The sequence below is a fragment of the Pan paniscus genome, chromosome X (genome assembly GCF_029289425.2).
Source record: "Pan paniscus chromosome X, NHGRI_mPanPan1-v2.0_pri, whole genome shotgun sequence".
In the NCBI taxonomy this organism is placed as follows: Eukaryota; Metazoa; Chordata; class Mammalia; order Primates; family Hominidae; genus Pan; species Pan paniscus.
In genome coordinates, this window is record NC_073272.2 from 152,007,597 (window position 1) to 152,079,685 (window position 72,089).

General features: G+C 43.3%; 1 protein-coding gene and 1 non-coding gene across 3 annotated transcripts; both read right to left on the minus strand.

The window, feature by feature from the left end:
- Positions 1–13,895: 13,895 nt before the first annotated feature.
- On the minus strand, positions 13,896–35,647 carry GABRE (gamma-aminobutyric acid type A receptor subunit epsilon). 2 transcript variants are annotated; one of them, XM_063601659.1, is made up of 9 exons: positions 31,980–35,647; positions 31,025–31,242; positions 30,509–30,574; positions 23,180–23,400; positions 22,051–22,133; positions 20,607–20,744; positions 16,478–16,630; positions 16,138–16,337; positions 13,896–15,854 (listed from the first exon to the last, which is right to left on the minus strand). In XM_063601659.1, the coding sequence occupies exons 2-9, from the start codon at positions 31,052–31,054 to the stop codon at positions 15,471–15,473; spliced, it is 1,275 nt and encodes a 424-aa protein (XP_063457729.1). In that variant the 5' UTR covers positions 31,055–31,242; positions 31,980–35,647; the 3' UTR covers positions 13,896–15,470. The 2 variants fall into 2 exon arrangements, with proteins under 2 accessions (XP_063457729.1, XP_003804567.2); XM_003804519.6 differs by having other exon boundaries at positions 30,509–30,576; positions 35,500–35,638.
- MIR224 (microRNA mir-224) lies at positions 19,346–19,426 on the minus strand. The gene has a single exon (NR_106585.1). It is a non-coding gene; the product is annotated as a microRNA mir-224 (primary transcript).
- Positions 35,648–72,089: the final 36,442 nt, after the last annotated feature.

The following is a 72,089-nucleotide window of genomic DNA, read 5'->3' on the forward strand; positions in this document are numbered from 1 at the left end:
ACTCCATGTTTTCTTTTAAAACTTTTATAGTTTTTCATTTAACATCTAGATAATGCATTTTGAGTTAATTTTTGTTTGAAGTGTGAGGTTTAGGTAGAGTTTCAATTTTTAACAAAAGGATGTCTAATCGTTCCAATAGCACTTATTGAAAAGCCAATATTTCTCAATTGAATAGCCTTAGTCTTTTGTAAAAATTGCTGGGCTGTATTTATGTGAGTCTGGTTCTGAACTGTATTTGGTTTTATTAATCTATGTCTCTATCTCTTAGCCAAAACCACACCATCTTGATCACTATAGCTTTGTACACTATTGGCAGAAATGTAAATTTGTATAGCATTATTAAAAACAGTATGGAAGTTCCATTAAAAAAATTAAAAATAGAACAAACATATGATCTGACAATCCTGCACTGGGTATCGATCTAAAGGAAATAAAATCCCTATCTCAAAGAGATATCTGCACTTCTATGTTCATTGCAGCATTATCTTGGCTACTGTGGTAGCCAAGATATGGAAACAATTTAGGTATCAATCAACAAATGGGTAAATAAAGAAAATGTGATACGCACACATACACACGTGCAATGGAATATTACTCATCTTCTTTATTGAAGCATATTTTTTTCTGGGTATAGAATTCTAAATCAGCAGCTATATTTTTTCTGTGCTTTGAGCACATCATACTATTGTATTGTGTCTTCTATAGTTTCTGTTGAGAATTGAACTGTCCATCTAATTATTTCTTTTTTGAAGGATGATAGACTGAGTAATAGCCTCCCCAAAAGATATCCACCTCCTAATCCCTGTAACCTCTGAATATTGCCTTATATGACAATTTACTTTATAGGTCTGTATGAGAGAGTGGCAGAAAGAGATTTGACACAGACAAAAGAGAAAAAAGCAATGTGATCATGGAGGCAGAGATTGGAGTGATACAGCTACATGCCAAGGAATGCTGGTTGCCAGGTGGAAGAGGCAAAGAACAGCCTCTGGAGAGAGCACAACCCTGCTAGATTTTGGCTCAGTGATGCTGATTTCAGACTTCTAACCTCCAGAACTGTGAGAGAATAAATTTCTTTTAAGCTACCAAAGTCGTGGTAGCTTGTTAAAGTAGGCATAGGAAAACGAATACCTGATGATAATCTATAGAATATTTGTAGATGATTTGAATAGGTATTTATTCAATTGCTGCCCATCCTTATCACCATTTACAGAGACTTTAAAAGGTTGTTTTTAAATAGTTTTTACTAGTTTCACTTGGCAGTGGGTCTGCAGAGTTCCTCATACTGTCATGCAAGAAGTTTTCTCCTCTTCAGTTTTTAATTAGCAAAACTCTGCAGAGTCCTAAGGCCAGAACCCTTTTCCCAGACTTCCCCAAAACTTACTCACATGATTACTCTTCCTTCTATGAACTTTTTTCTTTAACTTTTATTTTAGATTCAGGGATACACATGCAGGTTTGTTATATAGGCAAATTGCATGTCACAGGAGTTTAGTGTACAGATTATTTTGTCACCCAGGATATAAGCATAGTACCGGATAGGTAGTTTTTCCATCCTCACCCTCCTCCACCCTCCACCCTCAAGCAGGTCCTGGTGTCTGTTGTTCCCTTCTTTGCGTCCATATACACACGAAGTTAACTCCCACTTATAAGTGAGAACATGAAGTATTTGGTTTTCTGTTCCTGTGTTAGTTTGCTTAGGATGATGGCCCCTAGCTCCATCCATGTTGCTGCAAAGGACATGATCTCCTTCTTTTTTAGGGCTACATAGTATTCCATGGTGTATATCTACCACGTTTTCTTTATCCAGTCTACTATTGATAGACCGGTTCATTCCATATCTTTGCTACTGTGAATAGTGTTTCTATGAACATGCACGTATATGTGTCTTTATGGCAGAATAATTTCTGTTCCTTTAGGTACACACCCAATAATGAGATTGCCGGGTTGAATGGTAATTCTGCTTTAAGTTATTTCAGAAATTGCCAAGCTGCTTTCCACAGCAGCTTGACTAATTTATATTCCCACCAACAGTATAAGTGTTCCCTTTTCCCTGAAATCTTACCATAACTGTTATTTTTTGACTTTTTATTAATCACCATTCTGACTGGTATGAGAAGGTATCTCATTGTGGTTTTGATTTGCATTGCTCTAATGATGAGTGATGTTGAACATTTTTTCATATTCTTGTTGGCTGCATGTATGTCTTCTTTTGAAAAGAGTCTGTTAATGACTTTTGCCCACTTTTTAATGGGGCTGTTTGCTTTTGCTTGTAAATTTAAGTTCTTTATAGATTCTGGATATTTGACCTTTGTTGGACATGTATTTTGCAAATATTTTTCCCATTCTGTAGGTTATCTGTTTACTCTGTTGATAGTTTCATTTGCTGTGTACAAGCTCTTTAGTTTAGTTATGTCCCATTTGTTAATTTTTGTTTTGGTTACAATTGCTTTTGGTGTCTTCGTCAAGAAGCCTTTGCACATTCCTATGTTGGTAATGCTATTTTCCAGGTTATCTTCCAGGGATTTTATAGTTTTAGGTTTTACACTGAAGTCTTTAATCCGTCTTGAGTTGATTTTTGAATATGGTGTAAGGAACGGGTCAAGTTTCAATCTTCTGCATATGGCTATCCAGTTATCCCAGTACCATCTTATTGAAAAGGAATTCCTTTCCCGATGGCTTGTTTTTGTCATCTTTGTTGAAGAGCAGATGGTTGTAGGTATGTGGCATTATTTCTGGGCTCTCTCTTATGTTCCATTTTTCTGCGTGTCTGTTTTTGTACCAGTGCCACAATGTTTTGGTTACTGTGGCCTTGTATATTTTGAAGTCGAGTACTATGTTGTGCTCAGCTTTGTTCTTTTTGCTGAGGATTGCCTTGGCTATTTGAGCTCATTGTTTGGTTCCATATGAATTTTAAAAGAGTTTTTTTTTTCTAATTCTGTGAAGAACGCCATTGATAGTTTGATAGGAATAACATTGAATCTGTAAATTGCTTTGGGTGGTATGGCCATTTTAACAATATTGATTATCTCTATCTGTGAGCATTGAATGTTTTTCCATTTGTTTATATCATCTTTAATTTCTGTGGGCTACTACCTAAAATGTTTGCCTCTTTTCTTACATTCTCTTGAACTGGGATCTAATCTAAGTATAAAAATAGAACATAATTGCTTTTCTCATGAAGGGCCAATATTTCCTGGGATGGCATTAATACTGTATTGCCCCTAACAGACTGGATTTAAATTTTGACTACCACATGGATGGCTGCTAGTATTTCCCTTGTTGTCAGTCAGACTTAGTGATAAAAATAAGAAACACCTAACTGACCTTCCCATAGGCTGCTATTATTCAGTTATTAAAATATAAAACAGATTTGAAATACACACCACACTGGGTCTCCAATTTTGAGGCAATTATTTTACTTTTAGACGAGCTCATAAAGCTTTTAGAAGTCCATCCTTTTGGCTTACAAAGCATCTACTTTGTTACTACCACCGTGCTGGGGTCCGTGCTGGACTGATTACAACTTTTTTGAAATGCAACATGGGACTATCATGTGCTTCGGACCACACTTTTTGTCCCTTTTATGAATTTTTCCCCCAATTTCAAGTGCTTTACTTGAGACACATATATTTGACCTTGGAGAAGTCATAACGCTGCATTTTCCCTCATGAGTTTATATTTACTCCAGTGGGAATTAGAGTGATCCTCTGTCTGAGGATTTTACTTGTCTGACCTTACTTCAGGTCCCTATCAGCTTCACTGGGGCCAAGGCAAAACTGCATTTATCAAAGAATTAAACATGCCACATGGTGGCGTGAACCTGGGAGGCGGAGCTTGCAGTGAGCCGAGATCGTGCCACTGCACTCCAGCCTGGGCGACAGAGCAAGACTGTCACAAACAAACAAACAAACAAATAAACCAAAAACAAGCAAACAAAAAACGTGCCACATGGTTATTGAGCTCAAACTAAGAGTGTGTAAGCTGCACTAGATTGAATGTGCCCCACAGGATAAAGCAAACATCAGTTTCAGTATCCATTCTTAGATCTTATGTTTTCAAATTTATAAATCAAGAGGTACAGGACCCCTTGGATTCCCTTTCTGATTTGGAACTCCAGGTGTGCTCCTTTGTGCAAAGACTGAGAATTGAAACAACTCACTGGAGGGAGAGAAAAGTCTCACTTGCAAGAATTTTATCCACTTCATACAGGAATATTATTCGCTAAACCCTAACAATATTCCCATCATTTTTCTTCTTTACCCTGGTCTCAGCCATCATGAACTCTCACCTAGACTCTTGCAGTAGTTTTATAGATAATATCATAGACTAATTTTAACAGTGTAGCTTGGGTGATCCTTTTAAAAACTAAGTCAGATTAGAACATTTCTCTGATCAGGAGCCTTCACACTCAGAGGAATAGTCAAAGTACTTACAAATGACCAACAGATTGTGATAGTTAACTGTATGTGTCAACTTGACTGGGCTAAGGGATATCCAGAGAGATGGTAAAATGTTATTTCTGGGTGTGTCTGTGAGGGTTTTTCCAGAAAAGGTTAGCATATGAATAGGTAGACTGAATAAAGAAGAACACCCTCTCCAATGAGGGCTGGCATTTTCCAATCTGGCTAAGACCTCAAATAGAACAAAAAAGTAGAGGAAGGGCACACTGTCTCTGCCTGGGCTAAGACATCCATCTTCTGCCCTCAAACATTGGTGCTCCTGGTTTTCAGGCCTTTGGACTTGAACCAGTACTTATACCAGCAGCCCATAGTTACTAGGGCCTTCAGACTCAAACTGCAATGTACACCATTGGCTCCTCTGGTTTTCAGTCTTTCAGCTTGGACTGGAACTGCACCCGGTCTTCCTGGAAGATAGCAGTGCAACTGATAACATTTACTCAGTGATGAACTGAGATGGTAGAGAATGCATGGCAGATGCAAAATGTCAAGTATTTGAGAATTGCAGAGGAATTAAATACAAGAAAAATAGAATGGGTGAACGGTGCTGGGAGCAATAAAAATATTGGAGAGAGGCAATCAAAGGCTGAGGGTGATTAGTCACCCATTAGAGGTTGTGTGTAAAATAGAAGACCTCCTTGGCAACATATAGAAACTCTACTTGCAGCCAGAAGGTAGGCAGGAAATGCTGACTATGAGAACCGGGGCATAATTATGAGAAGAGCAGGATAAATTCTAAATTTCTGGAGGTCAGCTACATAAAGGTCAGTGCCCTGATTGGTACCCTAAGACAAGAAGGAAGAACATCTAAGTTGATGTACTCTAGCATCTTGATTGCCCACACTTCTCTGAACCTTCTAGGCTTTCAAAGGGGACCATTTCTCCCTATTAAAAAACAGTACTCCATGCTTGCTTAAAGTCCATGTGACCTTTATAGACAATATGTATCCCCCTCAAGGTCTGCTTCCACTCACCCTCCCATATACCAGAGCAATAACTAGCATTAAGTTACTGTATAACCTGGTCAGAGAAGTGCTAAACTTGCTAGAAGATGGGACAAACTGTTTTCCAAAGGAGCTACAAGATCTAGCAAATATATACCATCAAGCTGTGACGGTAAGCATGGGACTAGGTTCTGAGAATGTTGGATCAATGGAGGTGGAGCATAACGTTGGATAGGAGAGATATTATAGGTATAGGAGTACTCTCCTGTAACAAAAGATGTAACAGCCTGGCCAGGCCCCTGGGAAACAGTGTTAATGTACTGTTTACATGGTTCTTAGAAGCATTAGGAAAGTGATGGGCCACACTAAGTGAAGGTAAAATGCCAGAACTGTCAAGACTGACAGTGGAAGAAGGGATCAAAACACTCAGAGAAATTAATGTGGAAGAGTGGATATCCTGCATCAGACCAGAAAACCCACCGGAATGGCCATGGGAGAGGCAGGAGGATGCTCGGTTTAGCACAGCAGTAAGTAAATAAGTAAGTACCAGTAACATGAAGAAGTTCAGTGATGGGTATCTGAAGGAAAAGGTAGCCAGTAAAATATGCTGTTACAGAATTGGGTTCCCTATTAACAATAAGAGGATGCGTCAATAATGGAGACCAGGTGATGGTGATTAACCGTTATAAGGAAGGTGAGCACAACTATCAGAATGAGCAACAACATCAAAGTAGCAGCCAGAGGTCTGACTTGAAGAGGGCTATGAAGATAATTATTAGAAAATAAATTTTCTAGTGGCAGATACCAAGGCTGTTGCTCCATCTGTACCACCAAAATAATGGATAATCAGGAGGCAGATGAGGGACACTTCAATAAAAAGTCATGATTCCGTGCCTAGTTTCTGGATGTGAGCCATTCTTCAAACTCAGAATCCATTCAATGAATTTGTGTGTGTGTGTGTGTGTGTGTATGTACATAGACACACTAATTTTTATGTATAATATGTACACTATTCATTATATATATGTATATACTATTTTATATATATATATATATATATACACATTAACAAACATACATATATGCTGTGTGTGTGTGTGTGTGTGTGTGTGTGTATTTTTTTCTCATCCTGGGCCGCGTCTCCTTCTACACAAAGTTAACGACCAGGTGACTAGGTGCACTGCTTGCAGCTCCACTCATTGGGGAGATTTTTCCCCTCTACTGACTTTTAACATGAGTAACTTCACACTATGGGGCAACTGTAACACAGGGGTCTGGGCTACTGCTCTGGCACTGACTCTTGCCTTCTGGTGATGCTCAGGCTCAATTTAGGAAGGATTACTACTGGATATGTCTTTATGACTTGGTAGTTCTGATAGCAACTAGCTAGCAGGCACACAGTCACTTGGTGTCCCATGGTCAAGCATTGTCTCTATCAGGGCCCAAAAGCACAATGGAAGCTAATTGTCTTACGTGGATGGCATGGCCATTCTCCAGAACCCTAGGGGTCTGTATGGCCATCCTCCCATGGGGAATGGCCTTAAACCCTACCCTGCCTCCTTTCTTATCACTGACACCTCTGACACTGCACGGTCTGTCAGATGAGATGGTCCAAGAATTGCTTGCACTGCAGCCAGGACCTACTGCAGATCCCTCTCTTGCTCCCAGCCTCTCTCACAGCTCTCAGCCTTCCGTGTCACCCAGTGTGTGGACTGGAGAAGTTATCTTATGGGCGGGACATTTTCTCCCACAAACCCAAAGAGGTCTACCAGGTGCACTACTTTCTTCTCTGCAGTGGGAGATTCAAGAGGCAGTGATTTGTCTTTTCCTTTGGTGGGGACATCCTGGCATGCCTTTGACCACTGGACCCTTAAAAACTTCACTGATGTAGAACTCTGAATCCCCATGGCCTTTATCTTCCAATCCTCTGGTGTGCACATGTCTTACTAAGGCCTCCAGTGTGCAGGCTACCTCTTACCTGTTCTGTCCAATCAGAATGATGGTGTCAGGGTAACGGATCAAAGTGATGTTTTTCATGATATCCTGACAGCCTAAATCTTGTATGACAATATTATGACTGGAGGTGTGAGAATTAACATAGCTTTTAGAAAAACTGTAAATAAATGTTCTTATCTTGCCCACTGTTTTTAATCCGCTCTTCTAATTAGAATGGAAAAACACACACTTGCCAAATCTGTTGTATACCATGTACCTACTCTAGTGACAATATTTGCTAGCAACAATCACAGCAGCTGTGATCTGAACTACCACTTAGTGAAGCCCTGGCTTCATTAGCCAGGATCCATCCAGTTTCTACAGGGGCCAGACTGATGAATAAAATGGAGATGCAATAGGAACATCCTTAGGATATTGAAGGGTAGCATTAATTTCCTGTGTTTGGTTTGCAAAATTGTGTTTGATTTACTATCTTGGCAGGAGGAAGGTATTTTAAGAGGTTTTCACTTGGCTTTTCCCACTACAGAAGCTCTTATAACGATCAGAAACTCGATGTGGGGGTTACTCCAACTTCCAGGTACAGCAAATCCAATTATGCATTCCAGAACTGGGAGGATGATTGGATGCGTCTGTGAATCTGATTGGCCCACTAAGAACTGCACTCCAGCCAGGACTAAATTTATTTATTGGTTTCCATAAGCCTGCAACTCTAACAGAGAAGCCTAATAATGCTTTAGTCTTCTGGTATCGGTGTTAATTTAGACCTATATCCAATAGTTCTTGAAATGTCTGGGTGTTCCCTCCTCTCCCAAGTGTACAATCACCTGAGTAAATAGATGGAAAACCCATTGGAAAAGGAGTGGGGATATAATCACAGTATATACTTGCCACGGTGTTGCAGTGTACTTCCTCCTTCGGACCTAGCCGCTTGTTCTGTCAGTAGGCTACAGGTCTGAAAATTGCCTCAGGTGCAATAACTGAGCAAAGCATCATGCCTTTCTAATTTGAGAAATCAGCCTTAGCTTTCTGATCCTGCATCCTTGCCTTTTCAGTGTAGATTTTAAGCAACACCTTTGTTTACTATTAATCTGTTCTTACCTGCTTTGTTGACCATCTCTACAACTTCCTGTAGGTCAAGTTTCTGTGGATGCCCTTCCAACTTTGCTAGTTAACATAACAGACCCTGGTTTCTGGTGGTTAAGCACTGCTACTTGGTCTCTATTCCTTCAGGGCACTGTCATCCCCATTGCTATTAGCCATCTACTGTAGACTGAATGATTGTTGCCCTCAGATTCTTATGTTGAAATCATAGCTCTTAATGTGAGAATATTTGGAAGTGGGACCTTTAGGGAGTGATTCGGTTATGAGGGTGGAGGCTTCACGAATGGAATCAGTGTCCTTATAAAAGAGACTCCAGAGAGCTCCCTCACTTCTCCAGCCATGTCAGGCCACAGTGAGAAGATGACTGTCTGTAAACCAGGAAGCAGGCTCTCACCAGACACAGAATCTGCCAGGGCCTTAACTGTGGAGGTCCAATCCTCCAGAACTATGAGAAATATTTTTTGTTGTTTATATGCTACCCAATTCATGGCATTTTGTTTTAGCAGCCCAAACAGACCAAGACACCATCCAAGGTAATATTTCTGCTATGGTCAGTCCCGGCCTGCAGAGAATAACTACTTCATTTCTTAGTGGTGTTGGTGCTTCTCTAATCAATGCATTCCTCGTGGTTTTGGGGAATTACATGCCCTCTGGGTCCTCTCATGGAACGTAATTGTCTTTGGGCCTCACCTAGTAGATGATAGTTCTAATCAATATATTGTAGCATGCAGATTTCCCTCAGTCTTTGAATCTTTTTTTTTTTAATACTGTTTGCCAAGGCAACTCAGGCATTTCCACCTCACTCAGCGTTGATCATCACTTTCTTCAAGCTTCTAGGAGCCACTCTAGCAGAGATTTTTGACCCATCCCTTGGGTTTCTTGCCAGGTTTCAATCTCATGTCTTGAAAAACTGTCCAATGTCAATAGATTTCTGTTTATCCATTTTTATGTCTCAGTTATCTTAACAAAGGATCCTCAAACCAAGTCCCTGTGCTACCCCCCGACCCCTTCTAGTACATGACAGTTAATTCTTATAGCTCATCCGGGGTGTAATCTTTTATCTTTTTATGAGACCTAGGACTGTCCTAACAGATTATGTCTGTTTCTTTTGTTTTTTTGAGATGCAGTCACGCTGTGTCCCCCAGGCTGGAGTGCAGTGGCGAGATCTTGGCTCACTGCAAGCCCGGCCTCCTGGGTTCACGCCATTCTCCTGCCTCAGCCTCCCGAGTAGCTGGGACTACAGGCACCTGCCACCATGCCTGGCTAATTTTTTGTATTTTTAGTAGAGATGGGGTTTCACCATGTTAGCCAGGATGGTCTCGATCTCCTGACCTCGTGATCTGCCCGTCTCGGCCTCCCAAAGTGGTGGGATTACAGGCGTGAGCCACCACGCTCGGCCTTGTCTGGATTTGATTCCGATTATTGGCTTAACAGCCAGGAAAGGAAGTTGGGGTGCTCTTGAAGCAAACACCTGTTATCTTGATGGAGAATAGTCTCCAAAAGGTCTTCCACTACTGAGAAGTGCTAACTCTTATAGGGAGGGGTGGACTACCTCTACAGGCTTTGAGAGGGTTCAGGGAAGTCTACAAAGCCTCAATCCTTGATAGCACACATCCAGATGAACTCACTCAATGTTTTGGAGTTCCAGGCTTTTCAAAACAGGGCCCTCATTTTAGCCTAATAGATAGGGCTTGGTTGGACATCTGGTCATATCTGCAAATTTGCAAATCTAACTCTCAAGTTCTGCATTTGATCCTCATCTATGCCTGATTTCCCACTGAAGGAGATAAAGTCCTCTTCGTAAGTTTCCCAAATGGCCCTCTGACTCTCTTCCTTAAATTTTAACTGTTGTTGACTATGTCCTCAGTTTCTCCTTATTTCTCTGTAGAGCATCAGTACAATCTAGTAATAACTGGCCAACCCTACCCTTGTTGTATATACAATGTTCCCCTCACAGCCTTCAAATGCCTGAATCAGCAATGGGGTTTCCCCCCAACGGGGATGTTTTCCCAGGTAACTGTCAGTGAAATCTTCAGGATCTGGACTGTCACAGTGTGCCAGGTACTACCTATGCCCCATATACTACTCAAGATGGTGGTGAGTAATCCAGTCTGAGAACTCCCTTTAATTGCATGTTTTCTTGTATTATTGCAATTGGTAGACATATCCATGCTCTTGTACCCCTGTTATATTCAGTCCTGGGCTAGGAGTAGCCCAAGAACAGCATGACCTCACATGAAGCATATTTATGCTGAAATTTGTCATTTATCAGAAATTCAAATGTAACTGGAAATCCTATATTTGCCAAATCCAGCAACCCTTCCACAGTGGCAGGGTTAGAGGTTATATGTAGGCACAACAGCATAGCTACCTACACATTAAGGCTCATTTAGCTATTGTCCTTGCCTATAAAAGATGCCAATGGTGAGTCCCCAATATGTCACCATTCTTGAAGGAAACCAATAAGCAACTTGGGGACAAATATGGAGTCTCTTCAAAACTGGATGGAGCAATAATTCAGTTTGACTGCAATTGACACAAATTCGTTATGATTATTTTCCTGGAGGTCCTCAGCCAGTTGTTGGTCAAGAGCATAGTGTTTGACTATGACAAGATTTTATATAATCTTGCCAACAATATACAGAGACAAGATTTTATATAACATTGAATTGGACCTAGAGGTTCCCTTTCCAGAAAAAGGAAGGCAACACTGGGGACATGATCTGGAATTCGATTACATGCCATACTCGCCTGAAACTGCTAGCCATATAGAGTGATGACATGGTGTATTAAAGACAGAGCTGAAGTGTAAGCTTAGGGATGATACTCTAAGAGGATGGGATTCCACTCACCAGGAAGCATTTTGGACCCTAAATCAGTTTGCACCCTGTGGAGTAGAATGTACAGGTTTGGGAACTGAGGAGTAGAAGTAGAAGTTGTTTTGCTTATCCACTCCTGGTGACCCACTTAGGGGAATCTGTGGCTCCAGTTTTCATAGTTCTGGGTCCTACAGGTTTAGAGCTCTTAGCTTCCAGATTGCCAATGCCTTTACCAGGGAACACAAGAGTTCCATCAGATTTTACCCATGGCCGTTGCTTGGTCATGTTTGGCACCAGCCAAAAGAAAACAAGTCACCTTCCTGGCAGGGGTAATTGATTCTAATTACCATGAGGAGATCATGCCATTTCTTTACAGTTGGGGCAGGCAAGGATAAGTTTGGTATCCAGGGGACCCATTTAGATATCCCTTAGAAATGATAAACAAGTCCACCAGCCATGGCCTGAGAATGACATGGTATCCAGAGGCTCAGAACCTCCAGGGGTGAAGGTTTCAGTCAGTCCATGAGGTAAGCTACCTAGATAACCAGATACTAGCTAAGGGTGAGAGGAATTCTGAAATGAGTAGTACAGGACAGAGATGATGAGTATCAGTTAAGGCCCCAAGACCAGCTCCCATAACAGATGTGTAGTAGTGTGTTTCATTAGTCTTGTAAATCCTCTAAGGAAAAGAAGCTCAACATAACCAGGGGAAGATGATTCTGTTGTGTATTTGTATGACGCAAACGAGCCTCAGCGAGGTAAGGGATGAATGATCGTGGATGCTGCAGTGTTCCACCAAGTCCTTCCTCTACCACTGCCCGTTGGGCACAGCTCTCACTTCTCCAGCTGCTGAGATTGTTGGAGGCTGACAGCCTTTAACTGAGACCGTCTCAGGCATACCCATGCTCATGCTCACATTCAGTGAGAGAGTATAAGGGCCCATCCCCCTTGCCCTGATTTGTGATCATTCAGAAGGACCATCTCAGCTTGAGAACTTCTAATTTGTTAATCTGAGGCTCTTAACAGCCAATGCATCATAGTCCAATTTCTTCTCCACCTGACCTTGTTCCCTGCACTCTTCCCAAAGGCAGGGATCCAAAGAGCACTCCTCAACCAACTTCCTGCCTTCTAATCTTGGTCTCAAAGACTGCTTCCCAGAAAACCTGACCTATGAAAATGTGAAAGTGTGTTTTACTCTACATTTTTTTCCTTTTTTTGTTATTATTTCTTAATATGAACACTGTTTTCAATCTTTTCCTTTCTTGTTTCTGGTATTTTACGTCATGCTTAGAAGGGCCTTTCCCATTCCAGGAATATAAACATATTCACCCATATTGTCTTATAGTGTCTTTATGGTTTCCTTTCAAAAAGTTTTTAAATTTTTGATTCATCTGTAATTTGGATGAGGAGAGACATAGGGGCCTAGCTTTATTTCTTGTTTTTCAAATGCTTAATTGGTTCCGTGCTATTTATTTTTAAAATTCCTTTAACGCTCCAAATGTTTCTAATGTATAATGTTTTTATCCTTTTTCCAATTTCTAGTTATCAATGCCTAACTCAGTTTTCTTCCATTGTGTTTAGTAATTGAAATGTTTAAATTATGAATTTTTCTCTAAGTGCAGTGTTGGCTGCATGTCATTCATTAATTTTATTTTTTAGATATTATGCACTTAATTATGATTTTAATTTTTTCCTTTCAAAATAACTATTTATGTGAGCTTCTAAAAATTTACCGATGTAGGGATTTTATGTATTTGTAGATTTATTACAGTGTGATTAAAAAATCTGGTTTGCACTATTTCTGTGTTTCAAAATCCGTTTAAATATGACTGCTTACAAATTTGCATGTCTACATTGCCTAAGAGCCACACTGCCTTTTTTCCTCCCTATATCTTTAGTGAGGAACTACTTTCCTAGTTCTAAAATTGTTCCTTATATTTTCTGTGAGTTTCTTGCATGCAAAGTGTTTGAGCATCATTCTAAAGGCTTTCTGGCAAAAATGGCTGTTCAAATATAGCCTTTTTGTCTCCTCTTTGGTTCTCATTATTGTTTCTGAGTTCCTTTAGAGTTAGAAGTGTCACAGGATGCCAGGGCCACACTTCCCAGCATACCTTTAGAGTCTCTTATTTTGAAAGGTGAATAATCCAAGGTGTCCAGGCTTGCTCCAAGCCTGGCCAGGGTATTAGCATTTCTAAGGTCCAGTCCCACTCCATTATTAAGTCCTTGTGTGACAGGAGACAAGTATCTCCTGTTTTCTGTGCCTCAGAATCCTCATCTTTCCATGGTAGAGGAGGGGAATGTCTTGAGTCTGGTGGTCCCTAGGAACCGTCTAGTTCTGATAAGGGGGGCTAGAGTGATAGGCAAGGCAAAAGGGACACGGAGCCAGCAGGGGCATAGGAGCAATTAAGGGAAACTGTAAAGGGTGCCACATACCCAGGTGCACTTCTCCCTTCATTCCCATTCCTTACTAATGAGAGAAGGGTACATGGTCCATGCCTGGCAGGTCTGGAAATTATGGATGGGAGAGGGGAGCAAATATTTGGGTCATGGATTTCAGATTTAAAACCTGGGCTGAGAACAAACTTGAACACCAGAGAAACCAGCCACACCTTGAATGCTTTGCTGATATATTTATTTACATATTTCCCCATTTCAGATGATGGTGACAAAAAGTAAATGGAGACCCCACCCTATCCACCCCCCAACAAATTACAGACACAGATTTCACTTAGCATATAGAAGCATTGGGGCATGTCCAAATTCATTCCACTGGGTTACTACAGCCAGGAGAGATTTGATCTTGGGGGCAGTCTGAGCACCTCAGGCCCAGAAATTGAGCTAAAGAGAGGTCGCCATTCTGGGCCCTGCCACTGGTGTGCCAGCAGAGGTGACAGAAGAGAATCATGGTGAACTGAGCTGCCTAGCCCTATCATGTGGTCTAGAAGGTGAAAGTGGGCTCTTGGATAGCTTCCAGTGAGATCCACAGTCCCACAGAAATCTGTGCCTCAGGGTTTCCATCTGCAAAATGGGGATAAGAATCCTGCCCTAAAGATGTCACAGGGCTATCATGAAGCTCCAATCAGACACAACTTGTCAAAAGTGCTTTGCCAAAGTTCCAGTGCCATACAAATTTAAGGGAATTTGATTGATTGATTGTGATGGTTAGAGTGCCCCGGGTATAACAGTGGACTGGTTTATGGGTCCAGGGGTCAAGCAAGTGATAGAACTCCGACGGTGTGCCCTGGGTGGGCACCAATCAATGGCGAGTAATGCCTGTTGCAAAGCCGAGTTTCCTTAGTTTCTTGGCCCCAGGAAGTCACCAAGGCCTAGTGCCTGGGTCAGGGCTAGGGGAAGTCACTGGGAAAGTTACAGAAAAAGTCACAGGGGTCAAAGAGAAGGAAGAGGGTGGCATATAAAGCAGGGAGTAGTTACTATAATCACACACAAAAATAGATACCCATTGGATGAAGGGCATTGAATTGGTAGTGCAGACGAAACATGGAGCCAGCAAGGAGAGGGAGATGTCACAGCAGCAGAGAGAGAGGAATGCTGTCCCAAATAGGCTCTCTTGCTGCCCCCCCTCTTCCTAAAGGGATAATGCCAGTGTCTATCTATCTGCAGGGAAAGGGGTAGCAGGGAGAGAGAACTGAGAACATAATAATCTGACCAAAGGAGACGGATCTCTTCCTCCTGTTATACTGCTGCCCAGCATCTTAATGAGGTGCCAGGTATAGGCAAGCAACTAGTCGGTGCACTTTGAGGCTGAGGCCAGAACTGGGCCGAAAGCACTACAAAGGCAATAGTGGGCTTCTGGAAAAATGCAGTAATTGTCTGGTTGTCAGCATTGTTGGAAGATAGCTAATCCGCCTGTACTTAGGCATGGTTTTAGGGAGCTGATCACTAAGTGGCTGTGGTTTTTAACACTGAGCATCACGGATGCTCCTTGAAGAAGAGGAAGGTGGCCCATTTATTCATAATTTGAAATGGTCTGCTAAGAAGACTCAGTGAATGGGCCAGGTCGGGGAGAGGGCAGCAAAGACAAACAGTCTGCAAGCTTCTGTTTGGGGAATGGGGCAGAAAAAACTCTAGTCGCTCCTGCTACTGCTGCTGCTTTCCCCCAACTCCCTTGGGAAGGGGCTTGGACCTCCTGGGCAACTGGAGAGGTTGCCCCACAGGGTACCAGCTGGTACCTACAAGTTAAGGCAAACAAGCCAGTAGAGCACATTGAAGAAGAAGAAACTCACTGGGAAAACAACTCTCGAGTAGTTATCCAGGCGGTAGACATGGATGCAGAGGCGGCCCTGCTGCCAGGTACTGCCCTCACAATCGGGGACCATGCAGAAGTACTTCTTAAAACCCTTGCACCACTCACAGCAGGCCAGCTTGGAGCAGAGGCTGCGGGGACCCTCAGGGCTACCTGGGCTAGGGGGCTGCTGGGCTGAGCAAGACGGGTGCTCCTCTCCATCACTTCCCTCAGTGGTGACAATCTGGCACACAAAAGCTTCCTGATGTTGGCGGGCACAGGCTCGGGAACGTGCACGGGTACGGGCATGGGCACGGCTATTGATACGAGGCTAAAATGGACAAGGAAAGAAGTGGGGAAAAGTCAAGGGAAGATAACCCAAGTCTAAGCGCTGCCTCCGGATTTTCTGGAAACTGTCTTTGGCACACCATATCTTGGCTTCTCTCCTCCAACTTCTCACCATGACATCAGGAAGTTGATTCAACCCCCCCACCACCCTGGGTAACATTCCATCACTCAGCAAGCTGACCACCCATGTGCCACAACCCCAGTACCCTTGCTAGCACGTCTCCACACTCCAAAGCCTTGCCACCACTCCCATACCCAGCTCATACATGGCGGAGTTTCGGAGAAGCATGGGCTTTTGTCTGGTTGTAGATCAGGAAGTTGAGCACAGCGAACTCCAACAGAGCGCAGAAGCAGAAGACGAAGCAGATGGCGATATAGAAATCCAAGGCTGTGATATAGGAGACACGCGGGAAATTCTTACGAGAAAAGGTGCCCAACGTGGTCATGGTCAGAACAGAGGTGATCCCTGCAAGAGCACAAGAGTGATGGGCTCAGCTCCTGACCTATGTGCGACATTGGTTAAAAGACTCCATGACAAGGCAACTCTGCCCTGGCCCAGCCAACTCCCAGCCATGTGCCTATGCGTATACCTGTTTCTCCTCTTACCTAGAGAGGTCCGGGCTGGAGCAGACTCTGTCTTGATCCAAAAGGAAACCCAGGAGAGCATCGTGGTCACGGAAGAAGGGACATAGTTTTGAAAGGCAACATAGCCAAACCGCCTGCTCACATTGAAGAAAATCGTCATGACCATGAAGTCACCTGAAAGACACAAAAAACATCACTGCATTACAGTGCTGACACGACGGTCCCCCTTAGCAGGACGTGAACAGTAAGGGTCTCATTTTTCAGCTCACAGTATTCCCTAGGATAGAGGCATGATGTGACAATGCAATACATACAAATTGGACCAGAAGAAGCCCAGAAAAAAGACTTACTGCAAGACCAATGGCCAGTTGAGAGCTAAGCCAAGGCCAGAATCTTAATAGCTTCCTTCTCAGTTCACTGTCCTACACCCAATGTCTGTCTCTGCAGGTTGGCAAGAGAGTCAGGTGAAAGTGAAAAAATCAATTAGCCTTCTAGATATCATGCCCACGCAGCTGATATCCAGATGGCTGACTAAGTGCTTCATACCCTCTGAGGCACATCACACCTGCACTGCTGGCCCTCAGAATGTCTACTCTCAGCAAATGAGACTAGGGAAGTCTGTGCTGTGGTGGAGAAGCACAGAATGCTTTTGGCCTCCTTTCTGCACATTCATGTGATGGCAAAATGCCTTAGTGAGTGAGCACTGCTCCACAGGTGGTCAAAACCGGCACTAGCCTGCTCCCCAAAGTTTTGGTGGCTCCCTGTTTCACATGAGCTATATAGACTATCTGCACTCTGGAATCTGATGCTAAAGGCCCACCATGACCCGGCTCCCACTGACATTTTACACACGCACCTTACCCAAAGCCAATCCCATCTGCTCACAGATTTCCTGAGATGGCCTGCAATTTTACACCAAGATTCTAACCCTGGACTCTTTGGTCTTAGTCTATGTCCTAACCCAAACTGAGTGTTTCAGGAAAAGAGAAGAAAAAGCTTAAAATGAACATTTCAATCAGCCCTCCAGAAGTCAGGTCTGTGGCATACACATCCACAGGGCAGACTGAGGTCCTCACAGTCACTTGGACATTGTGTCCTTGGTCATGGCTCTCAGCTAGACGGTCATGGCTCCTCCAGGACCTGATGACAACCTATATCTCTAGTTGGCATCTTCTTTTGTAGCATTCATGCTGCTTTATGCTCTGACACACCCTCCCCAAGCACTCTGCTACTATCATGACTCCCGGGCTGGTGTGGGCTTTTCTCTGAGCCCAGGACATCATTTTCCACTTTCAGCATGACATTGCAGTTGCAATACTGTAAAATTCCTAGGCCTATAATTAGGTCGTCTTTTAAGTCCCTTCAAGGCAGGGCTCATGCAGGCCCTGTGGCTTAGCCCCTGCCCATCCAAGCTCAGAACAGCCTGGAACCCAGCAGACACTCAGCAACTCTTGCTCCTGTCAGGCAACAGCTTTGTAAAGCAGATCAGAACACTAACCTGTCCGTGTGTCCTCCTATTTTGGAAAGTGGATCAACTGCCCAGCAGGTCTGGGTGGGCTGGAGCTGAATGAGAAGAGCAGCCTTTCCTACTCACCTTGGCAGCACTGAAACTCAAGGAGCAAAGCTTCTCAGATTCTTCTGGAAGAAGGCAAGGGAGCGACCTGTTGTCAGTGGGAAACCTGTGTGTTGAGTATAGCTTTGGGATAGAACTCCTCCAGAGCTGCTGCACGGACCACCCTCGCACTTGCCTACTGGCCAGAATGTATTTATCAAAAGTCCTCTTGCCGTGGGATCTTGACTGCAATTTAAGACACTTCTAATTAGTTATACCCAGGCCCTGCAAAATTGCTGGGTTTATATAATATATTCTTGTTGCACGAAGATTTATTATTCTGTTGGATGATTCTATTTTAATTTTATTTATTCTGGCCAAAAAAGAACCTTCTCCGCTCGTCAAGAGATGCCAATTTGTCTTGAAGGACAAGAGAAAGATGCTAACACACACTTTCTTCTTCTTGAGGAGTGAGAGAAGCACGGGTAAGGAAAACAATATATCTGGGGCTGATGAACCAAAGCAAAAAAATATATGCTAAAAATGGTTTTCTGCTCAAACTCTTATCCTCTTTGACCAGATCATGGTTGGTCACTGCAGTGTCAGAGGGACACAATTAAATAGACCATGTCCAGAGGACTGGGACTAGAAGAATGAATGGACCCAAAGCTTTGAAGAATAAGGGAAGAAAAATAAACTAGGGCTATGTAGACTACAACAGACTATGATCCATGCCGGGAATGATGATGTTGATCGTTTAATCTCGGCCCTGTGAAACAGTGGCTGGACTAATGTAACCTGGATAGTTCCAAGGAAAAAGAACTAAGCCTAATGTGTGGAACTTCCAGAGACTCCAATTTCAGAAGAACAGGGAGAGTTTTCTGATGAACAGAACTGTCTAGAGGAGAAGGAAACCTCCTTGTAAGACAGTGAATTCCTGACCAGCAATAATATTCCATCAGAGGCTCCACAGCCATCAGTGAAGGGCAAGCCTCTCTCTGGAGGCAGGGCTGGACTCTCTTTGAACCTCCTGAAGCAGAGATTCTCTGGATCAAGGTCCAAGATGGCCAGAGTAGCAGGCTACCACTGCATTCTGAACCCTTAATCGCCGAGCACGTAAGTATGCTCCAGATGGAGAGACCTGCCCCAGGGCCCAACTGGAAGAGTTTGAGACCAGTCCCAAAGATAACTCTGACATTGAAGGAACCACGTCTCCAGATCAACTAGTCTCCAGCAGAGGAGAAAGAAGACCTCTTTTCTCCTCAAGAATCCTCCTCACTCCCAAGGAGGTCTGGTGCTTACCTACTGTCATTGCTTTGATGATGATGCTGGCTCTGGGGCTTTGTAGTCACTAGGGCACCATTTTGAAACAATGCACAATCATCTACTAAACGGAACCACTAGTGACTTGAAAGCCCCTGGGCCTTATCTTCTCTGTCACTTTTGATGATGGGTCCCCACCTATCCGGGAAAAGCTGAGGTGCAGAAAACCAAGAGGCAGGCCCATGGTTAGCTGGCAGAAGAGCAAGGCTCCCAAGTCAAAGGTAGTAAAACTGCTTCCCCAGAGTCCCCAAGAAAAAGGGCAAGTATTTTTAAGGTAGGCCAGCCCTCTGCCCCTGCCTAATACTGTGCAAGCAAAGCTCTAGCCACATGAGCATGAGCTTTCCCTCATCCAGAGACTGACTCAATAAATGAAACAAAAGCAGATTTTCTCCCTAGTCACATGGTAGCAGAACAAGATGCCTCTCACGACAAATGGCTGGTTGGGTGACTGGCTCCATCCACATTCTGGAAACGATGAGGGCAGTGCCTTCACTGCCCTGAACTTGGTCAGGATGTGTGAAGAGTGTTTCCAGGGTTGCTCTGGGAGCTACCCTGGGGAGGTCCCTTGGCTCCTCATTCAGATCACCTAGGAACATAAGTGAAGATGCTCACATCTAATTGGGAGCTGAAGTGTAAGATACCCAGGACCTTCCCCTTTAGTCTTTGTCAGAGAAAAGGTCAGAAAACCAGTGGCCACTATGTCTATGTGGAATCCACCATGAAGCCTTTGATAAGAATCTGTGCTTTTCAGACTTGTTCCTTTAAGATAAATGTCAATGCAGCAGCCAGTGTAGCTGCTGTAACTTCCTCCAGACTTTCCCAGCCTTAAACTAGCTGACATTAGAACTCTAGCCTCTACCTCCCACTACAATGGACTTTGCTTCCCATTCAACCAGACTGGATTGGTTCTGGGTATGGAGAACTCACATGAGCTCCATTCCCCAAAGTCATCCAAAGAGGTCAGTGTTGTAACCTCGAAACTGAAGGGTCTGCATGAAAAAGCCAGCTGCACATTCTGACAGCAGCAGAACTTTATCTACTTACCTAACCTCTCAAGGAGCTTGGCAAAGCACTTACTTCTTTGCAGATGAGACTGAGACATAGTTACAAAGTCTCAGTTTCCTCTGCAAACAGTTGTAAGTGCTTAGCAATTATAAGACAGGAGCCATGTCTTACAATGTTTGCATGGGATGACTGCAAAGCATTTGTATGGATGGCCATCTCCGATTATCCCTACCACCTTCCTGGACTTCCGCCAAGCCCTGGCACGCTTACCAACTGGGGTTGTGATTATTTCAGTTTTGTTGCTCACTCCTGTAAAATCAAACTGGAAGAGCTTCCAGGAGTTCTTCTCATTGATTTCAAGCTTGAAATTTTCCCACTTGTAGATCATCTCATTGTCAGGATAGGAAACTGGAAAGGAATGTGAGAAAGAGGGTCTTATGAGACTTGGAAGCCCACCTGAGGTCTCCAATAGCATGAAGTCAGCCTGCACAATGCCTTGGAGTCCTGTCTCTGGCCTCACCAGCTGTGGGACCTTGCCTCTCTTACCTCATTGTTGAAGTCCATTCAATGAGTGCGTTTACTGAGCATTCCTCAGTATCAGGCCCTGGGCCAGAAATACAGAGATGAGCAAGGCATGAACCCTACACTCAAGCAATCACATTTAATTTTATAAGACAGTGAGTATACTACTGTGATTTTTGGAGGAGCTCTGAAAAACCTATGTCCACAGAACAGCAGGGAAACAAAGTAGATAAAGATCACTTGGGGACATACTCAGAAAAGACTTCATAAAGCAGGTGATATTCCCATTAAATCTTGAAACTCAAGTAAATATTCTCAATAAGAATGAGGTTGAAGGGGTTAAGGGGCAGTATAGAAAGGTGAAACACCTGGTGTATTGTGGAAAGGACAAAAGTTCAGGATGGCTAGCTCACAGAGGATGAGGTGCACAGGATTGGGTGGCAGGGTCCAGTTCATGAATGGCCTTGAGGTTCACTCTAAGGAATTTCAAATTGATCCATGAGAGTTAACGGCAGATTCGAGACTAAGAAGTGACCCAACCTAGGTGACCCTTCAGCTAGGTCACTCTGGTCCTTCTGTGAGGACAACATGTTGTCAAGGAGGCCAGTGTAGTAATCCAGGCAGAATTAAATTAATGCAGGTGGAAGTCAAAGCTGTACAGGGTGCAGAGAAATAGACAGCATCGATAGAGACTGGGAGGAAACACCAACAGGATGTGCTGATTGATTAGATGCAGGAGGTGAGGGAGAGGGAACATCAAAGTTCTTGATTTGGGCAACCGGGTGAGTGATGGTCCTCTTCAATGAGACAGATGGGAACCCAGAAGCAACACACTTGTTTTGGTGGTAGAGGTTTGGAGGAGACAATGAATTTCATTTTGGACATGTGCAGTTTCAAAGTGAAGATGTGGCAAAAGTCCAGGTGGAAGATAACAAAGGCCTAAACCAAGGTAGTGCCAGTGGAGATGGAGAGGAGCAGACATACTTGAGATACACTTCAGAGGCACGTGGAAGGGATGAGCAACACAGTATTGTTGGCAGGAAAGGAAATGAGGGTGGAGGATGGAAGTCCTGCACAACCTTGGCAGCATTTTAGAAGAAAAGCAGAGGCAGAAAAATGTAAATGGCAAGGATGAGAAAAAGAAGGAGCCCAGCATGTTTCTGGGGCCCCAGAAACTTAAGAAGGTACTCACAGCTAGAGAAAGATAGAGGGCAAGAGTGAGAATCCATTGGAAATCTGAGCATGTGGAGTGAGCATCCAGCATCAATGGTCATCCTGGAAGGGAGAAAGGAGCCTCATTAGGCTGGCCCTAAGCACTTCCGTATCCACCCAACTTTGGTCTAGGGACTACCACCAATGAATGGCCAGAGTCAATTTTTTTCTTTGTTTGTTTGAGACAGAGTCTCACTCTGTCACCCAGGCTAGAGGGCAGTGGCGTGATCTCAGCTCACTGCAGCCTCTTGCCTCCCAGGCTCAAGCAATTCTCATGCCCCAGCCTCCCGAGTAGCTGGAATTAGTGCCAGCACACCCTGCTAATTTTTGCATTTTTAGTGGAGACAGGGTTTTCCCATGATGGCCAGGCTGGTCTCGAACTCCTGACCTCAAGTGATCTGCCTGCCTCAGCCTCACAAAGTGCTGGGATCACAGGCGTGAGCCACCGTGCCTGGACCTCGCTAGAATTTAAGACAAAAAGCTCAAAGGAGAGATAACAAGAGAGAAAACAAAACAAAACAAAACAAAACAAACAAACAAACAGCTTAGAAGTATCTGGTTACTCTGGGCTCCATCATTAGAGAAACGTATGGAGCAACTTCGATCGGCTTTTGTTTTCTCGCCCAGCCTAGTTTCCAGGACCTGCCAACATCCTCCCTACTATCCCCCACACACAACCTTCCCCTGCTGGGAATTCAAGTATCCAACTTGATCTTAGGTACCTTTGCCACTACCGTGCTGCTGCTCTGCCTGAACAATTCCACCACTGTGGACGTATCTTTACATCGAGTGCCCACTTAGGATGGAATTGTCTAGATAATGCAGTCATACTGGCACATCCTAGTTGAGGGAGCTCTGGACTCGGAGCCAAGTAACTGAGTACCAGTTCCAGCTCTGCCACAAACTTGGTGTGTGGCTTTAAGCAATATCTTTCTATTTTGAGGCCTCTATATCTGTTACATAAGGGGGCTGAGCTCATGGTCTAGGAAAGCTGGACAGGCCCTTAGAGGTATCATTCAGGATGAGATCTCTGCCCATGGATCTTTATCTAAAATTATCAAAAGGGGAGAGAGAATTCCAGGAAGTGAGACTCCAGAGGCTTGACATACCTAATTGTGTACAACACCTTGCCATCCTTGTAGATGCGGACCATCTGGTTGGGCATGGTGATCTCATGCTCGTGGGTCCTCTTAGAATTCCTAAAAAAGGTGTCTGGGATCCATAGCTGGCTCACCACATTGCCATTCAGAACAAGAGACTCAAAGGTGTCGTTGTAAGAGAGGCGTTCGTCGTACCAGGTCTGGGAGAAGATGATGTCAATGGTGTATTCCTGGTGGGAAGGACAGAAAAGCACATACTTGGGGATGAACAGAAAAAGGACATTCACATGCAAACATATTGTTTGCCACTCCCTAACCTAGAATCCTAAAGGCAATGTGGTGGAATGCATTGAGCACTAGACCAGGAAGCAGGAGTGGGATGAGGTCCCTTCTCTCTGCTCAAAGACTCTTCCAATGTCAGAACTAGAAGGGAACTCAGAGGTTACCAAGCCTAATGATCCCAAATGAGAAGTCAGTCATGCCCTGCTTGATTACCGTGAGCAAGGGGAGCTAGGTCCTCACATCATGCAGCAGTTAACACAATTCTCACACAACTCAGGACAATAGAAAAGTTTGCCTTAAACAAAGCTCCCTACTACTTTCTCTTATAATCCCCACTGTGCTCTCAGGTAGCACATAGAGCAAGTCTAGTTTCAGTTCCAGAGGAGAGATCTCCAGAAATGATACGTCATTGAATCTGTCTTTTTCCCACATTTCTGAAGTCAGGGTGCATCTTACAATTGACACATATCTTTAATGGGGCATTTCTTATTCTTTCTTGACAGTGGCTTAAATTGGTTATGATCTTAAATCAGAGCCAACATTGAATCAAGGAAAGGCACTTGAAGACTGCAATCTTGCCCTCCTGAGTCTTTTCTCTAGGGTAGACATTCATGACTAAAAGTTTTCAGCTTCAACAACCCAACCACTTGTTTTACCAATAGATCTGCAAGGATTGCACAGTCAACTGACAGTCTGCTCACAGGCGATTCTTTTCACCAAAGTGTGATAGTACTTGTTAGTACTTGGTCCATAGCACTACTACTCACTTTGTGCTGTGTTTATCCTACAAGGTCAACCACACACTTTAAAATGATTCCACACTTTGGGAAAGTGTTGCCCAACAGAATGGCAAATGTGACTATGGTCCATGCAGATCTTACTGACATGGAGCAAATTGAAAGACACTACTGGATAAAACTGAAATCTAGAGCACCTTCCTGGTCACACCATAGTCAAGACTACTGGATTAATGCAGTTGAATTAAGGAAGCCTATGATCACTAGGTATACATGATCAACATGAACACAACAATGGGATAGGTGAGATTTGGTGATCTTTAAAGGTACTGTTAGCTCTGACGTTATAGATTCTGAGGATTTTCATTAGCACATGTTTCAGGTTTGTGTGTCGCCGCAACTATCCAGTTGTTTTTATGTTTCCTTATAAGTGAGAATAAGAGAACCTTTCACTTAGGCAAACGATAAGACAACATAGGACTTGATCACTAAAAATGACATGTCTGTACACTACGCCCACACGTGGAAATATAAACATGGAATTATGTCAAAATAAAAAAAGATTAGAAAATATCCAGAAGACACTGACTGACACTACAGAAAACTGAATGCGCCCTACAAATAAATGATTTCAAGGTAATGTGGAGGCAAGGAGAACTGTTAGACTCTAGTGACAATTAGTCTCACTTTTTTTTTCTGTAGAATTGTTTCCATTTATAATCAAAGTCTTAAATAAATGTTCTTGTGACAATTAGTCTCACTTTTTTTTTTTCTGTAGAATTGTTTCCATTTATAATCAAAGTCTTAAATAAATGTTCTTGTGACCTTGGCTAAAACTCGTATCTTTCTCTGTTATCCTCTTTGTTAAATGGGAGACTATAAATAATTTGTAAGTGCCCTCCTCCTCAAAACAACTGCCCTGTTTCCAGAGCTGACATTGACACCCTCCCTTTACCAGTGGGCAAAGGTTCCATGCTATTCTGTGATGGGCTTATCAAGTAGATGGACCCTTTGGAATCCACTTAGGTTTGTACAGAGGAAGGTGGCATGAGTTTGGCTGTAGGAGTTTTCTATTTCCAGGTGTTCCAAAATAAAATATAATTCCCAACTAGATCACAGTCTCAGAGGATACATTTCATCTAGAAACAGACAGGCGATGGTGACTTAATTCCATGGGCTGGGCTCTTCATCTTATTGCTCCTGTGTAGGCTGTGATGCTACTCCAGCCAGGTCAACACCCTCTCAGTCCCCACGTTTCCATAGTAAATCAAAGATCCCAGCTCAAAATTGTTTTAAAAATTTACAAGCACACACACCATTGATTGCATACAGTGGAGTTTCCCCTTTCAGCTTTTATTTGGGGAGCACCAATGTTAATTAACCCCAATCCTTCATTCTCCAGAATTATAATAAAAATGAAGTGTTGTGGAGGCCAGGCGCCATGACTCAAGCATGCAGTCCCGGCACTTTGGGAGGCACATGTTTAAGGTTTGTGTGTCACCACAACTATCCAGTTGTTTTTATGCTTCCTTAAAACCTTCTGGGAGGTTTTACAGCCTTCTGGGAGGGCGGATCACGAAGTCAGGAGTTCAAGACCAGCCTGGCCAACGTGGTGAAACCCCATCTCTACTAAAAATACAAAAATTAGCCATGCATGGTGGCAGGCATCTGTAATCCCAGCTACTCGGGAGGCTGAGGCAGGAGAATGGCTCGAACACGGGAGGCGGAGGTTGACGTGAGCAAAGATCGTGCCACTCCACTCCAGCCTGGGTGATGGAGCGAGACTCCATCTCAGGGGAGCTGGGGGGGAAAGGAGTGTTTTGAGTCACGAGAGAAACCTCTATTTAGTCTCATGTTTTTTAAACAAGGAGAATCTTTTTTTATTTTGCTTATTTTGTTTTTCCTTTCAAATAAGCACCTGTAACCTCTGAATGTGTGTGTTCGTGTGCATAGATATATCCGTGATTATTCGGTCTCCAGATATTGTCTGTCCCATAAAATGTCTGTTAAACATCAACAATGATATTGAATAGGAAGAAGCTAGAAATGTACACCACTGGTGGTGAAGGGAGAAAAAAACCCTACTGCAATAGAACTCCAAGCAGTTCGAACAGCAAGTACCACAAGCAGGCCAAGGCAGAACTCTGAGTTATTTTAGAGATAAGGAAACTAAGGCTCTATGAGAAAGGGGGCTATCCAAAGTCACACAAATAGTCAATGGCAGCCTGGCCCTGGGATGGCTTTCACTTGCACCAACAATCTCTTTAGGTACCAAGGTCCAATTTTCTCTGCAGAATCCCTAGGTCTTTCCGCTGACTTCTTGTGCATCAAACAATGAATACCCACAACCATGGAGGCGGGCACGGCCCTTGGGGAAGAAATCAAGAAAATCCCTGATTGCCTTTGCTGCCCAGGACAAAAGATTGTAAAAGCAGCCACCAAACTGCTGGGGGCCAGCCATGGAAGGGAAGACTGAGAATGTTCCCTGGAGTAGGCCAGAGAAGCAGACAGAAAAGAGCTGGCAGAGCCTGGCTCCCATTTGAATGAGAGCCTCTGACCCCGACCTGCCCCACCTGCCTCCACAAATGTCTTCCAAGTGTTTCTACTGTCCCAAGTGGCTGGCAGTTTAAACTTGGCCAGCAGAGCCTCCTTCATTCCCAGGCCTCGTGAACTGCTTGGTAGCCAGTGGGAAGCCTTTCCCTCTGCACTCACACTGTGTTTATGCTCTATGTTATGAAGTGTTTCAAATAAGCATTTAATTTCTATTCGACAACTGTAAGTTCATTACATATCAACTGATAACTAACAGTTCACTTTTTCCCCAGTTTGACAAAGGAGCTTGCGATGTACATCCCTTTTAGCTCAGCCGAAACTCTAGAAATTCAGTGTTTTGGAACTAGAATCAACTGCGATAATTACCACAGCAAGAAAAAGCGTTAGCAACTATCGATGCTATGATGGGCAGTGATTCCCAGATTGTTCATTGCCTTTTAATCTCAGACTGGGTGTTACAAAACTGTGCACTCAGGTTTCCTTCCTGGAGGACAAGGCCTGCTTTCTAAACAACATCTGACTGAAAGGTGTTGAAACTCCCCTCAAGCAACTACACCAACTATGTACCCAATGCTGGGACTCACATTTCTGAGAAGGCTCAGCTTCCTCAAATGTAAAACAGGGATCCATATCCTAACGGCAGCTTTGGCTTCCATGCAGGCTGTCATGAGGATCCAAGGAGACAAGAATGTACTGGGTACTGGTATGTTCTGTGACTATGTGGCAGAGACGTGTGTCCCCTCCTTACCAAGTACACCACAGAACAGGGACCTCCCACAGCTTTAAAGAACTATTTGGAACCATGTAGAAGGCAAGGCATTTCAGGAAAATTTAACACCACATGTGAGGGTTTGGAATTTTCAAAAGACACTTGGCTCAGGCTAAAGTGCCACCTTACTGGCCAAAGAAAATAAAGTTGTTGTCTCTTTTCTGAACCAGTCCTGTGTTCCATGCTAGGTTTGGTGACTGCTGGGTTATTAGACTATATCCTAATAAGCATTGTCAGGTGAGGCCACTGCTGGCAGCATGAATAGCCATGGAGCAAGGAGAGACAGCGCATTCAGCTACTGTGAGTGGGGCTACTGCTCTGCTACAAGGGCTCTTGTAGATAGAAATTGGTTTCCCAAACAGCAAGGAGATTTTAGTCACAAATTCTCCACTACTCTGCAGTTTTACAGGATGCTCTGTCTCACCCAGAAAGCAAACCAAAGCATCTTAGCGCCCCCTGCTCCATTTGTCAGTGTGTGGTTCTCTCCACTCCACCTAAGGAAATTTAGCCACCACCAACTGGGTGGAGATTGACATGCTAGAAAAGAAGGGGCAAACCAGCTTGTGGAAATTAGACCGGTTACTTCCAAATCAGGTTGGCAGTGCCTTAGTCAGCCAAAGGAGCAGAGAACTAGAAGAAAGGAACAAATAAATAGCTATGCAAATTTCTGGGAGCCATGAGGTTACTGTGGACTGAGCACTACATTTGGCTTTTGGCATGCTGAAGAGGATAGGCAGAGACTGCTGTAGGAGGCTCTCTGCCCAGCTAGAATAGCATCGTGAGCCACTTTCCCCACTCCTACACCAATGACCTGAAAGGGTCAACAGTGACAACAATGGTGGGACCAGAAGCCCTCAACCTCTGGTTCTTGCACAGAACTTAGTGCTTCTTCGTTTATAAACAATGCTAGCAAAATTAATTGCTAAATTCATACCCATTTTTAAAAGGTAAATTGCAAGACTAAAAGGAGACTACAATTCTCATAGTGGTAAACGCACTGGTAGCAGCAAAAAGTAAATCTGATTATCAAGGGAAGAGTCAAGAAAACCCCACCAATTTTAAAATGTAGACAGAAACTCAAAAACATCTATCTGCTCTCATGCTTCTGTTCTTGTTAGTTCTCAGCAACTCAATTCTAGGAGTTGCTCTAACAGAAGAACATCATGACCATGTGTAGCCGGCAGACTCTTGAGATGTCCTCCAGTGCTCTTCACTTCCTGGTGTTTGTGCCCTTCTGTAATCCCTTGACAGGGATTACACTTGACTTGGGATGGACCTCATGATTTGCATCTGATGAGGAGAATATCACAGAAGCAATGGGATGTCACTCCTAAAATTAGATTATAAAAAGTCCGTGATTTCCATCTTGAGCACCTTCTCTCATACTCTTCCTCACTCTGAAAGAAGCCAGCTACCATATTGTGAGCTACCCTGTGGATAGGTGCACATGGCAAGGATGGAGGGAGACCTCCAGACCACAGCCAGAGAGGAACAGAATCCTGCCAATCCTGTGAGTGGTCTTGGAAATGGATCCCCCCTCAGTTGAGCCTTCAGATGAGACTCCAGCCCCAGCTGACACCTTGATTACAGGCTTGTGAGAGACCCTGAAACAGAGAACCCAGCTAAGCCATGCCTGGATTCCTGACCCACACGAACTGTGAGATAATGATTATTTGTTGTTTTAAGACACTATGTTTTGGGGATAATTTGTTACATAGTAATGCATAGGTAGTGTGCCTGAAGAATCAGGCAGCCAAAGCCTCATGGTTTGGGAGTGGGGAACCTTGCTTTTCCACTTAGCCTATGTGAACACCTTGATTTTCCATGAAGGTTAACTTAGCATTGAGGGTCTATTTGCAAGGCCCATCTCAGAGCCAAGGCTCTAACTCACCCAGTCACATGGCACTTTTTGAGTACCTGTGAGTATGCTAAAATTTTGTTTGCCCTGGGCCAAGCCATGTCTGTGGCTGTGATGGAGTTGCTTACCAAAGCCTTCCTCAGTGTCAGGCTCTGCAGATGCAAGTGATTCTTGCAGAGCATCATTCATCACTCATTTGCTTAGCTAACATATATGGAGCCCTTGACATGAAGGAGTTCATGGAGAAGACAGCAAGGCCAACATACCACAGATAATTACAATGAAATGATGTAGGCAAGATCAGGTAAACACCTGTGATATAAGCTGGAAAGATGTAACTGCCAAAGAGAAGAATGTGGTGTGAGAAAGAAAGGAGCAATTAACAGGTGTGGAGGTCAGGGGAGATGCCATGAATGAGATGCTGTCTGAGCTAGATACCAAAAAAGAAGGCAGCTGACAAGTAAGAAAGTGGAACAATGGCATACCAAATAGAAAATCACTTGAATGAAAGCTCAGAGGTACAAGGTGGTCTGGGAACACCAATATTCTAGTGTGACCAAAGCACGTGGTCTCTAAAAGGGTGAAGAGGAATACAACCATGGAGGGCCTTCAACTGCATGTAGTAAGCAGTGCTGGGACTGCAGGAGGTGCATCACTTGGGAGGCCAACTTAGTAGGTGGAGTAGGTGTATTCTAGGTGGGAGATGATGAAAGCTAAATGGGGGCAGTGCTGACACTATGATGATACGAGTGGAAAAGGAAAGAAGGAAGTAGAGCAAAAATATAGAACAGTCTTAGAGCAAGAGCTAGTAACTTTACACTTATGTCCATACAATAATTATCAGAAGAAAAGAGGCAGTCCATTGTGGTGTCTAAAATTGCTTTATTATTTCTATTTTGAATGAAAAAACTGGAAGATATGGTCATGATTCTGAAGATCCTCTTCAAGTAGCAAGGGACTTACCTTGCTACTTTTCCAGTCTCATTCTCAAACCAGTGGTTAAAAAATCCCTTCCTCCCTCCAGAAAATAAATTATTGGAGTTGTTACAGAAGTACAGAGCAGAAAGCAGAAGTCTGTGGAAGGTCCCATAGGTCAGCCCCTGGGCTAGGAAATAGTACTAAAAAAGCTTAGTACTCACCATGTCTAGGATAGAGAGAGGACCAAGGCTGTTGACGGAGATCTCAACAGTGACCACAGTGGGCTTCTCTATAAGGGAAGCAGAAGCAGCAGAGGGTAAGTGTCAAACAGGCGCATGGGACAGGGGAGGAAGTGGTCAGAGGGGATGAAAGGGGAGTCAAGTAAGTGTTGGACCACACAGTTTCAGCATCTAATCCTATTTTTTTATTTATTCTTTCATGGCAAAACCAAGCTCACGGACTGTTAAGAATTGGACACACATCTTGAAGATCAACAATCTAGTTTAGTCCTCTCATTTTACCACTGGAAAAACTGAGGGCGAGAGAAGGGAAAAGTCTTGATCAAGGTCAATGACACTGCTGAGAATAGAGTTAATATCTCTTACCTGACAGGTCAATAGCAGATGTTCCTGTCCATGAGCATGGCACCCTCTGTTACTGCCCAGGTGCATTCTCCATGCCTATGCCCTCAACCCCTGGACCCTCTAGGAGGGGAAGAACGTCGTTCTGCTCCTCACCTCCAATGCCAGGGCGCAGTTTGTGGTCATAATTACTCAGGATAGTGTTCAGGATGCGAGAGGCTTCTGGCAGTTTGCCAACTCTGCGCCCAGTCTCAGTCTCAGTTGACTTTGTTTCCTCAGAGAGGAGCTGATTTTCCAGAGGCTGGGGCTGGGGGCCATAGACAACATCACGGGAAGAGGCTTCATTCTTTGATTCAGTCTGAGGTCCCTCGACCCTAGAACATTCAAACGAAAAATGAAGCTCTGCCCTGCACTCTGTAGGGGCCCCAGCTAGTGCCTCTTGGGACAGAAGCAAACCAAAACAAGTTTTCAACACAAAACTTAGTTAAATTGTGACTGGTAATAGCAAATTATAAGACAGTGACAGATTAGGCTTGTGAATTTCTTTTAAACCTTGCTGCTCTTTGGGGACTTTCTATGCTGTCCCTCTTTTATGATCACTCTTTTATTTAAAAAAAAATCAACAAAACCAAGACCTAGATTTTAAAAGAATGTTACACGTGAAATGAAGAGGGCATTTATGTCTGAGCGCTGGCCCACTGTGACTAGCCTTGGCCTCTAGTCAGCCTGACCAGCACCAACCGGGAGTGAGGAGCAGGCAGAGGGCCAGGGCTGAGAGGAATGCTTGCGAAAGCCAGAGCGGCCTCTCCCAGAGAGGACCAGAAAATTGTGGGAATATTTTGCGGTTTTGTTGGTTGTGTAATACTCGTTGCACTGGGGGCAGGGGAAGGGGATGAAGGGAAGGAGGCTAAAGAGCAGCCTTTGTGGGTGTCTAAACAGGAAAGGCGGGAGTCCTCCACCCACAGACAGCCATCCAGGAACTGGCTGCCCAACAGGAGTCCACCCTGAGCTCCACAGCCATGCACCACAGCCAAGAAAAAGAAGAAGATTAGTAAGAATAATTGAATTAAACAAAAATGTTAAAGGCCATCTGCCAAGGTATGAAACTCACCGATGGTGTTAGAAGTCCGGATAGTGCTGCCTTTGCTGGGAGGCAGTGACAAAGGGGGCTTCTGAGGTCCTGCTCACATTCGGGTCCTTGATTTGGCTTTCTTTACACCGCTGTGGTCATATTCTGACAACTCATCAGCTGTACACTTATGATTTGAGCACTTCTCTGTATACATGTTCTAATTCCATAAAAAGTGTTTTTAAAAATCAAAATGCCCCACTTGCTAATATCTGAATCTTATTTTATTTAAAAGCAAACTCTTGAAAAACAAACAGAAATCATTTATGACACAATAGGAGAGATTTGAACACTGAGTGGACAGTTGAGACATGAATAAATTATTCTTTCATTTTTGGTGTAATTATGGTATTTTCTTATGTTTGTGAAATATTAATGACTAGAAATACATACTAAAACAATTACATATAAAATGATATGATGTCTGAGATATGCTTCAAGACAATCTAAGTTGGAATTGGAGGGTGGGTGGGGTAAAAGAAAATAAGAGTGGCCATGAGTTCACAAACAATGGGGGTGGTGATGGCTACATGGAGATTCCGTGCACTGTTCCCCCTACCTTTATATGTCTTTAAAAAATTATAATTAAAAGTCTTTTTAAAAGCCATCGTCCCATATTAATCTGTGATACTGGAAAGCAGGAGAGTGGTTTCCTTTGGGGAGGAAAGTGTACGGGGACAGGCATTTTGGAGATGCATGTGTGTGTGTGTGTGTGTGTCTCTGTGTGTGTGTGTGTGTGTGTGTGTGTGTGTGTGGTGAGGGGGTTGCAATGCTGCATTTCCTGATCTAGGTGTTGGTTACACGGGCCTGTTTACTTGTGAAAAGCCACTGAGCTGTTCACTCATGATGTCTATGCTTTTCTACCGGCACGTCACACTTCCAAAAGGATTTTTTTAAGCCATAAGGCAATTTGTTTCCTAAAATAAGGGGTAAACAGGGCAAGAGACGTTGGCATGACCCCTGTATTGCGGACCAAGGGACTGCCAACTTAAGAAGCAAAATGCATTTTTTCTGCAGTATTTCAAGCTGTTAGAATTGCTTAAGTGGCATACAGATGTGCCAAATCCACACCATTTCTCATGTCTGAAGTGGCTACTTCCCATTGTGGGCGAGGGAAGAACTGGGCTTGGAAAATACAGTTTCTACTTTCAAACGCCATATCTAGAAGATGTCCTCTTTCCCTGAGGCCAAACTCCCATCCATCTCAAAAGATAAGGGCCAGTGACTATGGGAAGACAGGAGGAAAAATGGAGACCTGAGACCCTGTAAAATGAGTGATGTGGCTGGAAACGTGGCACAATCAGAACCGGCAGTCAGTGGTAGACTGAGCACTGCCAGACAGGACCACCTAAACGCCTGAAGCAGCCCCTCCCAGATGTCTGAAATCCATGGACGAGATCCTCCCCGCTGCCCCAAGTTTAAAAGTGCAGAGGCAAACAAATAAACCTGAAAGCACTGAGACCACCACAGCCCTCCTGCCCCTAGACTAGGTCTGCAATAAAAATGATATCAGAGGGTCATAAGGTGGCTTTAATCCTAAAATTGGCTTTTGCCAGTTAAAAAAAAAACAACACAACAATAAACAAACAAAACAAAACCTCATCTTGAGGTCCTTGGGGGTTGAAGAGCTGCTGACAATGCATACCTTTCCCCAGCCAGCCATTAAGCTCACTTTCGGGGCTAGACAGAATAAAAACTTGAAAAACACTCACACATTGGAATAGTGGGATTTTCCAGGGCAGTTTTTCAGACATTCACATGTCTCTAGACATAATGGTCCGGCATGAAGTTGAATCTCTGCACTACCCCCTCCCAAACAGTCGACTGTTGGTGGTGTGAGAAGTGGGGGGGGGGGGGGGCGCATAAGAAAAGATGTTGGATTTTTTTCTAAATCAGATCTTTTTTTCATTCTACAGATGGACAAACTGAGGCCCAGATAGAGGAAGGACTGTGCCCCAAGTCACACAACTAATTTGAGGCTAAGCCTGGACCAGGGAGAGGTCTTCTGGTTCAGTGTGGCCCAGTACACCCCACTGTCACCTCCTCAGCTCTTTCCTGACACCACAGGTTGCTATGCTTGAAGGGTAGTTTCCATTTCCCCAGTCCCTTTTCCCTGCTGTTTTCCTCTCTGACCACCCCTTCTTATTTCCCCCACCCCAGAGCCATCTTTTGCCCTAGCCAGTCACCACGTCAGCTTTCTCAACTAGTCCAAATCCCATTTTGAGGGATGTGGATGACTGGAAATTGCTAGCACGCATAGAAAAACATTTATCAAGCCCCTGCTGAGGCTAGCCCCACTCCAGGGCACCAGCGAGCCAGCAAGCAGCTACACATCCCCTTCTCTGAAGAGCTAACGCAATCTGGGGTAGGGAGAGAAGCCACCCCGACTCCAGGGCACCAGTGAGCCAGCAAGCAGCTACACATCCCCTTCTCTGAAGAGCTAACGCAATCTGGGGTAGGGAGAGAAGCCACCCCACCTCCCCAGAACAGATAAACAAGACACAAGCCCAGTGCCATGGAAACTTCGAGAAAGCTCCACAGATCAGGAAGCTTGCAAATTTGTGACACTTCACACACAGCAGGAACCATCTCAAAACAACAACGACAAAACGAAGCAGTCATCTTCCACCCCAAAAAGCCACAAATCCAGGGCACGACCCTCCTAGCCAAGTCTCAGGGCGAGGAGAAGGTGTGAGGGAAGATGGTTGTTCAAGGGAAACCCGAAAGGGGAGAAGGGGATTGAAATCTACGGCCCAAACCACAGACTTCAGAGGAGAATAATATTCCTGGCCTCTGGCTCCAGTCTGCCCAAGGCCCAGCAGGGTGTCTAGGGATGAGTTAAGGAAGTGGGAGGCTGTCAGCGGTGGAGAGGGGGCATAGCTGGTGCGGGAACCCTTAGACTAAACCAAAGCTCGTGCCTGAGACTGGCACCAACAGGAGCAGCGGCATGGGAAGCAAGTAAAGTCAGAGTTGCCTGGCGCAGTGCCTGGAACTCAGTAGGCACTCTTAAAAAAAATGTGAGCAGCAGAGAACACACGAGGCAACACTCACACATTTTTGGCGCAGTTAAGCTCCCTCGGCCCGCGCACCCCCTTCTCAAAATGCACCTCCGGCCCCCCAGTAGCTGAAGCCTGCCTTGGCCGGTCACCCCGGGGCCGCTCCCCTGTTCCTGCGCAAGACTCCGAGGAGTGCTTGTCACCAGGCCACCGCAGTGCTTCTGAGAGCGGGAATCCGCGAACTGGAGTCCCGTCTTCCTTTCGGCGTCCTGTCTTCCTTTTGGAGCTCCCCTTCAAGGACCCCGGGAGCCCATCCTACAGTGAGGCGGGCCGAGGCTGGCGCGCATCGAGGGGACGCGGGACTCGGCCAGCCCGCGGTAGGGCCGGGGCAAAGCGGGCGCGGGACTCGAGGAACGCGGGGCCGCTGGGGTCCCGGGAGCCGTCCCTGCTCCCGGGGAGAGGGAGCTGGGCGCGAAGGGCTCCCGGGTCCCGGGATGGAGACTCACCTCGACTGGAGGATCAGTAAGATGCCTAGGAGGACTGGAAGAACTTTGGACAACATTTCCGCGGAGACCGGCGCGACCACCTGTGCGGAGGTCGCGGCTCACGCTCTGGCCGCACTGAGCGCGGTGTGGAGGCTTTTGCTGGGCTCCAACTTTCACTCCTCCCACTCGCCCCGCCCCGTCCCGCGCTCCCCGCCCCAGGCCCGCCCCGATGGAAATCTCCGACGACGTGACGGCTGCTGCGGTGGGGAGCGGGGGAGGCTCGCGCGGGCGCGGGAAGCAGGCGGGAGCCCGGTTGCTGAGGCCCCCCGTCCCCACGCCGCCACTGCGGCGCTGCCAGCCAGCCAGGGGCGGGGGAGGCGGAGGGAGGAGGCGGCGAGCCCGCGGCGCGCGGCCTGGGCGGAGGAAACCCGCGGCCCCAGGCTGTGGCCGGCAGGGAGCTGCTTCAGGGACAAGATGTGGGGCTGGATGTGCTTACGCCCCAGAGGCGACCCCCTCCTGCCCGCTGGCACGCCGCGGGGTCAAACTGTGCTCTCCAGCCGTGGCTTCCTCCCCGCCACCTGTTGCACCCCATTGCTTCCCCAAGTGTCCTGGCTTCAACCTCCCTCTCTGGTTTTCCCAGCTCTCAGCCCACACTCTTCAGTCCTTCGGAATACAAGTCTTGTCATATGAAGGAAGCCGGGTAACTCAGCACCTTCCTTGGCACCGAGAAGAAGAGAGACAGGGGTCTCCCCAGCAAGCTCTGATGTGAGGTATTCCACAGGGCAAATTCCCAGGTATCTGGGGGCAGGGAGGACCCGCCAACAGAGGACCAGGCGGAGACATTCACTGGAGAATTTTCTCTGAACCCCAAGGGGGCACTGCCACAATGTGGCTCCCGCTTTGGCCCCAGAAGCTGAGTGTGAGAGGGACCAACTGGAATAGAGGAGGCTTTGGAAACCTCCTTGAGACTGGATGGCGGATTCTTTCTGGAGACTTGGCACCAGGTGATAGCAGAAGAAGACACGAGAAGGCACAGAGGGGGAAGGGGAAGGGGCAATGCCCCTCTTCAGGGGAGACACGTCAAGAGTCTCAAGCATACTTGGACTTCATCTTCTTTCCCTAGACCCTTCTGATTTGCTTCAGAAGGAGAAGGAATGGCAAAGATTTGTGTACCAAGCTGATGCCAGACACTAGCAGCATCCTCACCTGTTGCTCCAGAAAGCGCTGTGTGCATCCTTGAAGAGGCTTAGCTCTACCACACTCATCTACAACATCCTCTTCACCACCCCACCTCCCAAGCACATCACTCTGCTTTGTCCTCTTCACAACACTGCTCACTCATTGATGATTATCTTGGGCATTTTTTATGAGCTTGTTTACAGCGGGTCTCTCCTACTGAAGTAAGCTCAGGGACAAACACACACATGCATACACACAAAATGTGTCTGTTGGGGTCTCCACTGTATCCCTAAGACTTAGCAGAGCTCTGGGTACACAATAGGCACTCAACCAAATGTGTCACTGATTTGTGTGCAGCTGTGTGTGTCCTACTACCACTGAGTTAGTCCACTAGCACCTGGGGCTGCCTTCAGACTACGGTGCAAGACAGAAGAGACTGCAGGACATGTTTAGGCTTGCACAGCCCCTCACCTCCGCCCCCCGACACACACGGGGAAGAGCCCCATACTTTCTTTCATGCTTTGCTGCTGAAATTTTTAATAATTTTTGAACAAGTTGGACCTGCATTTTTCTTTTTTCCTGGGCCCTGCAAATTATATAGCCAGTTTTGCCCTGGGCAGAAATGCCGCAGAGCAGGGAACAGGCAAACACGCGGCTTTGCTGAGGCCATGAGGAAGAGAAGGCTGCCAGTCCATCCGCCTGCCGTCCTGTCCGACACCAGACTGCTATGGAAAGGAGCATGTCTGCCCTTACTGTAGCCAGCCTGGGATTTGAAGTGTCCTGTATGCATGTCTCTTCCTCCACTGACATTGGACCTCCGGGAAATGAAGGTTTGTCTGATTTACCTGTATTCCCCTGGGTCGAGCACAGTGACCAATGACCAGTAGGCATTAATTACGTTTGCTGAATGAGCGACTGAATCCCAGGCAGACAAAGGAAGCAAGTGATTACAGCTCCCTCGTCAGAGATTCCCAGGCACTTTTCTCTTACAGGTTGATATTAATCATACTTTGCCATCTTCCTTATAAACCTCATCGAAGGGATAGCTCATCCACAGGATAGCTGTGAGGATTTGTGGAGGCTACAGAATGTTATTATTATTTTGTAGTTTTTCAAGTATTTGCCACATGCTTGTCTAGGTCAGGCCATCGACTTTATGATAGAGGAATATATGGCAAGGACTCAGATGATGTCTTGGCCCTTACATATGTTTTTCAAGAGAGGAGTGGGAACTTGTGGTAAAATTAGTAAAAAATTACTATTTTTTCAAAAATTACTAACACAAGGTACAAAGTCATGAGGGCCCCAGAGTTCCCAGGAAAACACTTATGTGGTCTCGAGCCTCTCAAAGCAAGAAAAGGGTATTATAGGCAGCAGAGGTGCAGAGATGGACATTCCAAATTGAGAGCCAGCCAGGGTGTTGAAACCAGCTATGTGTGGTGTTCGACAGAGAACAAGGAGGAGATTGCCTGAGGCATTTGTGAAGAGAAATTTTTGGAGATAAAGCTGGAGTGGGAGGCTGGCCAGGCAATTGCACTTTATCCTGTGGGCAACAGGGGAGTTGCAGACGAGTACCAAAAGGGTACATTGTACGTCCAAACGCTGTTTCCAAAGATCCCTCTGGTGGGGGTAGGCGGGAGAGTTTGCGGGATGGAGAGCTGGAGCCTCTTTTCTCCCAGTGAACAGGATCAGAGCCACAGGGATGGCCAGAAGAGGAGCCGCAGGAGGGAGCAACATCTAAGATGTACAATTGACAGATGGAGTTGGGGAGGAGGCAAAGGAGGGAGGTTTGTTGGAACAGGCTCACAGGGTCTTCCCGGGTGACCAGGGTGGCAGAACAGAATAATGAAGGCAGGAGGAGGAGAAAGAGCTTTTAGTCACAGCCATGATAGCAGCTCCCTGCATTTTGCATTTCACTTTTTAAAGTTCCATTAGAAATAAACATTCTCATTTAGTGTCTAGGTACGTGTGTGTGTGTGTGTGTGCATGTGTGTGGGTGCACACCCCTCTCCCTGGCTGTTTGTACTTCAGGTGTGCTTCTCTTCAACTAGATATTCAAGCTGAATATAAACAAAACTGTTAATACAGCAGCTGTATTTTCATAACTAAACCAAACTACCCATTGATTGGAATAGCAGTGAGCAACCCCCTTGTCAGTTGTGAATTATCAAATTAAATAACCAACAGCAAACCACCATGTGACCTACTATATATGTGATTTAGGGACAAAACCAGAGTTGCTGGTCATAAAGTCTGTGTGTTCATGCCCTAGCATGGCCTAAACTGTAGCACATGCACACATGCTTTTCTTCTTAGCTCAAGGAAAAAATACCAGCCCAGACAAATCTTACATGGCTCTTAGCTTGTTAAGTACCTGGGCTTGCAGCAAGACCGAGATGCCAGGGACACTGGGGAAAGCACCTAGAGAAAGAACTATGTACAGGGCTAAGCCAAGTGCAGAAGTGGATGAAGGAGCAAGCAGGGGACAACCAGGCTTCAAAGCAGATAGACTAACAATGGAGGCAGAGGCAGTACAGGGTAGTGACCAGACCTCTGTGCTCCACTGCACACAGGGCACAGTTTGAATTTCAGATCATCCCCTAACTACTGGCTAAATGACTAGGAGCAAGTTCCTTAAAGCCCCTGAACCTCACATTACTCACTTGTCAAATGGAAATTATGATACTTCCCACCTCACGTGGCACCTGTGATGATTCAATGGCAAAGACCAGGTAAAGCAGTTAACACCATGTCTGGCACATGGTCAGTACTCAACAAAGCTTACCTGCCATTCTCAACATTACTATTATTAGCTAATAACTGATAAATGACAGCGCAGGCACACCTGGTACCCTTGAGGTCTTGAGTAACACCAGGAAGTATCTGGCCAAAGAGCAAGACCTCAGCCCTAGACATACACTGCAGAGCAAGGGCTCATGTCCCAAGGCGGTTGAAATGCTGTGGACAAAACAGGATTCTAGACCTCAGGAAACTGGACCACTGTGAGCACTGCAGGCTGGTGGCACCAGGCTATAAGGAAGGAGAGAGGCATGACTGGGGATGGAGATTGCCTGGCACATGGGTGGCATTCAAGACCATGGAACTGGATGCAGTCACCCAGGGAGAGATAAACAGGCTTAAGCTTGAGTCCTGAGAGGGGTGTCAGAGAAGCCAACACAAGGGAGGGCATTTCTTGTAGGCTGGTGGTTTTAATCATGTGCTAATAAGTCAAGGACTGAATGGTGTCCAGTGGATGACTCAACAAGGAGGTTATTGGTAAGCTTCGGGCAGGGGCTGATCCTCAACACAGAGTTGAGGGGGGGTGTGAGATGGACAGGTAAGAGAAAAGAGCGTATGACTGTAGACAGCTTGCTTGAGAAGTGGCTCGAAAGCAGTGAGAACTGTGACTGTCTCCCACACCAAATACAGGGAGAGAGGCTTAGTGCAGGGGCCATGTCTGATTCTGCTCTGGGCTAGAGGGTTTTAGAGAAGGAGAGGAAGAGATTTAAGGAGAATTCCCATAATGCTGGCAAATAATGTTGGTTGAGAATGTTGAGATCTGGAAAGTGTCTGCTCTGAAGGGTGAATGTGTGAGGAGGATGTGAAATCAGCAGGTATAGACAACTCCTCAGGAAGCTCAACATGAAGGAAGACACAGTGCAACAGCTAGAGGGAGGCAAATATTTGAAGCATTTTGATTTTTGTGTTTTACAGATGCATGAGACAGAAACATGTTTATAGGCTGAGAGGGAGAAGCCAATTGAAGGGGAGAGGGTGGAAAGCCTTCATGAAGCAGGTGTGTATGGTCAGAGCCCAGTGGGGAGAATTGGCTGCTAGTAGAGGATGAATGCTTCTTCCTCAGAGGAGGGAAGGACAGAAGGAGAGGAGAGGACACAAACAGACTCATTCATTCATTCAGCTAATATATGTTACTATGTGCCAGGTACTAGCCTAGGTGCTAAAGATCATAGTGATGAGAAAAGCAAATTGAAATCCTTGTTCTTGTGAGGCATACATCCCAGAGAAATGAGACAGACCTCAAATAATAAATATAAGGAACAGACAAGTTACTTATATTTATACAGCACATTAGAAGGTAATAAATGGTTTGGAGAAAAATAAGCAGAATCTGATAAATAGGATTCGGAGTGCTATGGGGGGATAATTTTAAATAGGGTGCTCAGGGAGAGCATCACTGAGAAGGTGATGTTTGGGGAAAGAGTGTTCTAGTAAGAATCAAGAAAAAGTGAAAATGATTAACATGTTCCAGGCCCAACAAGAAAGTCAGTGTGGCTGGAATAGAGTGAAGAAAGAGGAAGTAGCAGGAGATGAGGTTAGAGAGAAAACAAGATTGAGCTGGAAAATCATGGAGTGTCATGTAGCCATTGGAAGAAGTTAACTTTTCTTCTGATTGAAAGTGGGAGTCACTGGGAGAGTTATGAGAAGAGGAGTGACACAATTTGAATTACTTTTTTAAAGGACCACTGCCCTTAGAATAAATTGATGATGGTGAAGATAAAAACAGAGGGGCTAATTAAGGGGCAACTGCAGCAATTGCAAAAGAGATGATGCTCACAGTGGAGATAGTGAGAGGTATTCAGACTTTGGCTATATTTTGAAAATGGAGTCAATAAGATTTCCTGCCAAATTATATGAAGTGTGAAAGAAAGAGAGACGTCAAGGATGGCTCCAGAATGGTAGAACTACCAACAGCTGAAATGGGGAAGGCTATGGATAGAACAGGTTTTTGTTTGCTTGCTTGTTTGTTTGTTTGTTTTTTCTGCTGTTTTGTTTTGTGGGAGTTTGGTTTTCCTGGAGTTTTGGTTGGTTTTGTTGGAAGATAGGTCAGAAGTTCAGTTTTCCACATGGTGATTTGAGGTGTCTATTAGACTTCCAAATTCAGGTGTGATCCTGAGTCTGAAATGTGGGTGGGAGAAAAGTGTAGCCTGGATATATACATTTGGGAATCATCAGTATAGAGATGGCACTTAAGGCCTTGAAACTGAATGAGATGAACATGAGAGTGAATGTAGCTGGAGAAGGGGAGTGAGACAACGACTGAGCCCCGAGGTGAAGAGGATAGGAAGAAGAGAAGGAGCCAGGGAAAAAGACTGAGAAATGTGACCAGTGAGGTAGGAAGAGGAAAACATCTCTTGATGTTTCACTCAAGAGAGTGAAACATCCTGCAAGTCAAGGAGAGAGAGATCAACTGTCAAATGATGCCGGCAGGTCCAGAGGAGTAAGACTAAGAATTGACCATTGGGGCTAGCAACATATAAGTCATTAGTGCCCTTGAGAAGAAAAATTTCTATGGTGTGTGCGTGTGTGTGTGCGTGTTGGGAAGGGTGGGCAGGAGAGGTAAAAGACTGCTCAAGTGGGTTCACAAAAGACTAGGAATTAGAGATAATGAGCTTAGAAACCTCCTTGGAAGAGTTTTGTTGCAGAAGGCAGCAGCAAAATAGGGCAGTTGTTGAAGAAGGAAGGAGACTCTAGAGAAGGTTACATGGGGAAAATAACAGCATGTGTGTATGCCAAGGGGAATGCCTAAGTGCAGAGTCAACCCTTTATACTACCAGGGAGGGAAGAGGAGTGCCGTGGTGTCACTGAGTCAGCAAGAAGGGATGAGATGTAACCCTTTGGAAGCAGAATTAGAGGAGGTGACTACCCTACCTCCAGACTCTGAGAAACATGGAGTGTGGAGAATGAATCTCTTCACTTGCCTCCCGGAACTGGTACCTAATCACAATGTATTGATTGGGTTAAGGACTGAGTGAATAGTCGAGAGGCCTGCAGGGGAAGCTACATTCTCCAGGCAGAGAGGAACTGTAGTTGGATTTGGACAAAGAGGTAGAAGTAGTATTCAGAGATGAGATGGGAGTAGAGGAGGCATTTTTCTCCTAGAGCAAGGTGCTGGTGGGCCAGTGGGAGGTTTTGAAGATGTGGAGGGGGCACAGGAGTGCTCAGAGGTTCCGTGGAAGTTGAAGAAATGCAGAGTAGTACCACAGAGCACAGTGGAGGGCTGAGGTGGGTCTTGCTGAGGTTTGAGGGAGATGATTAACTGCACCCTCTCCCCTCTCTTGGAAATTCAGAGTAATTAACACAAAAGACATTGGAGTCAGAGAGATATAGAAATGTGGATATTTCCCCCACATCCCCTATAGTTCTCACCTTCGTAAAGCCCTTCCCCCAATGTACAACCCTGCCTCCTTTGTGTATTCTCATTCTTTGTAGGAGGGTAACACTTCCAGCTCCTCCCTCCTCTCTCACAGGCGCTGTTCTGGGTGTTGAGGATGCAGTGACAGGGCAGATTAAGTCTTTGCCTTCATGAAGTTTACATGTTTATGCAGGGAAACGGGCAATCAGCAGACAAGGAAATAAATCTGATAATTTCCAGTATGAAATGCCATGAAGAATGACTACAGGATAATGACTGGGGGGGACTCTCAGTCTGCCCAGGGTGCAGGGAACATCTTGGTCTCCTCTTGGGCTCTCTGGGAAGCTTGGAACCACAGGGTAATCAGCTCTGAAGGCCCTTTTGCCATTTCTAATTCCAATGTGGAATAAAGGGAGCGGGAGGAAGGCAAAATGACAAGGCTATTAATATACGAAAGGCTGCCAAGCCATTATTGTTTATTTCAAGTGGTGGTAAAAGCAGATGACTCATCCTTCAGAGCTGCAGGACTTTGCACCAAACAGTCTGGATAGTTTATTGGCTTGCCTGTTTTTCTGAGCTTGAAGTCAGGGGGACAGGGCTTCTGAGCTTGAATAATCCTGAGGAGCCATATTTCCTTACCCCAACCCTAAGAAAGACTTTCCCAGAAGGTCTCAAGGGAACAAATAGATGTTTCAGCAATGGTTTGGAGCAAGGAAGCTTCCTAGTGAAGATGAAGCCAAGCAGCTACACTGAAGAGTCTTTTTTTTTTTTTTTTTTTGAGACAGAATCTTGCTCTGTCGCCCAGGCTGGAGTGCAGTGGCATGATCTTGGCTCACTGCAACCTCCACCTCCCAGGTTCAAGCAATTCTCCTGCCTCAGCCTCTCAAGTAGCTGGGACTACAGGCACGTGCCACCACGCCTGGCTATTTTTTTGTATTTTTAGTAGAGACGGGGTTTCACTGTGTTAGCCAGGATGATCTCGATCTCCTGACCTCATGGTCTGCCAGCCTCGGCCCCCAAAGTGCTGGGATTACAGGCGTGAGCCAACGCGCCTGGCCAAGAGTCTTTGTGTTTTTCTTACCCTCCCTTACCAGCCATGCTTGCTTGCCCTGCTGTAGGTTAGGGAGGAAAAGAGGGAATCTCTTTCTGACATTTCCAGTAGTATCACCTTTTCCCTGGCAATCTGGTGAAATGTAGCCTACTAATGAAAGACATTTCTCCTCCCAAAGCTGTGGAAAACCAATTGTTGAGTTCATAATGCTTGCCAATCAGTTAGAACAATTGGGAATGTTGAGATTGGTCAAGTGCCCCAAGAGGCTCCTTGGATGGAAGAGCTGCCATCAAATTTATGGTGTGTAGCAGCCTGTCCTACAAAAGGGATTTGCTCCAACAGATTGGGAAGTGAACTCGTCAGGGAAGTAAGTGTAAAAAGGTCTTTGTAAAGAGCAGGTGTTCTGTCTTTTCTGATGCATCATCAGTGATATCACTGGTTGGGCCTCAGTTCCAGCATTTTTATTGCTGGTGCTCTTGTATGACATAGAAAGGGCTCAGTGGTGAGCTAGATCACTTTGATACTGCCTGTTTCTATGGGCAACTTTGACAGGAACAACAACAGAGAATATTTTTCTCCCTCTAAAAGGGCTGTAAGAGAAATGAGGATTGGAAAGAGACTATAAAAGACTTGATGACATCAGCCTTAACTTTTTCCTGGAATAGAAGTCTTCCTCACAAGTAGGGCATTCAAACTCAGTTTGAGCCAGAGATGAGGAGCTCACTACCTCCACAGGGCAGCATGTGTCACTTTTCAATAAGCTCCACAGCAAAATAGTCGTTTGACATGGTAAGTGAAGAATTTTCTGAGAGAAGGTAGAGGAGTCAATCAGATCATCCCTTACTTTTCAAGTCCAAGTTGGCCAGGACAAAACAGTTAAACTTGAGATTAGAGAGCCTGTCCCTACTACTCTTGTGCTATGTGCACTCAGGCAGCCATAGTTTGAGCCCCCCCCCCACACACACATAGAGGCATCCACTCTGTGACATTCATTATTTATTTTCACAAGAAAAATAAGTAATTGACACATTGTCCTAATAGTTCTGATGTGATATAGACCAAAGATTAGCCAAGTATATAGAGACATCATACTTATCTCAATGTCCCAAAATCAATGCTAAAGCTCCTGCCATTTCTTCATAGACAAGCTTTTTGGAACTTCACTCAGAGTCTGTTTACAGTTAGTTTACAAACAGATCTACCTGTCTTGCAGAAACCTGGTTTTCCAGTCCACAGCAGCTTAACAGCAAAACTAGAAGAGAACAGGGCTTATTCACCTGATAATCCAGACTAGAAATAGTTATTAGTATTGTTGTATTTTATGCAATTAACCATCAAATTTTCAGTATGTTCTTGGCAAAATCATTTTTCTTTTTCGGAACCTCAGTTTCTGTTTTTGTTTGTTTGGTGTGAGAAACTCCCTTGCATACTTAGGCTGTGTTATTGCTTAAGTCACCTATTGTGTTAGATAATTTACAGTACTTTTAGCTGCAAATAATGGAAACCCTTACTCAGACTGACTCAGACAACAAAAACATTTGTAACAGGAAGTCCATTCGTGTGTGGGCTGCTGGGTTGCTTAATTCAGCAGCTCGACATGTTATCGAAGACCATCTCACAGACATCACAATGGAGTTGGCTCTTTTCTTTAGTGGCAGAACTTGAACTAGAACCAGAACTAAATCTAACATCATATGACAGCTAACACGGTTCTGTTAGCTGCCTGTGCTGCCTTAGAACTGTGGGTATTCCCAAGTCAGCAGGTGCTTTCTGTATGAGGCTGTGTTTGGGGAAAAAAAAAATCACTGGAAGCAGAAGAAAGCTGTCTCAGGGCACTCTTGATGTCAAATAGGCTTCCCTAACTCTAGGAAGAATCTGATTCCATGATATGGCTCCTTGTATATCAGAATGGAAAAAAGCCAAAGACGTTGGCCAGGACTTGGTCTGTTCAGGATGTTTCTCATCGGGAGAGGTGAGAACAGTGGATACTTTAAGGGATAGAGTGAGAAGTGAAATTGGCATACGTTTTCTCCTTTATGTGTACAAGGGGCCTTTCAAGGATTTAAGGAAAGCAGTTTAGTCAGATTTGTGTTTTGTAAGGTTAACCTGGCTGTGATGGCAAGTCTGGATTTGAGGAAATGGGTGTGTGACCAGAAGTAGCTAGGTCTCTTAAGACTGTGTTGCAATATTCTGGGACAGAAATATTGAGAATTTGACCGAGGTCAGGGCAGAGGGGAAGGAGAAAAAGGGCTGAAAGTCTGTCAGATATTCATCCCAACCTGGTAGTTGTTGGCAGATTGTATGTAAGCTGGGAAAGGAAGGTTCCACTGATGGAGACCATTAGGTTTCGGGTTCCATACCCCGACACTCTGAGTGTCTCTGATGCCCTTCGCTGAAATGGGCTGCACAGAGAAGACAGGAAGCCATGTACTAGAAGATGGGGGTTTTGAAAATTTGGGATATGTTGACTCTGAGTCCAAGTGGAAGTTTCCAGGAGGCGGTTGAATATATCAGGCTGGAGCGTAGGACAGATATTTAGGTTATAGATTGACTTGTTAATATTAGGAATAGTATTGTACAGAACTATGTGATTTACAGAGCAGCTCCATCTTCATGATTTTATTTAGCTCTCACCCAAACTCTATGAGGTAGACATTATCTTTCCCGCTTCCCAGCTGAAATAACTGTGTCTCAGAGAAAGTAGATGACTTGCCTAAGATTACACAGTCAGAAAGTAACAGAGCTGGGGCTAGAATGCAGGTCCCTCAATGCTGAGTGCCACATGCTTCCCCTTGTTCTTCAGATAGCGATGTCAGCCGCAGCAAGATCATGATAGAAGCTGTGGCAATTGCTGAGGTCCCTGGGAAAGCTTATGAAGAGCCAGAAGAGAGCTGGGCAGAGGATGGAGTCCTAGAGCTTTCGTGAAAGTAGACGTAAGTTGCCTGCAGCTGGGCCTGCAGAATTCTGATTGATGGGACAAAGTTATTATTCCACTTGCCTTTGGACCTTGCCTAGTCTCTTGACCCTGGGGATGCTGCAACTTTGCCTTTCCCAGCTCTCCTCCCACACCTACCCCAGCCTTCTCCTCCCTTTGCTCCTGCTGGAGTCACTGGGTTCTGGCTTGCAGTTTGGATCACGGTTCTGTACATTGTGCCTTGTAGTTCTGAACCTTGGCCATGTCCCTAGATTGTTGACTCACTGGATCCACCCTGGGCCTCCCTGGTTTGGTTTTGGACTCTGTCCAGGGCCTAGGCTGCCTGCTGTGTCACAGGGATTCAGCCACGTTTCCTCATCCCCTCTCAGGCCTGTTTTCTTAACAGTAGGTCACTGAAGAATGGCTGCGATTTGCCTGATTGGCAAACAAGACCCAGTGAAAGTTCACAGGGCATCTTCAACAGAAATGAGGGCTTTGCAGACTGGAGAGCTGTTCTGTAGGTGGCCCTTGTGGAGAGGCAGTACAAAAAAGTCTATAAGGCAAACATCAGCCAAATCGGGGAGAGTTGGAGGAAAGAGGGTACCAAGGAAGACAATGCAAGCTCTGGTTTCTGCCTTCAGGGAAACGAGATGCCATTTCTTTGAGTCCTCAGCAGGAAGCAGTGAGCAGGAGAACTGCACTGAGGACAACCATACTTCTTGTATCACATTTTCCAGCCTGGGGAGTGAGGGATCTACACAAGAGTACTGAAAGGAAGTTCACCACTTTTAGCATCAATGCTCTTGAAAAGTATTATTTAAACCATATTATGAGGGAAACTCATCTCCCAGATAAGGCTTATTTTTCTACCCTAGGGAAAGGAAGCACACTAGACATATGTAACCTGTTCCTAATGACTCCTGGTTCTTATTGTAAACTTCACTTCCTGTCCTTGGCCATGACAGCAGTTGTCTTGGTTGCCACTTAGACAAAGTCACTTTATTCCTATGGAAAATGGCCTAGATGGATGTGCTTTTTGTCGTGTCTCTCTTTTTACAGGATTTTTTTTCTCTTTCTTTGCTGTCAATCTGTCAACTGCCACTTCTTATGATCATCACTGAGCTTGCTGCTTGCATGAATCCACTTTTTCTTGCTACTTCTTATTTACTTTGAGATTGGAATTTAAATACCTACGTTTCATAGAATTTTATGTAAACTAAAGTTTGTGGGCTCTGAGTGAAATCCTGAGGGGGCCCTCTCTGAAGAAAGTGCATGTGATATGGAGCTTGGGATTCGTGGTCACGATTTCAATTGCTCTGGAGGCTTTCCCTTTTTTTCTTCCTATCTCTCTCTCAGTTGTGTTCTCAATAAGTGTGCCTTATTCATTCTTTCAGCAAATATTTTCTGAGCACTTCCGGTATGTCAGGGATTCTTTTGAAGCTTGGGGATACAGAAGCAAGCAAAGCAGGAAGGATCCTTGACCTCCTGAGGCTTTCATTTTGTGGGAGGAAATGCTTTGAAAATAAGTCCATGACACTATATATTTGAAGGTGGAAAACGCTAGGAAGATAGATGAAGTAGAGGAGGGGGTGATATAGTGCTGAGGGTTCAGGTCATTATTTGTATTAGGATGCCATGATTGATAAGGGAATTGGATGGAGAGAATGAGCCATGTGGATATCTGAGGGGAAAAATTCCAGAGAGAGGGAGGAGAAAGACAAGGGCCCCGAGGTGGGTGAGCGCATGCCCACTGTGTCAAAGAAATAGCAATGGGGCAAGTGTGACTAAGCAGAGTGGGCAAAGAGGAGAGTGGTAGGACATAAGGTCAGATAGGTGGCAGGAGCCGGATCCTGAAATGTCTTCAGAGCTGTTGGAAGGACACTAGTTTTCACTCTGAATGAGATGGGAGGACCATTAAAGTGCTTTTCAGCAGAGGAGTAGATTTTTGGGCTGAATTGTGGACCCTCTACAAATTCTTAAGTTGAAGTCCTCACCCCCACTACCTCTGAGTGTGACTGCATTTGGAGATAGGGTGTTTAAAGTGGTAATTAAGGTAAAATGAGGTCATTAGAGTGTGCCCTTATACAATGTGACTGGTGTCCTCATAAAGAAAAAGTGATTAGGACACAGACACACCCAGAAGGAAGACCATGTGAAGACACAGGGAGAAGACACCATCTACAAGCCAAGGAGAGAGGCCTCAGGAGCAGTTAACCCTACCTACACCTTTGTCTGTGATGTCCAGCCTCTAGAACTATGAGACAATGCATTTCTGTTGTTTAAGCCACCCAGTCTGAGGTATTTTGTTATGGCAGCCCTAGCAGACTAATACAAGTGGCATGATCAGACTTAACTTTAAAACAGCATTCTGGCTCCAGTGTAAAGTAAGAACTATTGAGACACAAGGGCAGCCACATAAATTATCTGTGGATATGAATATTGAGGGAGCATAGTGAAAGTTGTTCAAAAGTGTGTGTTGGACTCAGAGTTGAAGGAGCTGATGAACATAGCCTGGAAGAGAACGAAAGGGAGGGTATGCCAGGGAGTGAGTGACGTACAATGGGATTGAGAACCTGTTTAAAGAAATGATGCAAAGGACAGAAAACACCTTGGTCTGACAAGGCCTAGGAATCCTCATTGGGAACACATACCATCAAACTGGCAAGATAAAGAGAGTCTTGTTCATGTGAGGCTGTGTTATGTCCTGGGAAGTGTGAAAGCAGTACGCAGGGCAACAATGGAGGTGAACTGAACTAAGAACTATATGCAGATGACTCTTAGAAAGCAGGAAAGATGGAACATAGGATAGTAAAAAAAAATGCACGTGCTTGGAGTTAGGTGACTGGAGTACTAACCTCAGGCTTGCCACTCGTGTGGGAGATAATTTGAGCCTTGATATATTTCTTTTTCCATTGGAGCCAAAAATTTACACCTTGCCCGCCTCACAGTACTGTTGGGAAGGCCAAGTATGATAAAGGCTAAATAAATTTTTTTCTAAGTTATATAAAGACCTTTAGGTATAAATGCAAGTGAAAGGTTAAGCCTAGCTTGTAGGTGTGAAGGAAGCAAGAGGAAATTGGTGTGGCCAAAACTGCTAGCTGTGTAGCTGAATCTAGTTTCATTTTCTTCCATAAAATAAAATTGTAGCTGGGCATATAGCTATCCAGCAAGACCACATTTCTAAGAATCTCCTGCAGTTACGTACTGCCATACGACTATCTTATCAGTAATGGAATGTAAGCAGAAGTAATTATATGTCACTTTCTGGCCTGAATCTTAAGACCACAGTATGTCTCCTCCTTGTACTCTTCTCCCTTCCTACCAGCTGGAATCCTTTTATGGTGACCACCCATACTTAACTATGTAGATGATGCTAATGTTGTAATGGATAGCCAAGCAACAACTTGGAAGGAACATGGTTCCTAAATGACTTCAAAGGGGCTGAGCCACTTGCCAATCAGATTCCTTCACATCAGAACTCTTAAGTGAGAGATAAATATCTGCTTTGTTATCTCAGTCATCCCTTTGGTGAGTTTCTGTTACAACAGTTTGCCTTTACCCTAACTAAAATGGAAATGTATCTTCAAGTAGGGTACTATTGCAACAACATCTCAGCAGGTAGGTTGCAGGGACAACAATATTAATATTATAGGCTTGAAAGCTGGTAACTTTTCATGTCATGGCAAAGCATGAAAAGCATGATAGCATGGCAAAACTGTCAACTAAAATAACTTTGAATGCAGTATGATGCCTACTGAGACTATAACTCTAGAGAAAGTGATTGGAGTCAGTGTCTGTGTTGGCTGTTCCTTGATGCTTTTAGAAAAGCATTAAAAAGAAGTGATCTCAGACAAGAATTTCCCTGACCTGCAGTCTGAGATGGAAGGAAATAGACGCAGTCAAAAGGTGTGGGATCCTTGGGTTTGGGAAAGGCAACTACTTAAGTAATTTTAAGTGGCTACAAAGAAGACCAGCATTCTCAAAGTTACAATAGAACTTTTCAGCCAATCAAAAAAAGACGAGAGAGAGAGAGAGGAGAGAGAGAGAGAGAGAGAGAGAGACTGTTGAAAAAGATTAGACTAAGGGATTGCCTTAATGCCTAAACCCATTGTTTTCAGCTTATTTCAGGGAGCGACTCCTAAAAGGGTGCAGAGCATTATGAACCAAAGAAGTAAAGAAATAAAGCAAGTTTAAGAGCTGTGTCTACAGACTAAGATATAAAACTGACTGGAAGCAAATGTACCAGAAGTCTACCAAATTTCGTGTTAAAAATCGTTACAGAAATTTTCACTTGGGTAAACTGTAGAGAGAATAGCACGGCGAACTCCCAAGTACCCATTTTTTAGCCCTGCTTCAACAATCATCACCTCATGGTAAATTTAAATTCATCCATACCTCCACTTATCCCCTGACCTCTTGCTTCCCTGGGAATACTAACACGTGTTGTTTTTTAAATTAACTTTTTATTGAAGACACACACACACACACACACACACACAGAGAGAGATAAAGAAAGGTGGGGGGGAGAGAGAAATGAACATAATCCCTAGAGGTACAGCTTAATAAACATATTCTTGTAATCAGTACTCATCTCAAAAAACTGAACATGATCAGCTCCTCAGAACACCTCTTGGGCTTCCTTCCAGTAATTACACACCCCAAGCAAATAACCGCATTATATTGATTTCTGTCACCATTGAATACTTGTGTTTGTTTTGACTTTTATATAAATGGAATATATAGTTTGTATTCTTTTGCATCCAGCTGTTACTGCTAACCAGAATGTCCATTGAGGTTCTTCCATGTTGCGGTGTGTATCAATAGTTACTTCTTTTTATTGTTATGTAATATTCCATCATATACTATATTTTAAAAGATCCATTCTACTTTTATTAGGCATTTAGAATGTTTCAAATTTTGGGGGTTATTATGAATAAGCTTGATTTTAAAATTTTTACATATTGGTAAATGAATGTATTTCTTTTAGTTATATTCCAAGAACTAGAATTGCTGGGTCAAAGGGCATGCATATTTTCAGCTTTAATAAGTGTGGCTAAACACTTTTCTGAAATGGATGCACCAATTTACATTCCTGCCAGCAGTATATGAGAGTTTCTTTTGCTCTACATCCTCATGAACACATAGTATAGTGAGGCTTTTTCATTGTAGCCACACTGTTGGGAGTGCAGCAGTATGGAATTGTGGTTATAATTTGCATTTCCCTGATGTTGTTGGGCATCTTTTCTTTTGAGCATTTGAATATTTTTGTTTTGTTTGTTAAGTTCCTTTTGTCCACATTTCCCCTGGGATTTCTACATTTTTGTTATCGATTTTTAAAAGTTCTTTATATATTCTGTATATGAGACTTTGTTGATGATATTTTAAATATCTTCTCCCATTATATGAGATTTTTATAGCCTTTTAAATATGTTTTTCCTGTCCCAATGCTATGAAGATGAGCTCCTGTATCGTTTTCTGGGAGCTTTAGCATTTTATCTGTCACACTTAGATGTGTAATCTTATGGAATTTATTTATGTCTCTAGTGTGATATGGGGGTCAATTCATTTTTTCCCAAATAGATATTGAATTAATCCACCATTGCTGTGGCATTTTTTGTTATAAACCAAATGACAATGTTTATATGCATTTTCCTGGTCTATGTTATTACGTTGGTCTTAATTATTATAGCTTTGTCATAGGTCCTGATGTCTGGTAGTGTTATCCCTCTGACTTCGTTCTTCCAGATTGCCTTGGCTATTCTTGGACCTCCGCATTTTCATATAAACATTAGAATCATTTTGTTAATTTCTATATACACATATACACACACAAACATACTCAAGCCTGCTGGAAATTTGAGAATTGTGTTGAATCTATAAATCAATTTTGGGAGAGTTGGCTTCATTAGAATATTGAGTTTTCCAATCCATGAACATATTTACACAATTTCAGAGAAACTTATGGCTAAAGAAATCAAAACTACCCAGTTTCCATCAACTGACAAATGCACAAACTGTGACATATCTATGCAGTGGAATATTACTCAACCATAAAGAGCATTGAAGTACTGATTCCTGCCACAACATGTATGAACCTTGAAAATAATATGTTAAGTGAAAGAAGACAGTCACAAAAGGTCACGTATTATATGATTTCATTTACATGAAGTGTCCAGAATAGGCCAAATTGTAGAGATGGAAAGCAGATAGTGGTTGCCTAGGACTGAAGGAGATAAAGGGAGTGGTGGTAAGTGATAGCTAAAGGGTATGGAGTATTTTTGGGGGTAATAAAATGTTATAAAATGGACTCATTTTATAACACAACTCCATGAATACATTAAAGAATATTATAAACTTTAAGTGGTGAATGTGTGGTATATAAATTATATCTCACTAGAACTGTTTTACACACACACACACACCCCTGGTCTGCCAAATTTCTTGATTGTTTAAGCCCTAAATCAGCCCCTATAAAAAATATATTCTCCAATATTGTATCACTTGGAGATTTTGGAGAATGGGTGTCTGCAGTAATTTGATGAGGCTGTGGGTTGTTTCCCTTGTGAGCACTGTTGTGTGTGTGTGTGTGTCTGTGCAAATAAGGTTGCACACAAATATTGAGGTGGACAGGTAGGTGGATTGTAACGAATATTGTTAATTGCCCACCAAAACCCACTTGGCATTTATTGCAATATAATATAATTGTTAGAGAACACATGGCTGCTCATGGTGACTACATTTTCCAACACTCTCTGCAGTTAGGTATGAATGTATGACTAGATTCTTGCCAGTAAATTAGAAGTAGAAGTGATGTGGGCTCATTCTAAGCCAGGGCCCTAAAAGAGTGGATGTTCTCTTCTCCATTCTTGCTGGCTGAAATCCTTTTGTGGTAGCCACTGGGTTTGAAATATGTAAAAGATGACATGTCTTAAGGGATAGAAGGAATGGGAGAGCAATGACTTGGAAGGGAAGAAACTGAGTCCCAGAATGACCTTGTTATGCAGCATTGGATCATTCACAGGGAGAATGTTACATGAAAGAGAGATACAAATATCTATTCTTCATATGTAAACATATGTGTATATTCACACCTTAATCTGCTCTATTACTGGTTATGTTTTTAGTAGCTTATGTTTACCATAACTAATACAATAAAAAGGACTTCATTTTTGTGCTCCCTCTTCAACTGAAAATCTGGAATTTGGAAGCTGACAGTTAACCAAGCCCAAAGAAGAATCCACCAATCACATCAGGATTTATGATCATCACCTTGTTACCTGGCCTCACTCAGAAGAAAGTGCCTACATGTGGCACTTCCTGTCATGCCAATAATTAGCAGTTGGCCTTCAGGAGAAATCACTCATATAGGAGGGCCCCAGGGATGGAGAACAATACCAGGCAGAAAGGACTGAGGTCTGGCTCTGAAATTATGGCACAAGCTGAAAACCTCAAAAGTGTTTTCTAGACTTCTGGCTCTCTAGAGTCCCACTAGGTTGCTAAAAATTTTGTATCCTCTGCAACAGGGGTGTCCAATCTTTTGGCTTCCCTGGATCACATTGGAAGAAGAAAAATTGTCTTGGGCCATGCATAAAATACACTAACACTAACGATAGATGATGAGCTAAAAAAAATCACTAAAAATCTCATAACGTTTTAAGAAAGTTTACAAATTTGTGTTGGGCTGCATTCAAAGCTATCCTGGGCCACACACAGCCCATGGGCCATGGGTTAGACAAGCTTGCTCTACATTCTATGTCCAGGTTGGCTCAGACTTTGAAGTAAGGAAAGCTTACTCACTCACTCATATGGAAAGAACTCTTTGGTAGCAGGAAGGCCCAGGGGTAAAATTATCTCCAAATTTTTCAGGCTGCTTTATAATTTCAAATAAAATCATGCTTTATTTGAAGAACTTTTAGGGAGTGAGAAAAGAAACCAAACAAATACCCAGTGAGCTTTTTTAGGGAATAGTGAGGTCAAGTTATAAGGGTTATTTGATATTTTTAGAAAGTGGACTCTGAAGGTTGGACCAGACTTGCTCCTGAGTCAGTAGCTCACTGACTCAGGGAGGGAATTCCAGAATTCTACTGCTGACAGAAAGGGCTCAAAATCCAAAACTGTTGATGTTACAACATAGACAGTAATTCTCAGAGAGGGCAAGGAACTTGCCTAGGGTCACCCAGCATGTCAATGGTGGAGTTGGGATAAGAATTAATGTTGACTACGTTCTTGTCTAATTATTGCCCTAGCCCAGACAAAACAGAAAATCTAATTTTCTGGAAATTACTAGTTATGTCTATGTATTTTGCACAAATTTTTTTTTCTACCTAATTATTGCTGTCTGGGAAGCTTGAAAGGATTGCTAAGCAAAGACCATGGAACTACCTCTAACCAATAGGGCCTGCGCTAAGGAGGTGCACATGAGAATTATTTTGGCTCCATTCCACTAACCTTATGAGTCAAAATTGCTGGTCATCCTCCTTCTACAAAAGCACCATGGAAGCACTGTACCTAGTGCTTCTCACCATCTCTGTCCCCTCCTGCTCCCCCAGCCTTATGGGCATTCAACCTGTATATGTGGGAGGTCTGAGTCGACACTGTATTTGAAGGACAGAGAACATTTCTTTGTTTTTCTGTCTCTAACTCCCCTCCCACCCAGCAGGAACTCAGCAAAGCCCAAAGGCTGGAATCGCTTAACAACTGTGACATTCTAATGGGATACATGACCAAGATCATGCAGGTGACTCGCAATGTCTGGTGAGCAGTTCCAAATAGTTTTAACTAGAGCTGTGACCTGGTAAACAGATTAGATAGCAATCAGTCGAACTATTTCTTTATGATTAATAATGCAGCTTGCATATCCTCAGCTATAGGCTAGATGATGTGAGTGACAGTTCAAGATGGCTTTGTGGAGGTGGGGCCCACTCCACTCCTCCAGACATAAGTGTTCTTTTTAATGAGTAAGACCATCCGCAGAGCTAAGTATTGGAAAGAAATAAGCTTAAAGACTAGGGAAATTCCATGTGTGGGCAGACATATGAAGCAGTGCTTGAACTTCCATAGTCATCAGAACCACCTGAGGAACTTGTTATAAGGCTGATTCCTGGGCCCTGCCCTTGATGTTTTGATACAATAGGCTTGGGCAAGGAGATTCTGTTGCTGATAGCTCAAGAAAAAACTGCATGTTGATTATTGGTCTCAATTACACCAGAGACTCACCTGACCCAGAGTCAAGTGAGCTGGAAGGTTCTTCTTTCCATCTTCAAATGTACCCAGTTACTCCAGTTGGCCAGCTAGTCCCTGGTCAGCATGCCACCTGAAATAACCTGACAACAATAGCCTCTGATACCTGTACTAACCTTTGAAGTTACTGAAATGCCTCCCAGGAACACATTCATTTGATTTTCATGTTACCCTTGGGGTAGGGCTGGCATGCTGGCTTGAGCATCCCATTTTACAGATGAGGGACTCGGTGAAGGAAAGTGTCTTGCCCAAGGCTTCAAGTCAGAGTTGCCAAGCTGTGATTCAAAGCCTTGCCTTCAGATTCTAGCTTACAGAGTGTCCTGCTCCCCCAACCTCTGACCTGTTCAGTCAGGAGGCATTGAGCTTCTGATGTTACCCAACTGCAAAAGGCCATTGGAGACTGCCATTTATTCCAATCCATCAAGTAAGTGAAATAGGACTTTGAAAAGTTAGACTCAGAGGTGCATATCCCTGGCAAGTGAGAACTGTGAAGCAAAGGCCAACTCTCAGAAGAAGAGGCTGCCAATATCCCTCCCATCATCCAAAGCCCAGTCCAGACCTCTGCTATCCTCCTCCATCAGCCAGGCTGTCCTCCCTGAACAGGGTGCCATCACCCACCCCTCTCCTTCCTTCTCTCCATCAGAGCACACTGCCCTGGAAAGGACTCCTGTCCTCAGAATCGCCAGGTCTAGTGGTGCACACTAACTTACTGAGGTCAGGAAAACCTGGGAGGCTTGGCTTAAAGCCCAGACTATTTCTCGAGAAGGGTCTCTTTCCATCTTCAGACCTAGGGATCCTCCCTGCTAATCATCTTTCTCAAACTTGCCATCTGACTATATTTTAAGGAATTGGCCCCAAAGATTGGCTTCAGTGTAGAATATAGCCCCTCAAGCCCCATATACCAGCTCTGGGGTATTAGAGGCTCTTCTATTCATCCCCATGAATAATACACAATTTGCTTATGGGAAAAGCCTTTGGAGCTTGCTTGAAGCTACAAGGGAATCATACAGAAGCCCAACTAGTGTCACACATAACACGTCTGAGGGGTCGGCTTGCTAATTGTCCCCTCTCACATTTCCCCCTCCAAGAAGATCCTCATCTCAGCCTCAGTATTATTTCTTTATTCAACACATTTTTTATTGAGAGCCTGCTGTGTTCCAAGCATGGTAGCAGGCTCCGGCAATACAGCAGTAAACAAAACGTACAAAAGATTGCTATGCTAAACGGGCAGAAAAGAAGAGTAAGGTGTGTGTGTGTGTGTGTGTGTGTGCATGCACGCGCAATGCACTTTTAAATAGATGGTCCTTCATTTAGAAGGTAATACTTTAACATTTGTCAAAGACCCAAAAGAGGTGGAGGGTGAGCTACGTTATGGATATCTGGAAAAACAGCATTCCAGACAGAGAGAAGAATCAGTTCAAAGTCCCCACAGTGATTGCATGCTTGGCGTGTTCCAGGAAAAGTAGGAAGGCCAAGTGTAGCAAAAATTGAGTAAGTAAGGCAACGAGTATTAAGAGTTGAGGTCAGAAAGAGGAGGGGAAACATCATTAGGGACTTTAAGGCTATTGGAAGGATTCTAGCTTTTACTATGAGTGAAATGGGGGAAGCATTGTATGACAGGGAAGTGTCATGATCTGGATTAGTTATTTTAAAAATCTACTTCGTTGAAGCATTTTTTTAATGTACAATAAATACACCAAGTTTAATTGTACTACAGTTGCATAACAGTTTTAGAATACGCACAGCTTGTCAACACCACCACAATCAGGATACTGAATGTTTGCGTCACCTTAAGAAAGTTCTAAATGCTGTTAGGAAGTCAGTCTCCCACTCCTGCCTCCTGTCTCATGTAACGCCACTGCTCCAATTTCAATGACAATGCATTAGCTTTGTCTAGTCCAGAATTCACAAAAGTGCAATTATATAGAATAGACTCTTTTATGGCTGCCTTCTTTTGCTAAATATTATGTCTATGAAATTAATTGATGTTGTGTGTAGGAATATTTCATTCCTTTTTAGTGCTGAGTAGTATTCCATTGTACAGATCTAACACAGTTTGTTAATCCATTCACTTTTTTTTTTTTTTGAGATGGAGTTTTGCTCTTGTTGCCCAGGCTAGAGTGCAATGGCGCAACCTCTGCTCACCTCAACCTCCGCCTCCTAGGTTCAAGCAATTCTCCTGCCTCGGCCTCCTGAATAGCTGGGATTACAGGCATGTGCCACTAGGCCCGGCTCATTTTGTATTTTTAGTAGAGACAGGGTTTCTCCATGTTGGTCAGGCTGGTCTCGAACTCCCGACCTCAGGTGATCCACCCGCCTTGGCCTCCCAAAGTGCTGGGATTACAGGCGTGAGCCACCGCACCAGGCCAATCCATTCACTTTTTGATAGATATTCATATCATTCTTAGTTTTTGTCAAACATAAATATGCAATGAAAATTTGGGTAAATATTTGTGTGGACATATATTTTCAATTCTTGTAGGTAAATATCTAATAGTGAAATGGCTGGGTTATATAGTAAGTGCATGTCTAATTCATAAGAAACTGCCAAACTGCTTTACAAATTGGTTGTGTCATTTTACATTCCCACAAATAGTATAGATGAGTTTCAGTTGCTCCCTGTACTTGTCAGCACTTGGTATTATCAGCCTTTTAAATTTTAATTTTAGCCATTCCAATGGTGTATACTGCTATCTCATTGTGGTTTTAATTTGCAATTTTCTGATTAATACTGTTATGTGAGCACCTTTTAATGTTTTTGTTGGCCATTCGTGTATATTTTCTTTTAAGATACATCAACTCATTTATTTTGACCATTTAAAAAATCAGGCTGTTTTTTAAAATTATTTTTAATCTGAAAGAATTCTTTATATATTACAAACATAAGTTGTTTATCAGATATATGCGGTGGGAATATTTGATCTTAGTGATTTGTCTCCTCATTTTCTCATTTTCTGTCCTCCTGATTTTCTGTTTCTCCCTCTCCTCATTTTCTGTCTTTGGAAGAACAGATTTATTTTTTTTTCAACATATTATTATAAAACCGTTGACACACATAACAAAGTAAGCACTTGTATACTACTATCTAGATACTACCATTGTTGGTTTGTTTGTTTGTTTGTTTTGAGATGGAATCTTGCTCTGTTGCCCAGGCTGGAGTGCAGTGGCATGATCTCGGCTCATTGCAACCTCTGCCTCCCAGGTTCAAGCAATTCTCCTGCCTCAGCCTCTCAAGTAGCTGGGACTACAGGCACGTGCCACCACGCCTGGCTAATTTTTGTATTTTTAGTAGTTTAGTAGAGACGGGGTTTCACCATATTGGCTAGGCTGTTCTCAAACTCCTGACCTCATGATCCACCCGCCTTGGCCTCCCAATGTGCTGGGATTACAGGCGTGAGACACCGCACCTGGCTGATACTACCATTGTTCTACATATTTGCTATATCACACTTATCCATCCCCCATCAAATATCTAATTTTATGTGTGTATTTTCAAACTAATTACAGATATAAGTTATTTTCCTTATAAATATTTAGTTAGATATGTTATCAACTAGAATTCAATATTTGTCTGCCATTTTTTCTTTTAATTTAAAATGTACATGCAATGAAATGCACAAATCTAAAAAGTATATCCCTTGAGTTGTGACAAATTCCAAACCTGAGTAAGCCGTGCCCTTGGAAAGATGTAGAACGTTACCATAACCATGTACCATTACCTCATGATCCTCTCAGTCAAACTCTGTCTATACCTCTGTCTGTACTAGTCTCTGGAAGCAACCATTGTTCTAGCACTTTTTTCTTTTTTTTTTTTGAGACAGAGTCTTGCTCTATCGCCCAGGCTGGAGTGCAGTGGCGCTATCTCGGCTCACTGCAAGCTCTGCCTCCCAGGTTCATGCCATTCTCCTGCCTCAGCCTCCCGAGTAGCTGGGACTACAGGCACCCGCCACCACACCCGGCTAATTTTTTATATTTTAGTAGAGACGGAGTTTCACCGTGTTAGCCAGGATGGTCTTGATCTCCTGACCTCGTGATCTGCCTGCTTCGGCCTCCCAAAGTGCTGGGATCACTTTGGCTTGAGCCACCGTGCCCCGCCTGTTCTGGCATTTTTAAGGATTACTTTGCTTGTTCTAGAACTTCATATAAATGAAGACATACAGTATGTACTCTCTTGTCTATGCCTTCTTTTACTCAGTTTCAGATTGCTCTTCTTTGCTCTATTTTTGAGAGATGAATTAATGTTTTTGTGTATATCAATAATGTCTTCCTTTTTAATGCTGAGTGGCTTCCATTGTATGAATATACCATATTTTGTTTATCTGTTCTTCTGCTGAAGCAGAAGTTCCCAACCTTTTTGGCATCTCGGACCAGTTTCATAGAAGACAGTTTTTCCACAGACAGTGGGGAATGGCTTTGGGATGAAACTGGTCCACCTCAGATCATCGGGCATTTTATTCTCATAAGGAGTGCACAACCTAGATTCCTTGCACGTGCAGTTCACAACAGGGTTCCACTCCTCTAAGAAGCTAATGCCCGCCAGGCGCAGTGGCTCATGCTTGTAACCCCAGCACTTTGGGAGACCAAGGTGGGCAGATCACTTGAGGTCAAGAGTTCGAGACCAGCCTGGCCAACATGTTGAAACCCTGTCTCTACTAAAAATACAAAAATTGGCCAGGTGTGGTAGTGTGCACCTGTAATCCCAGCTACGAGGGAGGCTGAGCCAGGAGAATCGCTTGAACCCGGGAGGTGGAGGTTGCAGTGAGCCAAGATCATACCACTGCACTCAAGCCCAGGCGACAGAGTGAGAAAAAAAAAGAAGAATCTAATGCCACCACTGATCTGACATCTAACAGGAGAGGTGGAGCTCAGGCAGTAATGTGAGTGATGAGGGAGTGGCTGTAATTACAGATGAAGCTAGCTGGCCTACCACTCACCTGCTGCTGTGCGGCCTAGTTCCTTAAAGGTCACAGACTGGTACCCTGTAATGGGGACCCCTGTATTGAAGGACTTTTTTTTTTTTTCTAATGTTTGGCTATTATGAATAAAGCTGTTATGAACATTCTTCTACAAGTCTTTTTATGAACACATTTTATTTTTTCATTTCTCTTGGATAAATACTTAGTAGAATGGCTGGGTCATATGGTAGGAAAATGTTTAGTTATCAGAAACTTCTAGACCTGTCCCAAAGTGCTTGTAACATTTTATGTTTTAACCAACAATGTGTAATAGCACTAGTTTAGCCCTAGTCTTTTAAAATTTTAGCCATTCCGATGTGTGTGCAGAGGTATTTCCTTTTGGTTTAATTTTGCATTCTCCTGATAGCTACTGATGTTGAATACTTTTTCATATGTTTTTAGCCATTTATATATTTCTCTTGTGAATTTTTGTTTTTTTGAGACAGGGTCTCACTCTGTCACCTAGGCTGGAGTACAGTGGCATGATTAGGGCTGACTGCTGCCTTGACCTCCTAGGCTCAAGCAATTCTCCCACCTCAGTCCCCCAAGTAGCTGGGACTATAGGCACATGCCACAATGACTGGCTAATTTTTTTTTAATTTTAGTAGAAATGAGGTCTCATTATGTTGCCCAGACTGGTATCAAACTCCTGAACTCAAGCCATGCTCTTACCTTGGCCTCCCAAAGTGATGGGATTACAGGCATGAGCCATCATGCTCGGCCTCTTGTGAATGGTTTGTTCACATATTTTGCCAACTTTTAAAGTGTTTTTATTTTGTCTTTTTCTTACTGAGCTGCAGGAGAGCGCATATATATATATTCTGAAAAACAGCATTTTGTAAAATATGTGTTGGGAATACTTTCTTCCAACCTATGATTTGCCATTCATTTTATTAATTATGAGCAGAAATAAGTGTCTTATTAAACAGAAATTTTGATTTTAAGTTCACTTTATTTTTTATTTATGATTAGTGCTTTCTTTTTTTTTTTTTTTTTTTTTTTTTTTTTTTTTTTTTTTTGAGACGGAGTCTCGCTCTGTCGCCCAGGCTGGAGTGCAGTGGCGCGATCTCGGCTCACTGCAAGCTCCGCCTCCCGGGTTCACGCCATTCTCCTGCCTCAGCCTCCCGAGTAGCTGGGACTACAGGCGCCCGCTACCACGCCCGGCTAATTTTTTGTATTTTTAGTAGAGACGGGGTTTCACCGTGTTAGCCAGGATGGTCTCGATCTCCTGACCTCGTGATCCGCCCGCCTCGGCCTCCCAAAGTGCTGGGATTACAGGCGTGAGCCACTGCGCCCGGCCGATTAGTGCTTTCTGTGGCTTAAGAAACCTTTGCTTACCTCCAGTTCTCAAAGACATTCTTCATTTTTCTTAAAAAGATTTAGGATTGTAAGTTTTTACATTTAGGTATGTGATTTATCTTGAATTAATCTTTATGGTGTGTGGTAGATTGGAGGTGTGTGTTTTTCAATATAGCTAACCAGTTGTTCCAGCACCATATGTTCAAACTTTTTTTGTTGCCCCTTGTATTGCTTGGAAACCTTTGCGAAAATCAAATGACTGTGCATGTGTCTATTTCTGGCTTCTCAATTCTGTTCCACTGATCTATGTGTCTATCCTTATGGCATTTCTACACTGTCTTGATTAAAAAGTAGATCTTGAAATCTAGTAGTATAGGACCTCCAACTTTATTCTTCTTTGTGGGGGCTTTTGATTTTACGAAAGCACAATTTATCATTTTTCTCCTTTTATGGTTAGTGATTTTTATGCCCTGGTGAATAAATATTTGTCTACCCCAAGATTATGGGAATTTTCTCCATTTCTATCTAAAAGTTTTTTAGTTTTAGCTTCTACATTTAGGTTTATGCTCAATTTTAAATTAAAATGTTGTATATGGTGTGAAGTGAGGATTAGGATTCATTTCCCGCCCCCCCCACAGATATCCAGTTTTTCTAGTACCATTTATTAAAAAGACTTTCTTTCATCATTGAATTGACTTTACACCTTGTTTGTAATGGTCTGAATGTTTGTATGCTCCCCAAAATTAATGTGTTGATGCCTAACCTTCAAGGAGGTATTAGGTGGTGGGGCACTTGGGACGTGATTAGATCATGAGCATGAAGCCCGCATGAGTGGGATTAGTGTCCTTATAAAAGAGGTTCCAGAGAACTGCCTTGCCCCTTCTACCATGTAAGGATGCAGCAAGAAGGTGGCATCTATGAGGAACAGGCCCTCACCAGACACTGAACCTACCTGCTCCATGTTCTTGGACTTCTCAGCCTCCCATAAGAAATAAACTTCTGTTTTTTATAAACTACTTTGTTTATGGCATTTTGTTATAGCAGCCCAAATGGACTAAGACATTGGTCTAATGTCAATTAAATTTTGTATGCACAGGTTTCTTTCTGAACTGTCTTTTCTGTTCCAGTGATTTTTATGTCTAAGTATTACACCAATACCACACTGCTGCTTTGCTGCAACTTTATTTTCAATCTCAAAATCAGGTAGTGGAAGTCCTTTACTTTGTTCTACTTTTACAAAATGGTTTTAACTATTCTAGTGTTGCGGGAAGTCAGGGACCCCAAACAGAGGGACCGGCTGAAGCCATGGCGGAAGAACATAAATTGTGAAGATTTCATGGACATTTATTAGATCCCCAAATTAATACTTTTATAATTGCTTATGCCTGCCTTTACTGCAGTCTCTGAACATAAATTGTGAAGATTTCATGGACATTTATCACTTCCCCAGTCACTACCCTTGTGATTTCCTATGCCTGTCTTTACTTTAATCTCTTAATCCGGTCATTTTCATAAGCTGAGGAGGATGTATGTCACCTGAGGACCCTGTGATGATTGCATTAACTGCACAAATTGTTTGTAGAGCATGTGTGTTTGAACAATATGAAATATGGGCACCTTGAAAAAAGAACAGGATAACAGCAATGTTCAGGGAACAAAAGAGATAACCTTAAACTCTGACCACTGGTGAGCCAGGCGGAACAGAGCCATGTTTCTCGTCTTTCCAAAGCAAATGGGAGAAATATCACTGAATTCTTTTTCTCAGCAAGGAACATCCCTGAGAAAGAGAATGCATCCCTGAGGGGAAGCCTCTGAAATGGCCGCTTTGGTGGCAGCTGTCTTCTATGGTTGAAACTGTAGGGATGAAATAAGCTCCAGTCTCCCATAGCACTCCCAGGCTTATTAAGACGAGGAAATTCCTGCCTAATAAATTTTGGTCAGACTGGTTGTCTGCTCTCAAACCCTGTCTCCTGATAAGATGTTATCAATGACAATGTGTGCCAAAACTTCATTAGCAATTTTAATTTTGCCCCAGTCCTGTGGTCCTGTGATCTCGCCCTGCCTCCATTTGCCTTGTGATATTCTATTACCTTGTGAAGCACGTGATCTCTGTGACCCACACCCTATTCGTACACTCCCTCCCCTTTTGAAAATCACTAATAAAAACTTGCTGGTTTTACGGCTCAGGGGGCATCACGGAAACTGCCGACATGTGATGTCTCCCCCGGACACCCAGCTTTAAAATTTCTCTCTTTTGTACTCTGTCCCTTTATTTCTCGGACCAGCTGACACTTAGGGAAAATAGAAAAGAAACTACGTGAAATATCGGGGGTGAATTTCACCCGATATCTGGCTGAATTTCCCCTGATATTCTAATACCTTTGCATTTCCATGAAGATTTTGGAACGGATTTCTGTTTTTTTTTCCTAGTATAATTTTGATTGGAATTGCATTAAATGTAGAGATCAATTTGGGGGAATGGACATATTAACAATATTGTATTTCCATTCCAGGAGTACACTATTTCTCTGTATTTAATCTTAAATTTCTCTTAGAAATGTATTTAGTGTGGGGGTTTATCATAACTTTTATTACATTTACTCCTAGGTGGTTTATATTGTGATGCTATTGTTAAAGACATTTGTTATTTATTTCCAATTGTTTATTGCTGGAATATAAATATAATTGCTATTTGCATATTGACCTTGTATCATGGCATTTTTTAAAAATTTATTATTATTATACTTTAAGTTTTAGGGTACATGTGCACAATGTGCAGGTTAGTTACATATGTATACATGTGCCATGCTGGTGCACTGCACCCACTAACTCGTCATCTAGCATTAGGTATATCTCCCAATGCTATCCCTCCCCCCTCCCGCCACCCCACAACAGTCCCCGGCATTTTGTTAAATTTACCTATTTACAAATTCCGTTAGGACGTGTGTGTGTGTATGTGTGGTAAGAGAAAGGGAGAGACTTTTCTTTGAATTCTTCTTAGAATTTTCTTTGTGGAGTTATATTCTCTGTGAATAAAGACAATTTTCCATTTTCCTTTCTAGCCTGTATGCCTTTAATTTCTTCTTGTTTTATTCCTCTGGCTATGACCTCCAGTACAATATTGAGTGGAAATGGTACGAGTGAATATCCTTGCCTTGTTCCTGATCTTAGGGGGAAAATATTCGTATGTTTTATCAGATTGAGAATGTTTCTGTCTATTCTTTGTTTCCTGGAAGCATTTATAATGAATGAATGCTGATTTTTGTCAAATGCTTCTTAAAATTCTATTGAGATAATCACATGATTTTTCTTCTTTATTCTTTTAACTTGGTAAAATACAATGATTGCTTTTTGAATGTTAAATCAGCCTTGCATTCATATTATAAACTTTACTTGGGCATGGTGTGTTAACATTTAATATATTGTTGGATTCAATTTGCTAGTATTTTATTGAGGATTTTTTGCACTCATAATCATGAAGAATGTTATATTTTTTATTTCTTAATTTTTTATTTCTTAAAAAAATTTTATTGGCCTTATAAAATGACTTAGGAAGTGTTCCACCTCCTGTTTTCTGAAATGATTTGTATATGATTGGTTTTATTTCTTATCTAAAGTTTGAAAGAATACACCATCAAAATTATTTAAGCCTGTATATTAATTTGTGGGCAGTTTTTAAAAATATATAAATTAAAATTGTCTAGGAGACATGTGTTGTTAAGATTGTATATACCCTCTTAAGTCAGTTTTGGTAAATTTTGTTTTCCAGAAATGTGTCCATTTGATCTATATTATAAAATTAATTGGCATAAATTTGTTTATAATACTTGCTTATTACCCTTTTAAAATATGTTGAAATTTTGGTGATAACCTCTCTTTCATTATTATTATTAAAATTTTATATTTTCTCTTTTTCCTTGATTAGTCTTACTTTGAATTTTTCAATTGTGTTAAACTCTAACCACTAACATCCTCTATTATCCACCTGAAGGGCTGCAGTGGCACACTGCTAGCTGGACCCAAAAGCTCTGTGGAGTCCCCAGTACTCTAGCCCACAAGGAATACTACTCCCTAGGGAAAGGAGACTGCAGTACAACAAAAAGGGAGCCCCTGGGACAAAAGAATCCAAAGCATTAACTTTTCACACCCTGAGAGCTCCTTGTTGAGGGGCATGAGAAGTGATCCTGCCCCAGCAGTGGAACAAACACTGTGGTCAGCTTTGCAAGGAGAGCAAAATCCTCTTCCACTGGTAGAACAGCTTCTGTGCTTTGGCTCATGTGTAGAGAATGGGATCCCTCCTCCCCATCTGCAGCATTAGACATATCATCTAGACAGAAAATACATTTTTAAAATAAGTTTTAGGCTGGACTTTAGACCAAATGGACATAACAGGTATTTACAGAACATTTTATTCAACAACTACAGAGTATACATTCTTTGCATCAGCACATGGAACGTTCTCCATTATAGACCATATGTTGAACCACCAAACATTTCTCAACATATTTTTAAAAATCAAAATTATATCAAGTATCTTTTCAGGCCACAATGGAATGAAACAAGAAATCAATACCAAGAAGAACTATACAAATACATGGAAATTAAATGCTCCTGAATGACCACTGGATCAATGAAGATACTAAGATGAAAATCAAGCATTTCTTGAAACAAATGAAAATGGAAATACAAAAATACAAAAACAAATGAAAATGGAAATATAAAATATCAAAACCTGTAGGAAACAGAAAAGCTGTGCTAAGAAGGACATTTATAACAATACATGCCTATATCAAAAAGGTAGAAAGATTACAAATCAACAATCTAACAATGTACCTTAAGGAAGTCGCAAAGCAAGAACAAACAATACCGCAAATCAGCAGAAGAAAAGAAATAACAAAAATCAGAGCAAAACTAAATGAAATAGAGACTAAAAAACAATACTAATGATACATGACATAAAAGTTGAATCTTCAAAAAGATAAAATTGATAAATCACTAGCTAGACTAGCCACGAAAAGAAAAGAGAAGACCCAAATAAGAAAAATCATAAATTAAAAAGGAGATATTATAACTGATACTTCAGAAACACAAAAGTATCATCAGAGACTATCATGCATGTCTACATACAAACAAACTGGAAAACCTAGAGGAAATGGATAAATTCCTGGAAACATAAAACTTACCAAGACTGAATTAGGAAGAAATATAAAACCTGAATACACCAGTAACAAGTAGCAAGATTGAATCAGTAATAAAACGTCTCCCAAGAAATAAAAGCCCAGGATCAGATGGATTTCAAGCCAAATTTTACTAAACATACAAAGAAGAACTATACCAATCCTCTTGAAACTATTTCAAAAAATCAAAGAGGAGGGAATTATTTCTAACTCATTCTTGAAGAAAGGCCAACATCACACTGATACCAAAACCAGACAAGGACACAATGGAAAAAGAAAACTATAGGCTAATTTCCCTAATTAACATAGATGCAAACATCCTCAACAAAATATTAACAAACTGAATACAACAATATGTCAAAAAGGTAATATACCACAGTCAAGTGAGATTAATATCAGGGATGCAAGGATGGTCCAAAATATGCAAATCAATAAATGTGCTACATCACATCAACCAAATGAAGGACAAAAAGTACATTATCATCTCAACAGGTGAAGAAAAAGCTCGTGATAAAATTCGTCATCACTTTATGACAAAAACTCTCAGGTGGAGCCAAGATGGCCGAATAGGAACAGCTCCAGTCTAGAGCTCCCAGCATGAGTGACACAGAAGACGGGTGATTTCTGCATTTCCAACTGAGGCACCGGGCTCATCTCACTGGGAAGTGTCGGAAAGTGGGTGCAGGACAGTGGGTGCAGTGCACCGAGCGTGAGCTGAAGCAGGGTGAGGCATCGCCTCACCTGGGAAGTGCAAGGGGCCAGGGAATTCCCTTTCCTAGTCAAAGAAAGGGGTGACAGACGGCATCTGGAAAATCGGGTCACACCCACCCAAATACTGCGCTTTTCCAATGGTCTTAGCAAACGGCACACCAGGAGATTATATCCTGCACCTGGCTTGGAGGGTCCTACACCCACGGAGCCTCGCTCATTGCTAGCACAGCAGTCTGAGATCAAACTGCAAGGCGGCAGCCAGGCTGGGGGAGGGGCATCCGCCATTGCTGAGGCTTGAGTAGGTAAACAAAGTGGCCTGGAAGCTCGAACTGGGTGGAGCCCACTGCAGCTCAAGGAGGCCTGCCTGCCTCTGTAGACTCCACCTCTGGGGGCAGGGAATAGCCAAACAAAAGGCAGCAGAATCCTCTGCAGACTTAAATGTCCCTGTCTGACAGCTATGAAGAGAGTAGTGGTTCTCCCAGCACGCAGCTGGAGATCTGAGAACGGAAGACTGCATCCTCAAGTGGGACCCTGACCCCCGAGTAGCCTAACTGGGAGGCACCCCCCAGTAGGGGCAGACTGACACCTCACAGGGCTGGGTACTCCTCTGAGACTAAACTTCCAGAGGAACAATCAAGCAGCAACATTTGCTGCTCACGAATATCTGCTTTTCTGCAGCCTCCACTGCTGATACCCAGGCAAACAGGGTCTGGAGTGGACCTCCAGCAAACTCCAACAGATCTGCAGCTGAGGGTCCTGACTGTTAGAAGGAAAACTAACAAACAGAAAGGACATCCACACCAAAACGCCATCTGTACATCACCATCATCAAAGACCAAAGGTAGATAAAACCACAGAGATGGGGAAAAAAACAGAGCAGAACAAGTGGAAACTCCAAAAATCAGAGCACCTCTCCTCCTCCAAAGGAATGCAGCTCCCCACCAGCAATGGAACAAAGCTGGACAGAGAATGACTTTGACAAGTTGAGAGAGGAAGGCTTCAGAAGATCAAACTACTCCGAGCTAAAGGAGGAAGTTCGAACTCATGGCAAAGAAGTTAAAACCTTGAAAAAAAATTAGAGGAATGGCTAACTAGAATAAGCAATGCAGAGAATTCCTTAAAGGACCCGATGGAGCTGAAAACCAAGGCACGAGAACTACGTGACAAATGCACAAGCTTCAGTAGCTGATTCGATCAACTGGAAGAAAGGGTATCAGTGATGGAAGAGGAAATGAATGAAATGAAGTGAGAAGAGAAGTTTAGAGAAAAAAGAATAAAAAGAAATGAACAAAGCCTCCAAGAAACATGGGACTATGTGAAAAGACCAAATCTACATCTGATTGGTGTACCTGAAAGTGACGGGGAGAATGGAACCAAGTTGGGAAACACTCTGCAGGATATTATCCAGGAGAACTTCCCCAATCTAGCAAGGCAGGCCAACATTCAAATTCAGGAAATACTGAGAATGCCACAAAGATACTCCTCAAGAAAAGCAACTCCAAGACACATAATTGTCAGATTCACCAAAGTTGAAATGAAGGAAAAAATGTTAAGGGCAGCCAGAGAGAAAGGTCGGGTTACCCACAAAGGGAAGCCCATCAGACTAACAGCTGATCTCTTGGCAGAAACTCTACAAGCCAGAAGAGAGTGGGGGCCAATATTCAACATTCTTAAAGGAAAGAATTTTCAACCCAGAATTTCATATCCAGCCAAACTAAGCTTCATAAGTGAAGGAGAAATAAAATCCTTTACAGACAAGCAAATGCTGAGAGATTTTGTCACCACCAGGCCTGCCCTAAAAGAGCTCCTGAAGGAAGCACTAAACATGGAAAGGAACAACCGGTACCAGCCACTGCAAAAATATGCCAAATTGTAAAGACCATCGAGGCTAGGAAGAAACTGCATCAACTAACGAGCAAAATAACCAGCTAACATCATAATGACAGGATCAAATTCACACATAACAATATTAACCTTAAATGTAAATGGGCTAAATGCTCCAATGAAAAGACACAGACTGGCAAATTGGATAAAGAGTCAAGACCCATCAGTGTGCTGTATTCAGGAGACCCATCTCACGTGCAGAGACACACATAGGCTCAAAATAAAAGGATGGAGGAAGATCTACCAAGAAAATGGAAAACAAAAAAAGGCAGGGGTTGCAATCCTAGTCTCTGATAAAACAGACTTTAAACCAACAAAGATCAAAAGAGACAAAGAAGGCCATTACATAATGGTAAAGGGATCAATTCAACAAGAAGAGCTAACTATCCTAAATATATATGCACCCAATACAGGAGCACCCAGATTCATAAAGCAAGTCCTTAGTGACCTACAAAGAGACTTAGACTCCCACACAATAGTAATGGGAGACTTTAACACCCCACTGTCAACATTAGACAGATCAATGAGACAGAAAGTTAACAAGGATATCCAGGAATTGAACTCAGCTCTGCACCAAGCAGACCTAATAGACATCTACAGAACTCTCTACCCCAAATCAACAGAATATACATTCTTTTCAGCACCACACCTATTCCAAAATTGACCACATAGTTGGAAGTAAAGCACTCCTCAGCAAACGTAAAAGAACAGAAATTATAACAAACTGTCTCTCAGACCACAGTGCAATCAAGCTAGAACTCAGGATTAAGAAACTCACTCAAAGTCGCTCAACTACATGGAAACTGAACAACCTGCTCCTGAATAACTACTGGGTACATAACAAAATGAAGGCAGAAATAAAGATGTTCTTTGAAACCAACAAGAACAAAGACACAACATACCAGAATCTCTGGGACACATTCAAAGCAGTGTGTAGAGGGAAATTTATAGCACTAAATGCCCACAAGAGAAAGCAGGAAAGATCTAAAATTGATACCCTAACATCACAATTAAAAGAACTAGAGAAGCAAGAGCAAACACATTCAAAAGCTAGCAGAAGGCAAGAAATAACTAAGATCAGAGCAGAACTGAAGGAAATAGAGACACAAAAAACCCTTCAAAAAATCAATGAATCCAGGAGCTGTTTTTTGAAAAGATCAACAAAATTGATAGACCGCTAGCAAGACTAATAAAGAAGAAAAGAGAGAAGAATGAAATAGACGCAATAAAAAATGATAAAGGGGATATCACCACCAATCCCACAGAAATAAAAACTACCATCAGAGAATACTATAAACACCTCTATGCAAATAAACTAGAAAATCTAGAAGAAATGGATAAATTCCTGGACACATACACCCTCCCAAGACTAAACTAGGAAGAAGTTGAATCTCTGAATAGACCAATAACAGGCTCTGAAATTGAGGCAATAATTAATAGCTTACCAACCAAAAAAAGTCAAGAACCAGATGGATTCACAGCCAAATTCTACCAGAGGTAGAAGGAGGAGCTGGTACCATTCCTTTTGAAACTATTCCAATCAATAGAAAAAGAGAGAATCCTCCCTAACTCATTTTATGAGGCCAGCATCATCCTGATACCAAAGCCTGGCAGAGACACAACCAAAAAAGAGAATTTTAGACCAATATCCTTGATGAACATTGATGCAAAAATCCTCAATAAAATACTGGCAAACCGAATCCAGCAGCACATCAAAAAGCTTATCCACCATGATCAAGTGGGCTTCATCCCTGGGATGCAAGGCTGGTTCAACATATGCAAATCAATAAACATAATCCAGCATATAAACAGAACCAACGACAAAAACCATATGATTATCTTAATAGATGCAGAAAAGGCCTTTGACAAAATTCAACAATGCTTCATGCTAAAACTCTCAATAAATTAGGTATTGATGGGACATATCTCAAAATAATAAGAGCTGTCTATGACAAACCCACAGCCAATATCATACGGAATGGGCAAAAACTGGAAGCATTCCCTTTGAAAACTGGCACAAGACAGGGATGCCCTCTCTCACCACTCC

What these genes read in the sequence shown, in the direction of transcription:
- GABRE (XM_003804519.6), bottom strand. Translation starts at nt 35,555, where the DNA reads ATGTTGTCCAAAGTTCTTCCAGTCCTCCTAGGCATCTTACTGATCCTC. An exon ending in ACTGCGCCCTGGCATTGGAG is followed by an intron (nt 30,577 to 31,024) that starts GTGAGGAGCAGA and finishes CTTCCCTTATAG; the next exon opens with AGAAGCCCACTGTGGTCACT. An exon ending in CTTCTCCGAAACTCCGCCAT is followed by an intron (nt 15,855 to 16,137) that starts GTATGAGCTGGG and finishes TGTCCATTTTAG; the next exon opens with CCTCGTATCAATAGCCGTGC.